The sequence below is a fragment of the Trifolium pratense genome, linkage group LG4 (assembly GCF_020283565.1).
Source record: "Trifolium pratense cultivar HEN17-A07 linkage group LG4, ARS_RC_1.1, whole genome shotgun sequence".
Classification (NCBI taxonomy): Eukaryota; Viridiplantae; Streptophyta; class Magnoliopsida; order Fabales; family Fabaceae; genus Trifolium; species Trifolium pratense.
In genome coordinates this window covers 17,256,078-17,317,098 of record NC_060062.1, presented here as the reverse complement: position 1 = coordinate 17,317,098, position 61,021 = coordinate 17,256,078, and the positions used below count along the sequence as shown (strand labels likewise).

The window sequence follows — 61,021 nt, the reverse complement described above, 5'->3', positions numbered from 1 at the left end:
CAGGTCAGCCTATTTCTTTAAATAGAGCAGGCCAAGGCTTTTTTATAAGCCTATTTAGTTAAATAGGCCAGGCTGCAGGCCATTAAAAAAGTCTTTTAGCCTATTAGGCCAACCTATTTAAGTTAATATGAATAATATTTTTACTACTATTATTATTTATATAAATATGTTCATGTGAAATAGGCTTTTAAACAGGCTAACAGGCCAAATTAGGCTTTCAAAAGGCCAGGACCAGGCCTAAAAGATAAGCCTATGATAGGCCACAAGCCAGGCTCAGGCCTTCAAATTTTTGACAGGCCAGGCTCAGGCTTGGCAAAGCCTAGCTCGGCCTAGCCTATTCCCACCCCAATATACACCCCAAAGTTCAACTATAAACGGGTTATTCTTTCCAATAAGCACGGAGCAGCTCATAGGCTGGAGAGGGCCACGACCCACCCTGAAAACAATGATAACGACTTTTAATTTATTTATTTAGTGCTAGTATTCCTAATATATTTTCTATTTAAATTCAGAAATATTTAATATGAGTATTTGAATGAATTTTTTTATGAAATATGAACAAATATTTCAGTAGATTTAACATATACTGTATTTTACATATGAATAGAAAATTAATGATATTTAATTAACTTTTTTTATAATGATATTTACCTAACTTTCTTAATCACTACTACAAAATTAATTTATTTTTCTTTATAATTAAGAAGTAGAATGGGAATTCGAGGAACGTTTAGTGTGAAATTTGAAAGTGGACTATTCCTGGGTTCATACACACATGTTTTGTTTGATGCTTATTTTTTCAATTTCCAATATTATAAAAATTGAATTGGACATTGACTTGACGGACATTTGAATTGACGAACATTGAATTGACATAACCTTTGAAGAATGGTTCTATACTTCTATCTCTTTCAATTGTTAATCCTTTGGTTTTTTTTAGTATTTTAGTGGATAAAAATTTCACTAAGTAAATAAGTAGAGTGTCCGAGATTGAACCTAATTAAGGTACCATTTGGCCTAGTTTTTTCCCCTATTCTTTTGAGCTTATGCAAGCAGCTTATGCAATATAAATTAGGTTTTATGTTATTTTATAAGTTCATACTAGTCAAAATTGTATTTTTATAAGCTATTTTATCATAAACTACATTGAAAAACTTATAATAATACATAAAAATTGCATAAGTTGTTTGCATAAGCTCAAAAGAAGAGGAAAAAAAAAGTTAGGCCAAACGGTACCTAAGTAGAGCTAAGCTCATGGACAATACTCTAGTTTTTTAATAAGTGATACTCCCTCCATTCCTTTTTACTTGTCGTTTTAGAAGAAAAAAAAAAAACAAATTAAAAAAATGAATTTTTGAACTTTTTTTTTTTACGGAAAAATGATCTTCATTCATTCAAATCGGCAGAGTATATCATTCGAAATCATTACATATTCAAATTCGCTAAAAACTAAAAAGGATGAATCTGCGAACAAGCTCAAAACATCCGAGTTAATAGCATGAAACGACTCAATGTCTACAAATATGACAAAGCCTACAATTGATATATAAAATCCAAGTGTCTGGAATAGTCATGCTTCCAAATCTACAATGTTGACACTTTAAAATCATTGAATCTGCTCTGAATTTGGATTGAAAGAAATCTATAAATTTAAACAAAACAAACACCGTATAAAGACCGGGACAAACACCATACGATGACGGAATAACAAACAATTCCGCACTAAGGCAGGACAAACGAAGAAATCACAAAGGAAAAACTCAAATGAAACATAAAATTATGTGTAAATCACTTATTGAATTGAAAAAAAAAAAAAATCAATCAAGAGGAATATAATATGAATATATTTACTTGAGGGTATAATAGATGGGAAGAGATCAAATTATACCGGTGTAACATTTGAGTAATGTTACACCGCTCAATAACACTTCAATGAATACAAATTTTACAAAATCCATCATTGGATTGAAAATTTATATCATTTAGATCATCCATGTTCAATTTTACAAAAATCTAAAATCGTTTGATATATTATTGAGACCGATCAAGATTAACGCTTTATGTGTTTTTATTGAATATCGTTAAACTTGATCAATCTCAATAACATATCAAATGATTTTAGATTTTTATAGAATTGAACATGAATGGTCCATATGATATAAACTTTCAATCCAACGGTAAATTTTGTAAAATTTGTATTCGTTGAAGCGTTATTGAGCGGTGTAACATTACTCAAATATTTGGAATTTACTTGAGAGTGTAATAGATAAAATATAACCTTAAATCATCAAAAGGACAAGTAATTTGAATTTTTCCCCTAAAATGACAAGTAAAAAGAAATGGAGAGAATAATTTGTATTTTCAGATTTATTGAGTAAGTATTTTGTATATCAATCTATTACGGGTAAACGGTTTGGAATTGCAATGGAACTTTCAAAGCAAAATAACTATTCTGGTAAAAGCCTTTTTCATAGTTCAGGCGATTGAACATGTGGAATAGGTGGTTTAACTGATTTGTCCTAAGAATGAAAGAAGTTAAGGAGAAAGATTCAAAGTTTAAATTCTGATGAAGTGAACAAACTAACACTAATAACTAAATATTAATTTTGGCAGTTTAAAAAATAAATAGTTCAACCGATTGAATAGTTTGATTGGATTTTTTTTAGACAATGTTGGATTGTATTTTTATTTTTTTTTAACTTTTTGGTTCTCAGGGGAAAAGTGTTCTAGTAGTCCAAAGTTTGGCCGCGGGGTAAGTAAAACCTGATCAATAAATTGTTTCACCAAAGAATCAAACCCAGATATTCTCGAAATCCGTCCTTTTTGGTGAAAGTTATTATTAACCACTTGAGCACAATAACTTGGTTAAAATTGGATTGGATTTTTAAAACACTAGTTTTGTCCTTTTCACTAAAATGTCAACTTAACACTGCCTTAACATTAAAAAGCTATTAAACCAATACTCCCTCCGTCCCAAAAAGAATGACCCAGTTGACCGAAACACGCATGCCAATGCATAACTTTGGCGATTAATATCTTTAATTGTATAATAGTAAAAATTATAAAAAATTGATATTTTGAAAATACTCATCGAGACGAATCTAACAACATCTTATATGTTAATATTTATTTTTATTTATTAGTAGAAAAATATGGTCAAAACAATATATATGAATAGTGCATATATTCAAAATGGGTCATTCTTTTTGGGACGGAGGGAGTACATAATAGTATAATCGGTTAATGGATATTTTAAACGTTTGCGTCTTTTTTTATTGGCACACCTTTTTTATTTGTTCAATGATGCTATGGTAGTAATACGTAAGCTCAATATGGATCTGTTTTCCTCCTAATACTTACCCAAACTTTCTATTCTTGAATCACATACATATTACTTAATTATCCAAAACCTTCATTATAAGCTGAATTTGGAATTTCACCTGATTTTCAAAACAAAAATCACAAACTCCATGTTAGAAAACCACAGACAAATTCAATATGTAGTGGAATAGAAAAATCATTTTATAAAGGAGTAAATGTCGTGAAAGGATTCTCTCCATTAATATTATGGTCAAGTTTTTTTGCAACCATTGATTTAGGAGGAGAGAGAGAAGAAGAAGAAGAAGAAGAAGAAGAAGAAGAAGAAAAATGAATTTAAGGGTGAAGATGTACACACTTAAGGAACATGACAATTTTTTTGTTGAGAGAATCCACTCTCGTAAATGTCCGACTTAGTCCCCACTTGGCTGGAATATTTCATTTTCATAAAATGTTAGGTTAGTCCATCACTTTGAACAAACAATTTAGTCCTTTAATTTCTATGCAAGTAATTTCAAGAACTAATAGACATTAATTAAATATGTGACCTAATTTATATTAGGTATGCAATTTTAGAGACCATTATGAAATGACAAGCTTTCTGAGATAGGTGGAGGGATTACCTTGGCTAACTTTTTAGTTTTCATCGAATGAAAGATTTATGTTTATGAGACGGATAAATCTTTAAGGATAATAACTATGTTATGCCTCAAGTTTTATGTCACAGTTAGTTTTGGAATTCATGTTGTTTCCTTTGTAGTTGCTGACATTAAATTAACTCAATATTAAGATAAGTTCATTGATCTCTTTTCTATTTTATTTTCATATTTACTTGATGAATATATTCATATATGTTTGTTTATAACAGTTTATCACTACAAGAAATTTGCCAGTTAGCGACGGTTTTGCAACTGGTTAGCGGCGGTTTCGAACCGTCGCAAAGGTATATGACGACGGTTGATGAAAGGTCGTAAATCCTGGCGTCGCCAGTACTATATTGCGACAGTTTTATAAACGGTCGCACAAACCGTCGCATTTTGTTTAGCGTCCATTGAAAACCGTCACAATATCAATTTAAACCGTCGCAAAAACGATGGTTTTGGCGAATTTATTTAACCTTTTGCGGCAGTTTAGAACCGTTGTCAGTGTGTTTAATATTGATTTAGCGACGGTTTTAAACCGTCGCAACTCCCTTTGTTTATAAAAAAAATTATGGTTTTTCTTTTTTTTAGCTTATAGTGTTCCTTTTTCTTTTTGGTTAGTTTATAGTTTTTCCTGATTTTTTTTTATTCTTCTTTTTTCATACTCAAAACTACTAAATTAATTCAAAAAAATCAAAAACTATAATCAACAAATAAAACATAATTTTGTATGGCAAGTAGAACACTTCAAATGACAGCAACACTAGTGGAAAAAACATAATCTTAGACTACTACTAAAACACGCCTAACCAAACTAAATCTAAACGTTCTTGAATATTCGAAACTTCGTCCTTATGAAATGGTGTTGAATCTCCAAATACCTAAATAAATGTTAAATAATATTAGAATATTGTATCATCATTAAAGAACGCAATTAACAAAATTAACTTGCTCATACATTGTACGTGTCAAAGTACAAGCTATACCAAGTGAAAACACATAATTTAAAGAACAAGTGAAACCAAATGATTTCTATTCTATTGCCAAACTGTAAGTAATACAAATTAAAAACACATAATTCTAATAACAAGTGAAAGCATGCGATTTTTATTCTATTAGCATCCTTAGTAGATTGGTGTGTTAACCAATACAAATTATGTTGATTTTTCTAGTAAAGGTTTTAATTATGAACACATTAAAACTAACCCATTAATTTCACATTGTAGTTCTGTTCACATAGATCTGTTTCAATTTCATAATTTTAATCAAATCGATAAAGCAGAACCACAAGTCAATTTCAGTTTCATAGATCAAGCTAGTAACAGTTCGGTTTCATAGATCAGAATACTTACAACCAATCTTACAGCCTTTGCCCTTTTTCATCTTTCAGAGCGAGTTTCAACGTTTGACGTTCACGCAACACTCCTTTTCCCTTTTTCATCTACCCAATAAACTCCTACATGCATCAATTTTATTCAAGGGATTCAAATCTAAATTAAATACCAAATACCAAAAGTAATCAGTTCAGTTACTCCTGCAGAGGAAAATACTAAATACTGTAATAAAGTAATGGCTTTAACTCCACTTCTCTACTAACCAAATATCCCCTGAAGTACATCAATTGAATCTTCAGAAAGTTTCAACAAACACATACATATCAATTTAAATGAGTTTATGTTGTCAACTGCAACTTACTCATTTAAACAATAAGAAGAAAAGTTGTTGCATAAGCATGCCTATAATACACCACAAACCAAACAAAAGATAAACAATAAGAAAAATTAGGAAGTTTTCATAGGACCACTGTACCTTTACCACATACCTTGTGATCTTGAATCAGATTAGTTCCACACCCTTCATCAAAATCAAACACACACAGTTCAACATTGTAGGAAAAAAAAAGAGGTAAAAAGGACAATTACTAATTTAGAAGGCTTGATCATATACTATAATATTTACAATTGATGCTTAGAGTTAGGGATATGCAATTCCACATAATCAACAAAGTCACCTAAAATGTGCACACAAGAATGCAACATGTACCATTTCTTCCAATTCAACTAAGTCACTCTCAAATTACATCTTTATCTACTATTTGCTTTAATCTTCCCTCTAGACTAGATGTAGCTTCTTAACCTGAAAGTTAATTTAAAGTGATTCAAGTTATCACATATGCTTAACTAAAACCTCTAACATTACAATCAACACAAGAAAAAGAACATAACTTACTTACCCTCTAGCCCATGGAGGTATAGAGGAATTGGAAGTACTAGCAGCCAATTTTATAGCTAGTTAATAGACATTGACAGATGAAAGGTTTTGCAGTTTCCTTAGAAAAAGTGGACTAAAACAATTGTCCTATATACTCATGTACTTTCTAGTTCTCCAGAAATCGTAAATAAACAATAGCATTATAAACGAGTAGTGTCTGATTGTGTGTCAATGACAAAGATGTCATAGATGAGGTTGAAGGTATGAATCAAAAGAAAAGAATTGAAACCAACAATAATGTGCTAAGGTATAACATAACAAGAATTATGCACCGATTACCATTTAACATTAAAACAAAAAAGATTCATTCTTAACCAATAGTCCATATCTCAAATAAAAAATAGTAGTTTTTTTATGCTAGTTCAATCAAAATATGTGAGCAAAAGAATTATAATAGAAGTTAAAAACCAGTACTTTGAGCCAAAATACTAACAGTCCGAAGTAATGAAATGGGAGGAATGAGAGAAACATCCAATACGAAACTAGTAACCCGACTAATCTGCAGCTGCCGTACCCCAAAACCAGAAAACTCTACTACAGAACAGCAGCCCACAAACCAAAACAAAATACAAACCTGCACCAGTTCAACAAAATTGAACTACAACATCAGCTAAACCCAAAATAGGTCTAAGCAAACCTTAAAACACTGTAAATCATAGAAGGTGTTTTCTTAAATCAGTTATTATTTTTTAAAAATAAAAATATGTGTTTCCTCTATCTGCATATATGCAAAAAGCCTACACACAACCATATACCAGAATTTTATATATTTCATACCAATCAATAAATAGTAGCTTTATAGAAATGTTACAAAGAAATCCTATTACAATAAATCTTGCAATCTTACAACTCTTTCTAGCAATCAATTGTGAAATACTCATTTGATTGAGTCCTTCCACACAAAAAAAAAATGGAGCTCATACAACCTGATATTCATTGTCAAGAAAGAAGCACAACTCTTATGTTCCACACACAAAGCAAGTTTGAAATACATAATACGTGCTCTCAAATATAATGTACAAACAGTGCAAATGAAATGAATAGAATGTATGAGGTAATACCTTTCCAATACACGCAGAACATGAAAAGTTGAGCTCATAAGGATTGATTTCCCCAACACACTTGTTAGGGAACGGTAGCAAGAACCTCCCTGAATTAAAATGACTTCCGTATTGACCCTGCATCATCGTTTAACCTAGAAATTATTAACTGAACAGAGAGATAGAGAGAAATAGAAGGAGAGATTAAAAAAATGCAGCTTGTTCCTTAGCAATCTTTTAAAACAGATAAGCAAAAGCCAGTCCTATTAATGTAATAAAATATGCAGACAAATTATAATACAATACATAAATGACTATTCATCAGTCATGACATGTTATCGTTAGTGATTTTAGAAAGATATCCATATATCAATCGCAAAATACTCTATCACAGTTCTACAATGATTATACAACCTATGGAAGTAAGATTAGCTGCAAATAGATAAAGAAGTAAAACGCACCATCAAACCAGAATAGACCAACAATAGAAGCTGAAAACTATAGTCTATGTCTATGCTATCAATTTGAACATCAGTTCGACAAGCTGAAAAGGCCACCAAAACACCATTAAACCAGACCATACCAACAACAGAAGCAAAAAACTATTGTCTATGTTACCAAAATGTTTTATAAAACCAATTAAGTGTAATTGAAGCATTTAAAGTCCTCTACTCCAAAACCCCCCTCAATTAGACCATCACCTATTTGGTGTACATACTACATAATAATAAAGATAAACTATGAGATTGTACCAAAAAAATGACAAATTATGAGAAACACGGCGAATGAAGAATCCACATATTCAACATCAAGGCAATATAACCACAAACAGTCAGAATTAAGAGGCAACAAACACATTCAAAACAACTTTGGAATTTTTATGTCACAATACTGTTTCATCACATAGCAGGTAATACTGCTCTAAAGAATTAAGATTTTGGCAATTAGCTAAAAGTTTCACAGATAAGACTGAGATGTGTTTGATTTTGGAGTTTCGCGAAAATCATGTTGCCGTTGTTCCGCTATTTCTTCAATTAATAGTTGATTGAGGATTGAGTAGGGAAATGAGGTTAGCGATTTATCTTCATATGTCGTTGAATTTATTATATCTTGTTATTTTTTATGAATCTGAATGAAAAAAATCTTTATAAGAGGAAGCACAATAATTGTAGGTTATGCTAGATGAAATAGGGTAAAGAAGAGCAGTGATTTGTTTAAGAAACTTGAGTGTGTAGTAGGTTGTGTGGTAGTTTTGTAGGTAGGATGGCAGATATTTAGGTCTGGTCAATTGTCTGAATGATATACTACTCATGTTTCATGTACTACTAATTTTGAATTTTAGGTCTAGTTTCCTATTGATGTACTACTGGTTTTGAATTTTATGATAATTTTTTTGTTGGTGTGATGATTTTATGGATTTAATTTCTAAATCGTTTTTTCTGCCGTAAGCGAAAGGATCGAATTAGGAAGAATCCTTAATTTCTGTTGATTTGAATATGAAGTTGAATTTGTTAATATCCTAATATTTTACATTTCAATCTTTTTTTTTAAGCAAAAAAGGGTGGTAGCAGAAAACTAACCAACCCAAAATATTAATCATCCATTATTGATTAATATAAAATCAGTGGTGAATAATTTTTTAAAATTTTTATTATAGGTAGTAATAATAGAATTAAAATGATTTTATTTTTTCTTGATTTTTTTACGAAATATTTTTTCTTGATTGTAATTTAAGATTCCGCCGATTGCATTTTTTTTTTGAGAAAAAGAAATTTGGTAAATAAAATAATTTAAGATATTTATAGAAACAAAAATTTATTTAAATATAATAATATAAAATGTAAAACTATTTATATATCAAAGTAACTATAATAATATAGAAGTCAAAACTATGTGGCAAACCACATGATTAAATATGGTGCAAATAAGGATAAAAATGGCATTTTCATAGTGTCTTGATTTAATAAAGTTATATGATGATTGTATTTATTTGTTTTTAAAATTGTAAATAAATAAGATTAAGAATAAAATGAATGAGAAAGTAATTTTATATTTTGTCTTATAATGATGATGGTCCTATGATGTGATAAAGAAAGTAAAGCAAATAAAGTTTTGTGATGCTAATATGTCAGAAGAATAATATCACGAAGTTAGTAAAAGTAGGGCTAAAGACTCTTTAAAATAAGTTCTACAAAAAATAAGCAACTTATTTTTATAGAAAAAATTGAATAAAAAGAATTTTTTTTGTCAAAAAAAGAGATATATATATATATATATTTTTATTTTAAAAGTTAAAAATACCAATTTTTTCAATAGTACGGAGCTTTTGGGCAATGATTCTCTTCGATTCCAGGAGATAGCCAAATTAATTCAATATATTTTTATTAAAATTCAATAAAATGGTGTGGCTAGAGGTGGGAATATGTCAAGCCGGCCTACAGGGGCCTATGACATAGTCTACATAAATATTGAATGACCATAATTTTTTTTATAGTGAACATAAATTTATTTTAATAGTATTGTAAATAGTTAGAGAATATATATTTTTGTTGTTTTTGTAATAGCAATGTACTCCGTAAGTTTGCACGATTGTCTTTTATTTTAACAAATGTAAACAAAAAAGACTGATGAAAGGAAAGAAAAGAGAAAAAACAAAAGAAAATATAAAAAGAAATAAGAGATCAAGATTATAATATATTTGTGAACAAAATGAATTCTAATATATTTATGATGTTTTGCATGTAATAATTAGTTCTGTGTGTTTTTGGTGATTGATATGCATGACTCAAAGAGTCATATTTAATGCATGAGAATGAGGGAATTGTGTATGGTTTATTAATATTAAAATTGTAATTTTTTAAATTAAACTTCATAATTGGTTGGTGGTGTCAAGAAAGTAATTGGTTGGTGGTTTTTTAGTGATCAATATGTATGGCTTAAAGAGTCGTATTTAACACATGAAAATGAAGGAACGAAGATTAACTTAAAATAGGGAAAATTCAAGTCTGTTAGCTTCCAAGATGAACCGATACATGTCAAGAATGAACGAGGGCATGAAGATCCGAGGAAAAGATGAACCGGTGCATTGAGGACCCCGAGATTTTTTTGAACCGGTGCATGTTGTGGTTGAACTGATGCATGAAACAAAGGCTGGAACATGAAGGCAAGAATGAACCGGTTCATGTGTAGAATCAACGGGTTCATGCGCGCAAATTTTGTGAAAATCTATTTTGATTATGTTTCAAATTAAAGGAGATTTGTTCCTACTTTTAAGATTTGAGGCACATAACGAATGTTCTCTCCTCCGACCAAATTTTTTTCATATGCAAGAGTTAGAGATGAAATATGTGACTATTTGCTTAAGACTTTCTTTACAAGTTTGGAGGGAGGGTTTTGAAGAAAAAAAATGAAGAAAGTCGAAGAATTTAAGAATTTGGGAGGGGAGAAGTTTGAAGGGTTAATTTTTCTTAATAACACAAAAATTTTGTAATTCGGTAGAACTCAAAAATTGCTTGAACATTTAAAAAAAAAAAATTGCATTGAAGAAAGATTTTAGAGAGCTTATACGAATTCTCCAGATATAATTATATTATTATAATTTTTTAAAATTAAAAAATATATTAGTCATAAATATTTATTTATTTGCTTCAAAAAAAATATTTATTTATCATTCTATATATAAGTACTCCTAACACCTACCAAAACTTTCTAATCTTGAACCACTTACAGATTACTTATCCAAAACCTTCACTATAAGCTGATTTTTGTTGCATATTAAGTGCAGAAGACAAGCAGTCTGTGGCAATTTGCCTGAGACAAAATATGTAATTTTCTTTCCTTTGATAAATATACTTGTATGCACTCTGTAAATGAAGTAAAACATGTACATTAGAATTGGAGATTGGATTGGGGCCGTAATGTTAGCTCCTCACACTTCGTCTAAGTCCTTTAAGATACATTTTATCAGCATTGGTGAGCCGAGTTTGGAATTCGGCCCACTCACTCCTGCATCTCGTTTTCACCTGATTATCAAAACAAAAATCACAAACTCCATGTTAGGACACCACACACAAATTCAAAGAATATGTAGTAGAACTGAAAAATCATTTTATACAGGAGTAAATGTCCAACTTATTCTCCCCCACTTTGCTGGAATGTTTCATTTTCATAATATGTTAGGTTTGTCCATCACTTTGCACAAACAATTTAGTCCTTTAATTTCTATGCATGTAATTTCAATAGCTAATAGACATTAAATATGTGGTTTCAGCGACCTAAGTTATCCATATGCAATTTTAGAGACCATTCTGAAATGACAAACTTTCTGAGATGGACGGAGGGATTAACTTGACTAACTTTCTAGTTTCTGCCAAATGAGGGACTAAGGGACACTTCATAATAGTGAGGGACGAAGTTGTTATTTACTCTTTTATATAGTAATGCTACTTATACAATTCACTCTGGCTTTACTGCTCTAAATAATTTGATATGTAGCATCGAGATTGGATTTACTGCAGGTTTATACCATGCAATTTGGTGCATTCAATGTACTTGTGATAGAGGCTTTTTTATCTGATTTGAAATATTTTCTAAGTAAAAGATATGATGGGAATACAAATAATTGTACAAAAGTAAGATCGTTTCCGTGTGAAATATACATACCGCATCATATTTATCTCTTCCATCATCAGCTTCTCCCTGAAAATTGTACATAGATATATTGGAAAAATTAATTTTAATAAAAGAAATTGCAGGTTGAAAGCACAATCAATTTAGTATTTAATATTGGAGAAAATATGTGGCAACAAATATCTTGTTAGTTATAATGAGTGATGACTAACCTGGCCTCCGAGAGAAGGAATTGTTTGATGAATAATCCATTGTGAATCAACCACACCAATTTTTTCATGTGCTGGCTGCCAAAAACCAAACAAAAGGTAAGTAAGGTATTGAAGGGACTAGAAACCAACCATTTTTGGCACAGAGCAAAATTGATAGCATTTGTAGGCAAGCATGTCCAATTGAAGCATAAAAAGCTCAAAAAGAGATATATAAAATATAATAGAAAAACTGCTAACCTCTACACATCTTCTGAGAGCAAAATCCAATCCCCATCCATGCACTAAATCATTCTGCAAGCATATGTTTCGTATGTTCGTCAGACAATTGAAAAGTTTGAATATATCATGCAAAAAAGAAAATCAAATTGCCTAGTTAATATATAAGATCAACAACACATGCTTTGAAAATCAAAACAATACCTGAATCATATGCCAGACACAACGCCAAGCTTCTCGAGAAAAGACAGGGGCCATAATTTCCACAAATCTATAAAAGCAGGAGTGATAATCATGTTAACTGAATAAAAATAAATCCTATAAACAAAGCTATAAATTACAATTCAACTAGGATAAAGTAAGAAGAAAGAGCATACGCGGCACAAGGTGGCAAATTTGGATCACTACACCAGCCTGGTCTCTCATCTGTTAATCTTTTTACCAATAGATACACAAAGACGTTTAAGAGCACATTTCAGAGCATGAGAAAGCACAACTCAACAAAGAAAGGGTAGAAATTAGGGAGGAAGGTTAAAGGCATACTTGTGAACTTCTCCATCATCCTTCCTCTTTGTCATCTCCCACGTAAATCCACTACTGGCCCCGAGTCCAGGTTGTGATATCTCCAAACCATGTTTTTCGACCACCTTAATATACCTGGTACATAAAGTACAGTTAAATAAAAAAAATGCATTCCATGAAAAATATGAGCAGCATAAAACAGATAAGAAAAATAATATACTCGTCTCCGTCGAAGTTTTCCAATCCAAGATCTTCATCCCAAATAAAAATGTATTCATATGCCGCCACAATATCAGGATGCAAGAACCTTTTAGCATACCACCTGCATAAATTAAAACAATATAATAAATTAAAACATTAGTAGGGAAATAATGATTTCAACATTCCAAATCATGATAAACCATTTTCTTCTTCTTTTTGTTGATATACGTATAAAACCCATTAAATGTTAAACTGCTTCAAGAATCCTTAAGTTATTAGAATTTGGGAGGCCTATACTCAACCACAAAAACTAGCTTGAGAGTTGAAGTTTGCACTACAATTATAAATGCTATCTATGTCATATCTCTAACCAATGTGGGACTTCTAACACACACCCTCACGTCCAGGACTGAACAAGCTGAAACGTGGAATCAACAACAACGGGTGGCCCAAATATGGAAGGTCTCCACAACAGACAACAAATGGATCTAGAATAGGCTCTGATACCATATTAGAATTTGGGAGGACTATACTCAACCACAAAAGCTAGCTTCAGAGTTGAGGTTTGCACTACTATTATAAAGACTATATATGTCATATCTCTAGCCAACGTGGGACTTCTAACATAAGTAGCCTGTAAATTGCCAACCAAAAGTCGAGGGCGAAAAGGGATGAAAAGAACAGATGAAAAAACATACCATTTGGTTTGTTTTTTAGCACTAATATGGATTACATTATTTGACCATTCGTATTCATCCCATTCACTAGTCCGACCATCATAATGAAAGAGCAAAATTGTGAAATCATCAGAGAACTATAGAACAATATGATGGTAGTTAGTACTTTGAATACAATATGAAAGGGTGAAAATAACTTCATGTATGTAAATGTAGTCCATCTTTATAACCTTTTTAACCGCAGCATCAATATTATCTCTCTGATCATAGCCAACAGTGAATGTTACTAAATACTTTGGCTTTTTCTTCAGATCCTGCAGAATTCAGGGTGGCATAGTGTAACTGATCATTAATTAGACATTTAATAAATTATCTGCAGACTGCAGCACTTAAGAGAAATTGTATGTTTCAAACTCATCTTACACTATTTTCCTAATAGTTTATTAATCTAATTTAGTATTTACCTATCACATATCAAACACAATACTTGTATTGTTACCATTCAATATACAAGCCACATATAATTTCCTTTGAATAACTGTAACAGATCATACCTCACTAGGGTCGCCCCATAATCTACGCAAATAAAAATCAGATTCTGACACAACAATTCCTGGGGGTAGAGATTCTGCTCCAGGAGGATTCCTTGGAACATACATCTGCAAAAGTAACAGTTTTCAATCAGTCTCCATGATTGTTTTTAGTAATTATCTTGATAAATAATATTCATGCAAACCTACAGAAAAACATTGTATTGTAAGCGAGAAAATCAGATACACAATTCTTTCTCCACAGAGAATGACGGCGAAAGCTCACTATTACATTATATTTCAAACATCAGATGCATGAACACCAAGTAATTAAGTAAGCAGCATGAGTGACCTTTGGTAATTTCATGGACCCAAGGAATTCAATACGCTTGGTGGAAGATTTGTCATCAATAGTTAGAGATTTCTCTAGATCAAGTGCAAATCTGTCTATATCAGACATAGGTACACCAAAAGTATGTCCTAAGCCTGAAGAAAAGTTAATCTGCAAAATTCAAGAAAAAGAAAAATGTGAGGAAAATACATTAAAAAAGTATGTTAAATTCCCCATACAACATTTAAGATTTAAAAGTTGCAAATGTTACCTTAGTCATATGCAAAGCTGGAAGGGAAACACCAATAAAAATTCCAAAGGCAACTGCCATAATAATTATAATGATAGGCTTTATATTGTCACGCGTTCTTTTTACCACACTACAGAAGAAATAATAAACTAAAGTAATGAATTTATATGTTTCTATGATTAAATACAAAAAAAAAAGTTCTTAATTATTAGACAAATGATATTTTGACAGAAGAATTTGACATCAAATGGAATGGTTAATGTAAATACGGGATTACGTTCAGTCATGGTTAATGAATAACAAAGTGTTGCAACTCATTAACCATCTATCAAATCAAACACAATTAACCACAACATTGAACATCATTAACCACAATTTTCAAGTGTTCATGGGTTTGGGTTTGCTCCATTTCATATCCCTTATTGTCAATTTAGAAGATTAGTGGAATCCACTCTTAATGGATCCTATTAATCTTCACTTGTATCTATCTCTCTCCTAAATTGATAACAAATGAATGAGTAGTAAATGGAGCAAACAATTTGTGTTCAAACATATACTTGAAAAATTGTAGTTAATGACATTCAAAATCGTAGTTAATGGTATTCAGTTGATGATTAATGAATTGCGATATTTTCATATTTTCATTAACCATCCACAGAATGTAACTAACCACATACTCCGTTCGTCCCAAAATATAATCATAAGTTAGTAAACAAAAGTGAATGTATTTGGTCCAAATCTTTAACCAAATACATCAAGTTTCTTTGACTCATATTTGCTTATATTTTGGGACGGAGTGAGTATTTCAATCGTATTAATCATCTAAATTGATGTTGAAATTTGATGTCAAAATAATACAACTCTTCTTATTATATTAAGCTACAAACAATAACTATTCATACCTCCGTTGCATTATTCCAATCAAACCAATTACGATATTAGGATCTTCCAATCCAAGAAAAAATATTTAAGCACTCCTTATGCAAACCATGAAGAAAACATGTCACCCTTGAAATCAAAACCCAAAAGAGTAACTAAGTAAAGTAACGTATAAACAAAGTTAATCACGAATGCATGCTTATTATGTGAATGCATGAAACCATTCCAAAACATTGAAAACTAATTGAGGTGAATTTTAATCGAAAAAATAAAATAAAATAAAATAAAATTCACTAAAAACAAAAACCAAAACGTAACTGAATTCTTCACGTGATACTATTGCATTCTGGATCTACATTAAAGCTAAAATTTAACGAAGAAAAATGATAGTGATTCGAATGGAACGTTAATGTGGTGATAAATTTTTTGTTAGAATTGAATATATGAAAATTGTGGATTGACATGAAGAAAAAAAAAAAAAGCGATGGAAGATTGAAGGAATTGAGATTTTGTGGAAGATGAAGGAAATGAGAGGAACTTACAGGATCGACGCGAGAGGAAGAAGAAGAAGAAGAAGAAGAAGAAGAAGAAGAAGGTAGGGTTCAGATTTGGGTTCTTTGGGGATTGAAGAAGAAAAAGAAGAAGAGTGATCGAAAAGACGCACGGTATTGCCGATTTGTTGTTTCTTCTACTTCATACACTCTGAAAACTTGTAAGAAAGTAGTAATAACAACGAAAACATCAAATGTCATAAAGACGAAACTACCCTAAATATTTATTTTGTCTTTACAATATTTAAGAATTGTAATTAATTAGAATTATTTTATTTTATTTTGAAAAGTAATTAAATTACAAAGTAGTGCTGAATTTTAGTCAAAAAACAATTTCTGAATTTATCACAAATAATTTTTTAGAAGCAAATTAATATGCTGACAAAAAACTTAAAAAAGTAAAGTAATTTTTTTTTTGAACAAATTAATTATTCTTTGTATTATTTTTTTCTAATTATATTCTCTATCTTTACCTTATTATTATTATTATTATTATTATTATTATTTTCTCTTTTTAACTTGTAACCAATTTTTTTTTTCTTTTTCACTTCTCTTCTCTATTACTTTCAAGTTCAACTATTCTCTATTACTTTTTAAAACTAAAATTTATTTTTTTATTCTCTTTCAACTTTTTCATGCGTCATAACTTTAGTTGTAATAGTCAATTTCAAACGAATTATAAGAAAATGTTTTCTCAAAAACATGTCTCATTTTGCATGCGTAAAAACTTTATCTATAGCATTCATATCATATGCATTCCGAAGACTTATTTCTTCGAAAATGAATGTTGTTTGCGAGGATAGTCATTTTTCTAAAAAATTCACAGATTTCCTATTTTTTTTTCAATTTTCTAACAAAGTCCCTGCAATTATAGCGATTTTTTGTTTTAGTACATGTAATTTTTCATTTGGCTTCATGTATTATTGAGTGTTTATAATTTTTGGTTTGATACAAACTCAAGTAAATCACCTTTAGTTATACTAGCGGCATTGCTAAATCAATGACTACGATTTTGCCACCACAAACTTAATCTAATGGCTATAAACCACTTTCTAGAATTTTCTCTACAATTATACAAAAATCTTAACTTATCCTTATTTTCTAGAGAGCTCCATGGATCTCTCTGAAATATGCTTCAAGAAGTTGGACCTACTACAACATAAATTTGGACTTAAAATTTCCTAAGGCCCAAAAACTAACAAACCCAAAATCAATTTACATATCGCAAGCTTCCAACCAAGCTCTTAAAGAGTGATGGATCCATTTTTTCTCCTTCTTCGTACTTTGACAACTTGATTCCACATTCCGTTGGCGTGTTGACTGGGTTTGCGTCATCCATCTTGAACTTCTTGCGTATCTCCTTAGCATAACCTTCTTGAGTTATTAGTATTCCATGATCTTCTTGTTTCACTTCAATGCTGAGGTAGTAAGACATGAATCCAATGTCGCTCATCTCGAACTCTTCAAAAATGGTAGGATTGTTTCACGTGAAGATGAAGGCATACAAGTCCACAATCAAAATATCTCCACCTTGCACTTTGATATAGGGTGCATGCTCATATGGACACTTGATGAAGTTCTTCTCCTGAAAATACTTTTCAATTCGAGCATTCCAAGCTCTTTGAGCTTGTTTCAACCCGTAGAGTGACTTCTTTAGCTTTAAGACCTTTTTTTCTTCTCCTTTGACTTCGTAGCCTTGTGGTTGCTCAATGTAGACTTCTTCGTTAAGGACCTCATTTGAGAAGGCTGAATTGACATCAATTTGATGTATCTTCCACTTGTTTTGAGTTGCCAATAAAATGATTAGTCTAGTTGTTTCTAATCGAGCAACTAGAGCGAATACCTCGTCATAGTCGATGTCGACTCTTTGGTTGTATCTTCCTTCTTGTTTTTCTTTTCTTCATAAGCTTGCAACGACACAAGAAGTTACTCCATTGTCATGGCCTCCAAATCCTTTGTGTTGTCGATGATAGTGACAATATGGTCAAACTTTGGATCTACCGATCTAAGAATTTTCTCCATGATTCTTTCATCATCATACTTCCGTCAGTTTCTTTTTAAGGTTATTAGTAACCATTAAAACTCTTGAGAAATAACCAGAGATAAGTTCACCTTCTTTCACTTGATCGACTCCCTTGTAAGAGGTTCGAAGTTTCTCCCATTCTTCTTTGGGAGTCTTTGCTCCCAAGACCATCATAAACGTGTCTTCACCTAATCTTTGATAGATTAGACAGAGAGCCTTTTTGTCTCTCTTCCTTGAGTCTCTCAAACCAGCCTTTTGAGATAGAGTGTTTTCATTCTCCGGGTTGACAAGGCATTTCTCGACTACCTCCCACACGTTGTGTGCGCCAAAGAGAGTCACCATTCTTAGACTCTAATTGTCGTAGTTGCTCTTTGTGAGCATCGGGACTTGGAAAGGAACACCGCTACTCATCATCCTTAGGAGGATCTTCAAGCTCCGTACCACTTTGTTGGAAGGAAAGTTTTGGGTTGGTGGAGAAAGTATTTAAGTATTTGTGCGAGGATAAGAAACTTTTGGGAAATGGAAGGCTTCTTGTATTATTGTGTGTTTACAATTTTTTTGGCTTGATAGCTACTCTAGTTCACCACCTCTATTTATACTAGTGACATTCCTAAATTAATGACTAGGATTTTGTCACCACAAACTTAATCCAATGACTATAAACCACTATAGAATTTTCTCTACTATTCTATAAAAATCTTAACTTATCCTTATCTTCTAGAGTGTTCCATAGATCGATCTCTCTAAAATATACTTTTAGAAATTGGACCCACTACAACACAAATTTGGACTTAGAATTTCCTAAGACCAAAAAACTAACAATTCCAAAATCAATTTACATATTTAATAGTGGTGCTATGTGTCATGATTATATTGAGCCATATATGTCATTAGGGACAAAAATTAGCATTTTTGAGTTTGAAGGACTGAAACGAGGATACGTTTAGGGTGGACCAAAACATGAATTGGTCCATCTTGGACTTATTAATTTAAACCATTGATCAAGTAATGTACACAAATATTATCATAGTCCATCCATAGACAATTACTCTCTCACTCTCTCCACCCACACCAATTTTCAATTCCACCATAGCAAGATATATATTTCTTGTTCCACCGTAAAAACAAGCACAACGCCACAACCCATATGATTTTACTGGATTGTCACTACCAAATTCACAGTTCTAAGTTCTATTTTTCTTTTTTCTGGCAAGATTAGCTTCTAAGTTCTATTGCCTCTAATATTGGTTCCATTGAACCCCTTCAAATTTTTTATCTTTCCAACAATTCCCTTAATGGGTCCCTTTTTTAATAAAGAGAGTGATAAATTCAGATTAGCTTCTAATTCATTTTTCTCATTTTTTTATTAAAAAAATACCGATGTGGCAAGCCACATCATATAATTTTATTGTTTAAAACATATAAATTTATTGAAAATAAAAAAATTTAGAAAAATGAAGAACATCATCATCATCTTCATCCTTTTCCTTGAATCTTCATCATCTTCATTGAATAAAAAGTTTTCCTACTCAAATATAGCTCAAAATATGATGAATCTATGTTATGTTCACATCAATTTTCTTCTAAACACAAAAATCAAAACCCTCAAATTCTCAATAAACCCTAAACATGAGACAAAAAAGGTTTATTGAGAGTAATATTTTTCCATGGGATTATGCGATTGTTGGAACTAAAGTGATTCAATGCTTCCCTTATGTTATTGGCTCTCAATCTGGGGAAATTTTGAAGGATGAAGATTTGATGGGATAAAAAATCATGATGATGATGTTTCTCTGTTTCTCACTAAAAACCATGAAAAAATTACTCTCAATAAACACTTTTTGCTTCATGTTAAGGGTTGAGGATTTGTGAGTTTTGATTTTGTTTGTAGAATAAGATTGAGGTGAACATAACATAGGTTCTTCATATTTAGGTAGACATTTTTTTATTCAATGAAGATGATGAAAATTCAAAGAAAATGATGATGTTCTTCATTTTTCTGGATTTTTTTTTTATTTTCAATAAAAATGTTTTAAAAATAAAATTATATGATGTGACTTGCCACATAGTATTTTTTTAATAAAAAATAAGAAAAATGACTAAAGTGTTACAAATATACAAGATAAAGGACTCATATGTTACAAATAAAAAATAAAGAACTAAAATGTTACAAATAAATAAGATAAAGGACCTCTAGTGTAATTTTGTTTAAATTATTCTTAACTAGTAAGCGAAGGGTTAGCAATAGCATTTGAGTTATGCTATATGGTGCGAATCACACATATGCGAAATTCGAAGAACGGTGCAAACAGTTCAGTAATAATATAGCACGTGCGTGGTTTCTTTTCTCCTTTTTATTTGTTTATTTATTTATTCATAAAAACCGACCAAGGGTACTTTTACAGTTTTACTTGCCTCTTTATTTTTAATGAATCTTAAACTTATTGAACCATCCACCATTCCTGAGACTAAGATTTTCTCTTGTGATAATCTCAAATCTCAAACAAAAGTAAATAAACGAAATAAACAAAGAAGGGAAAATTTTGAAACTGCCATAAGAATAAAATAAGAGGTGAATCAAAACATATGACACCCCAACGAAAATAAATAAATGAAGCATAACACAAAGAAGTAGGAGAGACCCACCATAAAAACGAAGAAGGAAAAATGGGTATCCCTCTCCAGTCTCCACTCCACCGACCACCATTGATTTTTCTACTACGTGCGTGCTCTCTCGAGATATGAAGAAGAAGCTGGATTTTTTTAACTTTAACATAAAAAAGCGACTTTTGAAAACCACTAATACGGTCAACAGGATAAAAATACAGTCAAAAAGTATAAAAATACTATGACACATCATTCGTCGGTATTCGCATAATTTGAGTTCGCACTAGTAATCATTTTCCATAGCATTTTCCTAATAAAATCAACACAGTGTGAATTTTTTTAGAGTGATGTGGAAAAACAATGTTTCTTCATTGGATGACCACGCAAGCTAATGGAACCCACATAAGCCACCGTACCTGATATAACCTCCGATTCGGGTCCTTCTTCTCTTCTCGGTGACGCTATAACCTCTCTCCGATTGTGTCCGTATCCTTATTATTTTCACTCCTCTGCGATTCTCATCAGATCCGCACTACCAAATCACAGATCCTGCTCTGGTAACCTCTCTCTCTCTCTCTCTCTCTCTCTCTCTCTCTCTGCTACTCAGCAATTCAATCACTACATTGCATCTTAACAATGCGATTTCATTTTTTGCAGATTCAATTCAATCAATACTAGAACAACAATTATCAAACCTAAAAATATGGTAACTCTTCCTCGTCTTCTGCATTGCTTAACCTTTTTTTGCAGATTCAATTCATGTCTTGTATTCATGTTAATTCAATCATTTTGGTACTCGAGAGCGTGTAGTTGATTTGTTAGTTAGTTATTCCAATTTTGTTATATCAATCAATCAATGTATACAGTTTTAATCCGTGATCTGGAAACAAATTAAGATCGTCTGAATTTAAATCGTTCTCGATAATTTTTATCTTACATTGCAAGTTTGTGCTGCTAATGTTTGATTTTCTTTTACATTGAATTTAGTTATGTAACTTTAGCCTATGTTAGTTTTCACGTTTGGAGACTCCAGATGATTGAAATTGATTTTGACATGTTTGGTTGCTCTCTAGTAGAATTGATTCTATCTCTAGAATTGATTTTAACTTATTGCTAGGATTTGTAGTTTTTGAGTCTAAACATGATTTTTACACTGAAATTATTGTTCAACTCACTGTTACATAAATGTATCCAAACATAAATCACTTTACATTCAACTTTCAAAATCAATTTTTTTCACTGTGGAACCAAACATGCACTTAGTGTTTGATTTCGTCCAAAATTGTGCTGAAGTTGATTGTATGAGCATTTGCTTGCCAGTTTGGTGAGGGTGGGGCAGGGTGTTTATGAAGGCCATAAGCTCATTGATTTTAGTAAACTCGATAAAAGTAAAAGTTTCTTATCCTGATTTTCTCTCTGTACCATTAGTTTTTTCTACTTGAATTGTTTTTGTTTACTTTTACAGGTTGTTCTTGCTGCATCCGTTGTCGGCAAGTCTGGCAAAGGTGAGTTCCTTGAATTGATGTTTTACCTTTAATTTTAGAATAACTACGACAGATAGTTTGTGCCTAGCTTGTAGTCATTGTATTGTACTTCATTAAACAGCAATTTTACTAAAGGGGAGAGAAACATATTAAATATATTGCTCTCGAGATGCAATTTTAATTATAGTTAACTTTAGGCTAGACATGTACTCATCATTATTTATATTGAATTTTGAAGCTATAGCAGTCGCCTTCACGATAACAAAAAAGTGATGTATTTATCTTCCCCTTCTATATAGCTGCAATCTTTGCTGACCCCCCGCCCTCACTGTTATGAAACACAAGCTAATGGGTTTTGGGAAATATATAAGAAATTAGTTCCAGATGGGGCAGTTCCACAGGAAACATAATTTGTATCTTTTGCTATAATACTTTTATTTGTGTATACTATCTGCTCATGACTTTATGTCAGCAACATAGACCATTGGGTTATGAAATCCATTTCCTATTTCAATAATTCCATCTTTTTTGTGTCTGATTCTTAATATTACATTTTATTAAGAAATTATTTCAGAAAAACATTTCAGTTTATAAACAGCTTAGTCTTGAATTGATGTTTTATTTGATGGTGCCTAAATAATTATGGATCAACACCTATACCCTTATGCCAGTAATCATTTTGCTTTTTGTTTACAGTGCTAGTTTCTAGACAGTTTGTGGATATGTCTCGAATAAGAATTGAAGGACTCCTAGCAGCATTTCCCAAGTTGATAGGCACTGGGAAACAGCACACTTATATTGAGACTGAGAACGTGCGCTATGTTTACCAGCCAATAGAAGCTCTGTATCTGCTTCTTGTAACAAACAAACAGAGCAACATACTGGAAGATTTGGATACTTTGAGGCTTCTCTCCAAACTTGTATTCTATCTCCATTCCATATTTTAAATTGATTGGTCTTTTCATCTTGTTAGGAGCACTGTTTGTTTTGTGGTTAACTTGCTGGCCCGAATCTAGAATTTTGTGCCCTGTCTTCTCAATTTTCTTTCATATTGGTGTTTTCATGGGGTTTTGATGGTACAATTATTGGATGCATAAGTTCCACTTCTTCATTTAAATGTGGTGTTTAGTACATTGAATTTTATAGGAAGGTTTAGGATTGATGAAATGGTTTTTAGTTGGAGATGTTTTCCCTTTTTGAATCAGTTTTAAAGCCCTTGAACTAAACTTTTGTCAAAATGCTTTCTTATATTCTGTTCATTGCTTAATATTGTCAGGTCCCTGAACACTCTTATTCCCTTGATGAAGAGGGTATTTGCAAGAATGCCTTTGAGCTGATTTTTGTGTTTGATGAAGTAATCTCTCTTGGGCACAAGGAAAATGTTACCGTTTCACTAGTTAAGCAATACTGTGAGATGGAAAGTCAGGAAGAGAAGCTGCACAAGCTTGTTATGCAGAGCAAGGTCAATGAAACTAAGGATCTTATGAAGCGGAAAGCAAGTGAGATTGATAAGAGCAAGGTATGATCGGAGGGACTACTGTTTATTACTTTTTTTTAATGTTTTAACTTTTAAGTCATTATTGCTCATAATTTAATTTAAATTAATACATTTATTGTTCAGATTGAAAAGAATAGAGGTGATAAAGGAGGCTTTGGTCCGTTGACGTCAATGGGATCTGGAAGAATTGAAAATAGCTTCAGTGATTTGAGCATAAGTAGCACTGGAACTGGTTTTGGAAGCGGCTCTGGTTTTGGATTGAATACTGATGCTGACTCCTTTTCTGTCAAGCCTAAAGGTTGGTTCTCATAGATTCTCACAATTCTTCTTGAGTTCTTTTAAATTAAATAGAACGACTTAGAATGGCAATGAAGCATGCAGTATGCAGGCTGTGGTTTATTCTATGCCCAAATTAACATGTTTCTGAATATAAAGTAATCTTGTCATTTATGTATTCTCTTATTCTTTTCATTAGGTCGTCCAACTGCATCTGCCACTGCTCCGTCAAAGGGTCTTGGTATGAAGCTGGGTAAATCTCAAAAGACAAATCAGTTCTTGGAATCATTGAAAGCAGAAGGTGAGGTCATTCTTGAAGATGTTCAGCCAAAACTTGGCCAGTCTCGGACAGCTGCCCCACCACTTACCGATCCTGTGACTTTATCGGTTGAAGAAAAATTAAACGTCACACTGAAACGAGATGGTGGAGTTAGTAATTTTGATGTTCAAGGACAATTGTCTCTCCAAATTCTTAACCAAGAAGATGCACATATTCAAGTTCAGGTATTGCATATTCACTATCTCTCAAGCTTTGTGGCCTGTGACAGCTGATTTGTATAACCAGGAATTTATTTTCAATAATTAGTTATTGACATTCAGAATTATAGCTGTTTCATATAATTGCATCATCATTTGGGAATAAAGTTCATGCCAAACAAACTATTTTCCCCCGGCTTAGATGTTGTCTATAGAGTATATACACTCTTCTCATGGCTCAAGTGAAGTTTAGTTCGTATTAATATGTTGGATGAACCTAGCAACTTGACAATACTTAATAGACTATGAACTATTACAAGTTAGTCTATGACACTTCTCTTATAGTAGCATAACTGTTGGGTCAAATAGTTGTGTATTTGTTAGGGACCAGTCCTCAGAAATGAAATTACAATAACACAGAAAAATGGAATAGTAAAAATGGCTGTTTATTAATGTAGAAGTAAGAGGGAATTTACAGAGAAGGAAGTATCCTTTCCTGCCAGCCACAGCGTTGGGCTCCTCGTAACTAACTTTAGCCAAAATACAAGATAGGATTCTATTCTCTCACTCTACCCCTTACAGTGAAAATGGTTACAGCCATAAACCAACAAATTCCACATCATTGGCGCCTAAAGGATTGCTAACACCCACTTCTTCCTTCTAGAATATGCTATCCACTTCTTGAGCCCACCATGCTGACTGAATTAAATGACTAGCTGCACCCCTATCAGTATTCTCCTATATTTTGTACAAAAAGAATGGGCCTGAAAAGAGAGAACAGCTGCAACAACCAGGCCTTATTCTGCTTGGACTAGGTGAGGATCCTGAAAGAGAGACGTAAAGGAAAAAAGTCGATATGGTTGTGGTTGTTCAATTAGGCCTAAAAAATGAAATTGAAGAGGAAGATAAGGGGATTTAAAATACAAGTACCAATATATGTGATGTATTTTAAGGTTTTACTAAAACAGTCATTTTGGTTCCCTATTTGGTATTAGTTTTCACCCATGAAGATGAAAAAATGACGAGTTGTATGTACATGGAATACAACTATACAAGTTTCAATAAACAAAATGATATATTTTTCTGTTCGATCAATTTTATTTGTTTTCTTCCGCTACTTTATCAATTGTTTTGTACATTACCTAAATTTGCTCGTTTAATTTTTCATTCTAAAGTTCCCATGTTCTCTCCCGTCTTCAAGACCCTTTTTGTATGCATATATCACTTCGGAAGACAACTTAAGTATTGGTACTTGTATATTGTGCCTTGTTTTTTGCAGGTCCAAACTGGTGATAATCACGCCATCTCTTTCAAGACACACCCCAACATGAATAAAGAGTTATTTGCCAATGAATATATACTAGGTCTAAAGGATCCCAACAGGCCTTTCCCCACTGGTCAAGCCAGTGATGCTGCAGGTGTTGGACTTTTAAAGTGGAGAATGCAAAGCACTGACGAGTCAATAGTGCCACTGACAAGTGAGTTTATAACTATCATTCATGTTGGCTACTACTTTGTGTTCACGTATTTATAACTTACAGTGTGCTACATATGTCTTATGCAGTCAACTGTTGGCCCTCTTCTTCTGGAAATGAAACTTATGTCAGCATTGAATACGAGGCTTCATCAATGTTTGATCTGCGGAATGTTGTGATCTCAGTACCTCTTCCAGCTCTTCGTGAAGCACCATCTGTTAGTCAGATTGACGGGGAATGGAGGTGTGTAATTTGCTGTCTTTCTTCCTCTGAACAATTGTTAGGGACAACCATGATTTTTGGGTTGAAGTCTGTTTGTTGTATATGAGCTGGTGGTTAATATAATCTGTGACAAATGGTAAATCTTTGGGAGCTTTAAACATCTGGTCAGATTTGTCATTTGCATGAATTAGATTGTTCGATGGAACTAATTTTGCTTTCCCACATCACTCGTCTCCTCCCAAAATCATCAGTTGATGTCTTTCATCATTTTTACTTATACTAGTGTGTTAATCCGTGCGACGCACAGGACAATTTATAATGTTCACATTGTATATTGAAATATTGATGTACATATAATTTGTACAGTTATAGATTAATGCATAAATAAGCACAATCCATATACTGAGTTAGTAATAGAACCTAACTTAACATTTACAATGTTTGTGACATTTAGAATGATAAAAGAATAGATATACAGTGATGAAACATATAAGTGTAAAAGCAATTTGTTGTTCTTGCAAAAGCAAAGTGAATTGTCTATCATTTTTACTTATACTAGTGTGTTAATCCGTGCGACGCACAGGACAATTTATAATGTTCACATTGTATATTGAAATATTGATGTACATATAATTTGTACAGTTATAGATTAATGCATAAATAAGCACAATCCATATACTGAGTTAGTAATAGAACCTAACTTAACATTTACAATGTTTGTGACATTTAGAATGATAAAAGAATAGATATACAGTGATGAAACATATAAGTGTAAAAGCAATTTGTTGTTCTTGCAAAAGCAAAGTGAATTGTCTGTCATTTTTACTTATATTTATAGTTCTGAATCATTTTATTTTTCACCTAACATTCTTCCGCACTCTATAATTCTGTTATAAAATTGGCTTTGCAGGTATGACTCTAGGAATTCCATTTTGGAGTGGTCTGTCCTTCTGATTGATAATTCTAATCGCAGGTATGCTATATTTGTAATGATTTTTTTAAGAGTTAACTTATGCTATCACTATCTTTGTATTTTTGGATTTGTTGTCTGATCTTAATATATTTGACAGTGGGTCAATGGAGTTTGTTGTTCCTCAAGCCGATTCATCAGCATTCTTTCCCATATCAGTTCGTTTTATGGCAACTGATACATTTAGTGACCTGAAGGTTTGTACGGGTTATTTTTGGCATTCAAATTTATTAGGGGCAGTGCATGTAGTGTACTTTGCAATGATGTGTCAAAATGCTATGGTTAAAATTTGAAACTGACATTTATTGACCTGAAAATGTTTGCATGGCTGGGAAGTCTTTTGTTTTCTCTAAATGAAAGTTCTTTTCATTCAACTTTTACCGTCTGCCATCTGCAGCTATTGATAATATATGGCATATTGCTCGAATGTTGATGCAATAGTATCTTAACCAATACCTTTTTTTTTTTTTTGCTTCTCTTTGCAGGTTACAAGTATCATACCACTTAAGGGTGGTAATCCTCCCAAATATGCTCAGAGAACACAGTTGATAACAGAAAACTACCAAGTTGTGTAATTGATTTCCTTCAGGGTTTCAGTTTATATGGCAGTTTTGCTTTACATCTGTGGCTCTTTCGTCAATAGGAAATACTTCTAGTTGCAGCATTATTTTACTATTCATGAGTTTATACTTTTGGTTCTACTTCTCAAGACATGGAGCAAACTATGATACTTGTATTTACTATTATGGGAAGTATCTTATTTGAAAGGATACATTTCCCATCTCCCTGTTTTTCTTGTATCGAATTGAATCATATAAATTAGAAGACAGGCAAGTCAAACGCAAATTGAGTATCTACTATCAAATGCATGGTATTAAACTAGTTGTGTATGTAATGGAGAATCTTTGCTACAATAATGTTTTTATGTTTAGTTTATATCTCTTTTTTTTTTATTTATTTATTTTTTTACAGTATTTAGTTTATATCTCTTAAACCTACATTTCTCTACCCAAAAAAAATAAAAATACACGAAGTAAAAATGCATTTCTCTACAAAACACAACTGAAATTTAGGATATGGTTACAAATTGGTATACATCAAAACATGACACATTTCAACTTGATATTGTATATTTGGACCACTCACAAACCAGCTAGTCATTACACTTTTTTAGTTAATATATGGCCATCTTTTGCTAAAGGTAACACCAAACTTTCCTTTCTAAGCCTACTACACACCATAAATTGAACATCTTAATCCATCTTGTTTAGTATTACATGTGGTAGACAAAGTGAAAAGCTAGCTAACATGCAAATGGATTTCAGAGTACTAGCTACTTTATCTCTTCTAGTTTTCATCAATCTTGCTTCTTCAGGTACCATATATCCTATTCCTAGCTTCTTCGTTTCCTTTATTTTATTTTCTTTGGTTTCCCTTTTCTCTTTCAAGCACATGTACAAAGAAAGTGTCATTAAAAGTTTTGAATTGCTAATGCATAATAATAACTTGAGAACTATATATGTGCATAAATTAAAGGTTTCTTAAACTTTAAACTGAATTGTTGTGTCACCACATTCATTGGTTGCATGCTGCATGTCTGTTAGCCATCATCTTCATCTTGATGTAAACCTGTGATTAAGAACAAAGACAGTAGGATATCTAGATTGCAAGAAATTAGTGAAAATAATTTGATATAGGCTGCACATGCATAAACTGATTGTTTTCAAATTCTGATTGATATATCTTTGGAGATTTTTTAAAGTTCCTTTTGAATAAACACATTCCACATGAGACAACTTTAACAGAATTAACTATTTACTACTAATAAAGGGTAATCAGCCAGAGTTTTCTGATTTGTTAAACAAGACAAGCATTTTTAATTCTTTGGAACGTTCACCATGATGGCGGTGCGTGGATTGGGATCTCGAAGATGTATTGATTTTGTTTAAAGTCGAGCATTTTTAATTCTGTTTAAGAGTTTCTGGTGGTTAAGTTGAAGTGACGATTTAAATTGAGGTACCAGTTGCTTCGCAATCATTGACAATTGCAGTTGCGTTGTGGTCACTGGTCGCAGACGCAGAGATGTAAAAAAGTTGATGTTGCGGTTCAAACCACGATAAGAGAACTCTTTTGAAAAAACTTTTGGTTCAAACTGCGATTCTCTGGATAATAGGATAAGGGTAACTGCTTATAGATTCTTTAATATTGACCATTGGTGAAAGAAATTGTATTAAGGTATCAATAGGAACAAAACACTTCCTTTGATTTAAAATGAAGGGTGGGAACTTTAAATTTGTACATTGATTATTATCTTCCCTTTAAGCTCTTTGTCACCCACTCAAAATATTCAGATGCTGTAAGGTAGGAAGATTCCTTTGCATGACAAGACTTGTGAACTTTGTTGTAGTCTTGTGGATCAGTTAGAACAAAGAATGAGCTTTTAAAAGATACTGGTAGTAGGGATCTGATACCTAATTATGTAGTCATTTTCAGCACCAATATGCTTTTGTAGGGTTAGTTCAAATATCATTAAACAACCCTTTAATTACTTTTTGGTATTAACCCTCTGGTTCTTAGGGGAACGGGACCTCGGTAATCCAGAGTTTGACCGCAAGGTAAGTAGTTTCTAGGGGAACTCAAGTTCTATCGAACGATTCGTCCTAAGGGGAGCTCATTAACCACTTGAGCTCAATGTCTTGGTTATAGTATTAGCATTTATAATAAGCATACTAACCACATAAGTTTCTTCTGCACTTTACATTTTTGAACAGAAACCTATTGCTTTATTTACAATCAAAATACCTTAAATAAGCATTTTTTATTTCTTTCTTTAAGCATGTTTAAGAAACATGGTCCATGAGTAAATATCTTAAATAAGAGTTCTGTTGAACAGAATTTGTGCAGAAGAGCAAGTTAGAAGATAAGGCAAGATATGGAAGTAAGATTGAAGGAGGTGGGACTCATGGAGGAGGCAATCAAGGTGGCCAATCACATGGAGGAGGAGCAGTTATACCAGTTTATGCTGCTGGTGCTGCAAATAAAAATCACAAACCTCCGAGTCATCATAGTGCTGCGGATTGCAACCTCGACAAATTAAAAAATTCCTCAATGCTTATGATAATATTTTTCTATCCTCTCATGATGTTTGTTTTGTTAACATAGAAAGTAGAAATGTTACATGTTCTTTTTCACAGTAATGTTTTCTACTTTCTAGTGCCATAATAGTGAGTGATGTATTTTGTTCAGTTAGAATATGTGACTCACCTTGCAGAATGTATCAAGGAATGTTTACATGCTCAAAATATCAAATAAACAACATAGAAAGGCAATAAAATTTACAGATTTCATGTAAGCAGAAGATGCTGACATGTGTATGAGTCAGCAGTTCTAGGGTTTCAAGTGTCGGTGGTTAAGTCCCACGTGTCTGCATCGATTCAACTGTAGTTCTTTCCGCTTTGACGGTTTTACTCATCACGAGTATTCATCGGGTGTACTTTAATCCAATCTATAGATAGCTCTTTTTAACTCATATCCTAACTCTCAATGAAAACATCAATCGTTAATTTGTTATGACTTAAGCCGCGGTGAAGTGAGTCTAACAAAAAAGACTAATCTATTAGGTTAAAAATGTTCATGAGTTAAGGACCACTATGATAAGAATTAAGTATAGTTTAATAGTTTATTTTATCATTTTAACAACATTTTACAAACACTTTCTTCTCTCAAAAACTCTCAATTTCTCATTACACAAATTATTAATTATATAGGATTCTATTCAAATCATTGGAATCCATACTCTTTGAGACTTTGATTTTATCGGTTCGTCCCTGAAATCTATTTTCCCGTTATAATTGGTATCTCGAGCATTCGATTCGGCGCACATGACGGCTGCAAAACACAATCCGGTGAAAATTTTGAAACACCATAATAATGATGCAACTCGGAAACATAATAGGACAGATTGAAGTACAATTAACATCACGTTACAATTAAACCCCAAAAACATAAAATTTTTGCTAGGTTTAACAAGATTTTTTTGAAACTGATTTCAGCCCAAAATATTAGATATGAATTTATTTTCGAAACTGATTTTACATATTATCACATAAAATATTACAAAAAATTACTTTTTTTTTTTATATAAATATCTTAAATTACTTTTTTTCCCCAATTTTGATTCCAAAATTAAATATATCTATATAAATTATCAATATTTTTTAATAAATTAAGAACATCTAGATATCAAGGTAGAAATAGATATTCCAACTATATTGGCACTCCTATCTTTGCCCGTCTTCCACCTATAACCTATGAAGCACGAACACAGACACGGACACCGGACAAGACACGGACACTGACACGGACACGTCGACACCGATAAAAATTTGGAAACGTGACATAATTTAGTGTAATCATAAGTGTCGGTGTCGGTGTCAGACACGGACACCGACACGTGTCCGACACGGACACGCCTAATCTGAGGAGTGTGCTTCCTAGCCTATAACTCATTATTACTATTAAAAAGAAGAAAAATAACATAATTATAAGGGGGTTAGACCTTACCCCAAGGAAATAAACACAGAACATTTTTTTCGATAAGATTAAACACGGAACATTAAAAGTAGAATTTTCGAATGGTTTCCGGTGTTGTTGTTAATTTTAATATTTGAATTAGTATATGAAACAATAACATATACTCCCTCCGTTCCTTTTTACTTGTCATTTTAAAAAGAAAAAAAATTAAGAAACTCACAATAATATTTACTACAAAATCTGCAATAATATAATATTAAATTTGTAATATTTACTACTAAAATTGAATTATATATATGAAGATTTGTTTAATGGATGTATTTTTATATATTTATCAATAGAAATTGAACATGGTATATTTAGAACAGTCACACATATGCCACATTATCCAATATTAACCAATTAGCGACTAAAATAATTTTTATTTAAACTTTCAAGGACATTCTTGTTTTTATTTAAATTATACATTTCTCATCACTGTAACAGTTCAATTACATGCTTAATATTAATGCTGCCTGTGAAAGCTAACACTATGCATAAGCAAGAACAAGAAAAAAGGCTCAATGTGAGCTCAACAAGAGGAAAATTTTATTCATCACAATCTGAGGAATATAAGATTATCACATAGGCTTATATACATGGATGCTTACACTTGTGAACCTCTAACTAAACATTAACCAACCACTAGCTGTTTGATTAGTTACAACCAGCTAATCTAACTAACTTGTATCACACATAACTAACTTTTCAATCTATGGAAGGTTCCTTAACATCCCCCTCAAGCTGGAATGGATATCTTTTTTTTTTGTTGAAGAAGCTAAATTAGCCCATCCAAATTGGCACCAGAGAGAATCGAACCTCAGACCTCAAGAGGAGCACACTCCAAGCTGGCTCTCAAGGCTATAGAAAAGTCCTCAATGACGAGATTTAGTCGATATATAAATTTGTCACTTGATACTGGCAGAAGGTGTAGCTAGGATTCCTGCTTGTACTTTATCACGCACCACGATCTATCTCGATATGTTTGGTATGTTCATGAAACACAGGGTTAGCTGTAATATGTAGTGCTGATTGATTGTCATAATAGATTACTATTGGTGAATCATATGAGGTATCCTTCAGCAGATAAAATAACCATTGACCTTCACAGGTGGCTTCAGCAAGAGCTCTATACTCAGCTTCTGAGGAAGATGAGATCAAGACACAACTGTTTCTTTCTTACTTTTCCAACTCACAAAGGAATTGCCCTGAAAGAAACAATAGCCCGCGGTTGACCTTCTAGTATCAAGACAAGCACCCCAATCATATATGAGTCAAAAAATCCTTTGATGCATAGAGATGAAGATGGGATGAAGAAGAGTCCAATCATATATGAGTTTTTGCCTTCCGTGGAAATCGAACCACATACCCTGATGTTCAAGTACATGTTCAATCCATTCTCACTACCATTGGTTCAGATTCTCTAATTATTGATATATGTGAGGCCTTAGTTATTTTAGTTTGATTGCAAAATTCACATTTTTCTATGTCATTCACATTTAACTTTGAAATTATTGTGTGTCAAATCATAACATTGATTGTTTCAGCAAATCATGAGAAAGAACACAATTTATGCAGAAAAAATATTAGCATGATACATTCAACAATTAATTACAATTGCATTTGGGAAAGGCCACTTTATAATATCCTTTTTGGAAATATATGAGTTACCTCATATATATACTTATTCCATCAACAGCAAAATTGCTTTTTATAAACAAAACAGAAACAATTCTTCAACTCAAAAGAGAATAAATTACAAAGTTAAAAAAAAAAAAAAGAAGAGCACAAAGAATAAATAATTAATAGATTAATGCTAAACAATTCAGAATTTGTAGCAGTGATGTGGTAAACCAGTTTGATGATCAACAGCAACAATCTCAGTAACATTATCACATCTAAGAACATCTTGTCCCAACTTAGCACCAGCAGATTTAAGTCCCTTAAGAGAAACAGCTTGATTAAAAAGATTCAAAGATGGTAATCTTGAAGCTGAAGGCATTTTCATTCCAGGCAAAAAGTTTCTAAAATCATCTTTCAATAATGGCACTTCAAAATCCATTTTATTATGCTTAATCACATTATCTTTAGCACTAATATGTGCACCTGGTTCCATATGATTAGTTGAAAAGCTAGCTTGGTTTGGAAAATTTGGATAAAGACTAACATAGCCTCTTAGATACATCATATCAATCAGAAATTTTTTCCATGAAGCTTGCCAACCATTTGTTCTCGATTTCGGTATTTGAACCGGGTTTTTCTTAGCATCTTCAGTGAACCTCATGTTCATGTAGACATAAAACTCTCTCCAATGTTTAGGGAAAAACACTGCTCCCCAACTACATGGTAACTGATGAAGATAAGGTGTGTTTGGATGAATTTGTTTGAAGAATTCAGTTGCATTCCATTTTGGTCTTTCTTTAACAACTTCAACTATTCTTGGTGTGTATAGAGAGATTGAAGAGAGTTCAGGGAGAGAAACTTGAGGGTCATAATGGTAATTCATGAGTGCATATTTGATCCATAGATAGTAATAAGGTGAAACTTCAATGTCATCTTCTAAGAGTAAACCAAAGTTATCATCTGATGATGGATACCAACTTTCACTAACTGCTCTTATTAGTCCACCTTGGATTATTCTTCTTCTTAGTGTTTTTGGTCCATGTGGCCAATCAAATGATGTTACTAGTTTTATTGTTGATTCATCAACTTTACTATCCATGTTGAATGTGATTGGAATTTCATCTCCTAGATAGTATGCATTGGTCAGTGATTTTAGAAGCCTTGATAGTGAATTCACTCTGTTTTGAGTTATGATGTTGATGGATAGCCTCATTTTGTTCCAATCTAAAAGAGAAAATCATACAAAAATTAACATCTTAGTGGAGATACGGATCCGGATTGCATGCAATCAAGGCAGATCATAATTAAATTTGGATAGTCCAATCTTAATCAGACGACCATATCTATCCTGACTGCATGACTGCGTGCAGTTTTGACTACATGCAATCCAAATCCCTATTGCATTTTTTATATAAATAAGTTTAACTGAGTTGGATTCCAGGGACTCATCAGGGGGTTAGAGAAGACATGTTCAAAGAGTACTAATTCAAAGTTATGGTAATCACATTATTAATAATCTAATATAGACTTAAGAAATGCAATTTAGTAAAAAAATAAAATAAAAAGACTTTCTTACTTGGCAATGCTGTTGATCTCAAATCAGCCATCCAAAGAACTTTAGACACAGAAGCTCTTGGCAAAAGAACCAAAGTAGTACCATTTGAATTAGTTTCAGAAGCCATTTTCAAAGCCTTTCTCACATTAACATCAATATCATCCACAGTAATAACAACACTTGGATTATGAATTTTGATCAAACCCTTCAAACTAGTATACACAGCTTGTATAACTGGTGCTTCAGAGTTTGACACACCAGAAATTGAACCTACACTCAAATCAAATATCTTAAACCTTCTTTCTTTGCAAACAACCAAAGGCCATTTAAGTGCTTCTGCAGCTTTTTCACAAGGACAAAAGTTACCACCAGAAACAACAATGTATGCTTTTTTACCAACTGTTGATCTGAATTTTTCAAGAAGTGGTGAAAGTGCTTTTACTTCATCAACTGTATGAGCATAGAAGAGTGCATCAATTTTTTGAGGGTACATTGCTGCCCATTGAGTTATGTAACCTGATGAAAGTGCTTTCCACCATTGATCATCGCGTACTTGAACTATGTCTTTGAAAATTACTGTTGTTTCTGATACATATGCTAATCTATGTTCACTATCACCCCATGTTTCTTTGTCATTTGGATCTACTGGTAGAACAAATGACCCTGCATTTCTATACTTCTGTAGCTGATAGCTGCAATATAAACAAAATCAAAATTTTGGGTAAGTTTAATTTTGTTGAAATATACCACCGACACTTCTGATAGAAGGTGTGTCGGTTAAAAATGTATCACGTAAATTTTGGTCTAAGTCGGATGTCCAACAACATGTGACAATATTCTACACCAATACAACACTGATAAGTGTATTCAATCATCTATATTTTCTTAAATTGTTATTGAGCTATGGAGCGTGGACACAGTCATGGATACGACACAAACACCGACACATCGACACCAATAATATTGAAAAAATGACATAATTCAATGTAATCGTAAGTGTTGGTGTCATGTCAGGGTTTAACACTGGGACACACCTAATCTGAAGTTTGTCCGTGCTTCATAGTTATTGATGTTGAGGTGTAAGTGTTATTAGTTGTCCGTGTTTGATAAGTTGAAATTGTTCATGGACTAGAGTTTGATTGAAAATAAGGAATAAGATAAGAAGATTCCTTGATATGCAAGTTGAATAAAGTACATTAGTTTTAACAATAGTTGACACTATACAAAAATGTACAATAGTTGACACTATACAAAAAGTCTTTGAAAATCTGATATCAAAAGAATATAAGATGCTCACTCCAAGTGTTTCTGAACCTAATGGCAATAACTAAGTTGAGCACTACCAAACATTAACTAAGTGGGGTGTTCAAATAAATTATTGTTTGACTTGTATGGTCAAGTTCAAATAACTTTCACAGCTAATTTGTTAATTTTTCACCAAGTAAATCATGATTGTTTAATTATTAGAAATGTTTGACTCATTCTTAACTACCTTAATTATTGCTATATTACACGGTTTATGATTTGTTAAGCGTAAAAAATAAAATTGTATGTGTATAACTTATGCAAGAAATTTAAAATAAGGCAAATTGAACTTTTGGCCGCCTAATTTTTACAAACTTGTGATTTTGGTCTTTTAACTTACAAAATAGCATTTTTGGCTCCAAAACTTTTATAATAACTCGCGATTTTGACCCTCTAACTTTAGCCCATTTTGCAAAAGGATGACCCCCATTGATTTCGACCAAATCAACGCACATATGTTGACGTGACACATGAGTCATTATCCACATGGCATGACATGGTGACGTGGCATGCGAGTCACTTGCCACATTTGCGTTGACTTAGTCAAGGTGCCAAAATCACAAGTTTGTGAAAGTTAATGCATTTTTTCACCAATAGAGGTTGAAAAAATCCAAAGCAGATAATATTTTTAATAAGATAAACATTTTTTCACTATACTTTTTAGTAAATTAAAGTGATTAGTTTCCTCTCTAAAGCATAATATTTAATAATATGTCATTTTTTTTTTCTTTCTATTTGACACTTTCTCACTACACGTACAAAATTCATTCATCATCCATTAAAATGGCATATGGTATAAATTAATCAAAGTTAAAAAAACAGTGGTAAAATTGAATAAAAAAGAAGTAAAAATGATGTAAAAGCAAAGAAGTTGAAAAAATGATTATACCTGAGGTGTAGATCTTCACCAGTAGAGAAAGTAAAAGGTGTCTCAATGAAAAGTGTCTTAACAAGTTCAGCAGACAAAAACCAAGAACTTGAAAGAAAATCAACCTGCACAATTTTATCAATAGTGATATCATAAGCAGGATCAGGCAAATATAATCCAGCTTCTTTTGACTTAAATTTCCTATAACTTGGAAAAGTAAAATCTTTCTGTCTAAATGGCAATATCCTTCCAATACTTCCCAAAACAGAATTCTTATACTTTTCAGTTCCAGCTACATGTGCCAAAATCTCCAACATTTTTCTTCCAGGTATCATATCATCATCAACTATATAAACCAAATCAGCTTCTGTTTGTAAAGCCATTTGAAACCTTCCATAGTACTTAAAATCGTAACTCGAGCTAATGAAACTGATTCGTGAATCGTTATAGCTTTCGACGATTCTCTTGAGTGAGGCCTCGTTTGGACTGCCGAACGAGAGCACCCAAACTTGATGAAAAGGAAGTGTTTGTTGAAGTAAAGAATCAAGTTGAGCACAAAGTGTTTTTCTCTTGAAATGGTTTAACAAAACATTGATTTTCGGTTTTGTTGGATTTGGAACATTTAAATCCCATTTGGATTTCATTTTCATTAGCTCTTGAAGATTTTCAGTTCCAATGGTTTTGGTTTGGAAATTCAAAACTTCTTCATAAAGCTCTCTTTTTATCTTGATCATTTGAACATCATTTGACTTCTTTTGCAAGAAATCTATTTTCTCATTCTCACAAACAAGAGATGGATTTGTTTCTTGGATGAGTGAAGATGAAGCTTCTTGGTAATGTCCTACAATGTGTGGTGTGATCATAAGTTGTTTCCATTGTTGTGCAATTCTTGAGAAATCTGGTTTTGTTCTTAAATCAATTGAAGGACCCATGTAGTACAATAAAAATGTTGCATATATTGCAAAGAAAAATTGAAGACATGTTAAAGCTGCAACAAATTTTGTAGAGCCAGATTTTAGAGGTTTCGGTTTCGTCTTTCCGGCAACATAGTCATTCAACATTCCTTCCAAGGAATCTCCACTTCTCGACGTCGAATTTCGACTAAAAATCATGTTACTAATTCGAGTACTAAAAGATTCAATGTGCTTTAACCTGAAAATAAAAAACATAGACAAAGTTAGTTAATTATGCCTCTACAATCATCATGGTTTGAAATTGCAGTCGCGATACCGTTGCAGACCACAAATTTAAAACCATGATTGCAAAATAATATTAGCAAAAGGAAACTAACCAAGTTTTTCAATTATTGATTTTTGTGATTGTAAATGGAATGCACTATAAGATGAATAAAGAAAACTAAAGGAGAGAATGGTATCTTGAAATTTGAAGAGTAACGATTTGTGTGCCCATTTTTTATATATATAGATAGATATATAGAAATACAAGTGGAAAAGTAGGCACGAAAATTGTAATGTATGTCACATGTCCTAAACGCGTGGCCTTCACATATATTTTCCCTATGGACCTAAAGATACCATTAAAAGCCAAATTTGATGCCTTAGAAAAAGGTAATGCTGCGTTTTTGGCACTTAATTCATTTTTTTTTACCTAAACTTTAAGCTAAGCCTTAACCAATAATTTGGTTTTTATATTGTGATTATAAAATATAAAGCATTAAATATGTTTTTAGTCCCTACAAAACCACGTTCTTTTAAGATCAGTCTCTATTAAATTCTCATGGTAACTTTTTTTTTTGGGTAAATAGATGAAATGACAAACCATTGGAAACTCACACACAAAATTGGAGGACCGAGGTTCGAACCCCAATTATGGGATCCGACCTATCAATTTTGGCATTTCTATCGGTTAAGCAAGGATTTGTGTACTAAAATTTTAATGGTAACTTTAGTTCATAATTGTAAGAATAGTTTTTTGTAAAAAAGAAAAGATTGTAAGAATAGTTCTTATTTTAAAATCTTTTTACAAAAAATGGACACTTTTAGTTCCCAAAATAATTCGTATATAAAATACCAATAGAGACTAAAAACGAATAAATCTTTCTTAGGAACTAAACTCATCGAGAGCTTGAAATTTTGAAGGGTCTAAAAATATATTTAACTCTAAAATAATATAAGAAAAGGAAATCATGATTTAAGGGAATTAAGTCAAAAGGCACAAGCAAACACAAGAATAGAACATGGGATGGAATAAGATGGAAGTGATGATACGTACATTAATGAATATAGGTTGGTTAATAAAGATAAATTAAAAGAGAGAAAACAAATCAAAACCTTTGCTTGTTGAGCAAAATAAGGTTACATGAGAGACCTAAAACTATAGGCGCATATATATGATGACTCGTACCACAATTAATGAAGCCTAAATTACAAGTAACAATATATATAGTTATTTTTTTTGTTACAAACATTATGTATAGTGTGAACTCATTGAAATTATTATTGAGTATAAAATAAAATGTGAGTATAGTATATAGTATATGGCGTACGTGGTTGACCTTGATTAATTTTGAAGGAAGATACGTAAATGAAATTAGTAGCAAACAGTTTTTTAATGGTTGATTGCCGAACTATGGCGGATTTGATGCAAGAAATCTCATGGCTTAATTGCATGGTTAATTAGCTTATAGAAGAGAGAACTCAAATTCATCTTGATTGCTTAGACTATCAAAAAGGTATATGATATTGGTGGAATAATGGTAACGCAGCATTTCCTAGATATAGCTCAACATTTTCTTGTCCAAACACATTAAGTCATTAATCACAAAAAAAAATAAAAAAAAATTAGTCGTTTTGAATTTATTTTTTCTTCTTATTTTGGTCACTTTCCATTTTATTTGCAACTTGCAAATTGGGCTAGCTAGAGAGATAGAGAGATTAGGAAGAATGAATCAATGAACATATGCACTTGAGTAAATGCCTAACGTACTTCATAGATAGCGTTTTATATGCAAGCGCTATTAAATAACTGACATATAATGGCGATTTCTAAAAGAAGCGCTATAAAACCTTTGTTCCCACAGTAGCCGCATACTTTATATGATAGCGGTTTTTCAAAAAACGTTATTAAAGGTGGACATTTGATAGCGTTTCACAAGCGCTATTATAGGCATCATACCTATAATGGCGGTAACAATAATAGCGTTTTAAAGTGTTATTAAAAGTTAAAAAAATGCTATAAAAGACCTATTTTTGTTGTAGTGATTATTGATAGAGTCATTGCTTTGTTGCTAAAAAATTAGGGTATATGCTAACTTGATAGAGCTATTACTCAATCCAAGTTAACTTTTATTATTTTCAAGAAAACATAAAAATACAGATGTGAGGGAAAAGAAAAGAAAAGCTTAATGATAGAAGCTTCATATCGAGATATGAACATTATCATTAACTTGTTGCCTAATGAAAACAACTTAAAAGTTGTGGGTAGATGAAATAGCTATACAATCATCAACGATATAAAGTCATATTCTAAACGATTTTACAATGTGAATGCATCAGTTACTTTCTTGGAATATCAAACACATTCTTATTTCAAAACAAAGTTGTTTTCGAAAAATCGTTCCATCAACATTTCACTGGAAGGAACTTCTATAACACCATTTGAAAATTTCATATACTACAACATATCTTGGATTATGGCAAATATATATTAAACATACTTGCATGTACCAACACAATTTTTAACACCAAGAATGTTAGACAATCTTGATTTCATTAGATCTATTCCTGATGAAAATATTTCTAGCACGCACCAAGATACGTAAATATTTCTAAGTATCAAAAATAGTATGTATCACCTCGTGGTTCGGGCAAGTTATATAAACCCTAATATAAATAAGTAATAAGAGAGAGAGGATCCTCTGACTTAAACCTCAACATGGTATGATTGGATCATCATTACGGATCATATACTAAACATATATCATTCACATTCTCACCTAACTCCATTTAGAATTAACCTCCTTGAAGTGCCAAATTTTGTGGCCGAATTTTTTGTGGCCAAATTACGCAATCACTACAAGAATAACACTATTTTGTGGCCAAATTTTTTTAAAAAAATTGCGGCCAACAAAAATTCCTCACAAATTACTGATCAAATAAACACTCACAAATGTTTTTTTGAAGAAGCCAAAATGAGATATATTAACATAAACAGCCTCCCCAGCACAAGACGTACCAAGGAAGACTATATCAGTTTACAAAAAGTCAATAAGATACAATCATAATCAAATCATACAAGGCCCAAACATAACAATGGATCAGACCACCAGCTATGGTAGTTTGAAGTTAACGTGATACTCGTTTTCTTCAACCACCGGAATGAGAAAAGCTTGATCTTATCCAACAAAAGATGAGGTGTGCATGTTGAGCCTTTGAATAAACGATGATTTCTCTCTGTCCATATCACCCAAACACAAGTAAGCCAAATAAGCTGCAAAAAAGACCGACGCGCTCGAGATCCACCTGCTGAGGCTGTAAACTGGACAAAATGATCACGCAAATTAGTGAAATCCACCAAAGAAATACCAATCCACGCGCGAACTAAGTCCCAAAGAGATCCAGCAAAACTACATGAGAGAAATAAATGATGGGCCAATTCGGCCGCTCCACATCCAAAAACACATGTGCCAGCTGTAGAAGACAAAACTCCCCGAGTGACTAGGTTTACTCTCGTAGGCAACCTGTCACGCAATAAACGCCACGCAAATATGGAGACCTTCAAAGGAACCTGAGAGTGCCATACAAGGTTTTCCGCATCATCCAAAGTAACAGAGGCATGAGAAGTCAAAAGCTGATAAGCTCCCCCGACAGTATAGCCTATGTCAGGGTCTGGGCTCCACTGCCACCTATCAATGGTCTGATCCTGCAAAGAAATGTCAAGAAGTAAAGACTGACACTCCCCCAACATCTCCTCCTCCCACGCCCTCAACTGTCTCCGCCACTCCCACGCCTCCCCATTTGCCCCCCAACCTAGATGAAACATCTCAGCCACCGTACGCGATTTAGTCTCCGCCAGCTCAAATAGGCGCCCAAATCGCTCCCGCAACGAAAAACCATCCAGCCAGGGATCGGTCCAGAAAAAAGTATCTGACCCGTCCCCCACCCGCCTCACAACATGCTCCCCAAACCAACTGCCTCCTAACTCACCCTCACCATCCCTAATCCGCGCTATCTCCCTCCACCACACGTTAAACTTCAACTCAGCTGTTATTACTTATTTGTGGCAAAACAAAGCCCTACAAAATAACAAATATCTTGTGGCATATTTTTTGATTACAATAATTTTGCAATATGATTAAAAGTTGACAACATTGCCGCCTATGCACGTGAGTAGGATCTATCAAACTCTTGAAAAAAGTCAAAGTTGGTGGTATATTTAATTTTATATTTAATTTAATCATCTCTAGGCATTTGGTTGGTAATTAGTAAGCATAAGGAAGGGTAGTGGCCTAGTTGGGAACTAAATAATTCATCTTCTGCCCTTGTCAAAATTTGTTAGGGGGAAGGCCACAATCGAGACAACACAGTATGTATGGATAATGCTTACAATGACACACCAAATTTGAATTTTTACAAATACAATCGACATGAATAAGAAGGATTCGAATTCGATGTAATTAGAGAGAGGTGATTGCATCGTAGTCGTAAACCGTTTGACTAAGATCAAACGGTTAAATTTTTACCGTTAAAATTAATCTTAAAATGTTCACAAATCCTAACTCAACTGACATAAATGTCAAAATTGCTAGTGTTGGACGACATGACCGGCGTTCGAATCTCGATCCCTCCACTTTATGTGTCTGAGTTTTTAATAATTTTGTCATTTCTTTTTATCAACCAACAAAAAAAAAAAAACTAATCATAAAATCTAAACCGTCTAATATTGATCAGACGGTTCAAATTTCCTACCTGCATGCATGTGAGTTTGAGAGTATATTTCTAGTATTTTCATATTCAACTATGTACCTAATGTGGGTTTGGTATTTTTAATTATAATTTTTGTCAAGCCCTGCGGAAGAATTTATTTATGGTCAATGAACAGCAATTGCATTTTATTTAACATCTTTAACAAACTATTGCATTTTATTTAACAATAGTCTTTTGTGTCTTACACGACCTATATTTTAATACCGAACATAAATATGTAAAATGTAAAGAGAAATACAACTTGCTATTGGTTTATAATGTTCAAAACCGTTCTTGCTTTGAGTGTGATCAACCACAATATGAAAAATGCTTCACATGTCTTAAATATTCTTTTAGGCTAGATTGGATCTTAATTGTAAACCTAAAAGTCAGTAAAACAAGGGCCAAAGTCAAACAAAGTTCTGGCATGGATAATTTAGTAGAATGATAGATAGGTACCCAACAAAATTTTAGGGTACTAGAGTGTATTGAACCAAAATTGGTCGTAGAACTAAATAATTGTTATGAAGCTCTAAATAATTGTTTGATCTATGCATGTTAAGTCTTTTAGACTCATGAAGATAAAGCATAAAAGATTAAATCTTATATTTGAAGTTTTTCCGCGCGTAGTAAAATATAAAGGTGCCTGACAGAAAGTATTGGAAATCCTACGATGGATCGATGTCAACTTACATAAATATGAGGACTGCTCCTTGTTCATGTAGATCTATTAATTTGTTCATCTATAAATAGACTGCTCCTTGTCAAGACATAGTGAGAGACGACGGTCAAAGGAACAATCACTATGTCGTTCCAATGATCGAAAGATCGTAAACAAGGAGAAATACCAAACCCGCGCAAAATACAAATTTTATTGTTTTATTAAATGTTTTCATGATGCAAGCTTTTGTGCAATATGGTAAGGTAATAATGCTTGATAAAAACATCTAACATATGTTTCAATTTCTATGATATTTGGCAACAAAGAAGGGAGATTCTATGGTGCAGTCCTGTTTTGGATTTTTTTGGTGCAATCCATTTAATTGACCAATAGAATATCAATTAATTCCACATCAGCGCAAGTCCATGGTGAACCTTAGAAATTTTTTATTTATTGCAGATCAGTCCCTCATTTAGTTAATAATAATTTACAAAACGGAAATTAATGTGAGTAAAAACGGAAAAAATTCCTCACAATTAATAATAATCTTATGAAATTAATGTGAGTAATTGTCAAAGAGAAAAAAAGGGAAAAAAACATTGAAGACATGATGACCAAAACGTATGCTTTGGATATTACTAATAATAACCATGAGCAGGATTCTTTCAAGGTGATTGGATAAAAATGGAAACAAAAAGTCTAACTCATCATAAGATTTCAAATAAATCGAGTAACATTAACAGTTGATATGAAGAGAGACATAGGTGCTCGCAAAAGAGACGATCTGAAGGCAAAATAGATTTTACTAATACTGCAAACCTTTTTGAGTAAAAAAAATGTTTAGTTTTTAGTTTTTTACGATAACAATTAAAATTAAAAACAATTTAAAGATTGAGGTAATTTTGTAACTTTTAATATGATAGAGACTTAATTGCAATATTAATAAATATGAGAATACATGATAAGTACCACATAAGTGCTATGTACCATATAATTCAAAGTGTCATTGATTGAGTCAATATTGCTTTCTCATTGGTTAGATTTATATGACTGCACCAATAAAGTCCAAATCAGGAATGCACCGTAGAATTTTCCAACAAAGAATCATACACCACAAATCCTCTCAACATATGTTCAATTTCTTTCAGGGCCGGCCATTGGGCCAAGCTGCCAATGCTAGGGCTTTAGGCCCCATATATATTTTTTATTTTAACAAGGCCTCAAAAAAAAAAAAAAGCCTCCAAAATAGGAGTAATAAGTTGCACGCGTGTGAAAAGGAAGGAGAGAAACCTAACGCACGCGTGACTTCCATCGTTTCAAATTTTGGCCGCTTTTCTTGGCTCTAGAAACTCTTCTTCTTCCACAATTACTCACTAACGTCTCTATTGCATCAATTTCTCCAAAAAAATCTCATATCATTTAATTTTTCCATCAAACTTTCACTTTAAAAGAAGGAGATGTCTTCCAACTTTCACCAAGGTTCTTCAACTCTCTTCCAACAATTCTGCAAATTTATACGAACTCAGTTCTTAAAGGCTTTTCAATTTCTGCAATTCTGCAATTCTAGTTCTGTTGTGATACTTCAATTCTGCAATTCTAATTCTGTTGTGATACTTCAAGGCTTCAATTCTGCAATTCTAGTTCTGGTGTGATACTTCAAGGCTTCAATTCTGCAATTCTGGTTCTGCACTTCTTCAATTTCTGCAAATTTATTGTTGTTTCTGTGTTTTCTGTGATTCTGTCGGCAACAAAAATTTCTACAAACAGGTTCCTTCTTTCTTTTAATCTCTTTTATTTTCTTTAATATATTTGTTTAGTCTATTGTAGTTGTAGGTAAACAAGTTATTTGCTTTAACTATATAATAAGACTGAACTCCTTTCAAAATGCATTTGTCGCTTATAGAATAATGTTAACGATTCCTGTAACTGTTGCTTCAGCAGAAAGAAGTTTTTCAAAATTAAAATTAATAAAATCTTATCTAAGATCAACAATGTCTCAACAAAGATTAAATGGATTGGCGTTATTATCCATTGAAAAAGAAATGTTAACTCAAATTGATTATAATAGTTTAATAAATGATTTTGCATCTCAAAAAGCTCGAAAAATAAAATTTAAATAAATATTATAATAATATTTTTTTATTAATATATAAAAGGCCTCAATTTGAAATTTGCTTTAGGCCTCGTATAGTGTTGGGCCGGCCCTGATTTCTTTGATTTTGGCAAACAAATTCAGTCTTGAAAAACCATAATTATCATACACCACTGAACATATAGATTACAATTAGTTTGGTAGTTTATAATAACAAAAAATAAATGCAAGACTATATATAAAAGAATTCTAACTTGAGGAAATTCTACCAATAATATAATAGTACTTTCTTAAACCAATAAACTAACAATTGTTTCTACTACACACTTTTCATAATTACCATCTAACCCCAACTTGAGATGTCACAATGTCACAACTTGAGATGCAATTTCCCAACTTAGCTTAGATGCAACTCTTTCGTGTTGTGGGGAATATTCCTATAACAATTAAATAAGCTCTCCTTAATTAGTTGAAACAAATTATTGAAAAATATTTAGTTCATGTTTAGTACCACGGTGGATTTGTCAAAACACCGTGTTCCGACAAATCTACTGTAGTATCAAACATACATAGACTTAAAGAGTAAAACATGATTTTCGAGGGGAAAAATCATACAGGTTATGACAAGCTTTATGAGAAAGAAAATATGTGAATTATTATTACCTCCATCTTTTTGAAAAGTTCTTTTGTTGATGGGGCAGATACAATTATATGACGAGCTTTAGGGCTAATGAAACCTTCCTCCACAGCTTTGTCAATGAAAGATAACAAAGAATTGTAGAAGCCATCTACATTCAATAACCCCACCTTTTCCAATAACAAAAACTTAATCAATAAAAAGAGAAGAGTGAACATTTTTTGACTGCCTCAATCACTTTTTATTATAAACATATATATTGTAGTATAATGTGGTACATATTGTGGGATCTTGATTCACTACAGTATATAAATCACGCAATTGTCAGCATTAATTAATCTCAACCCTTGATTTATGATCGAACAATCCATATTTTATTTAAACACAACTTTTTAATATTATGCAAAATAATCTCAGCTACAAATCTGAAATCAGATGGCCGAAATTCATTACAATGAGGTGTTGTAACCTCGGAATTCACTTCCCATATTGTGTATGAATAAAGCTTATATTTGAAAGAAGAAAAACTATGTTTGTTGAATAAAATATGTATTTGAACTTTATTTGGTCCAGATACATGCTTAATTCAATAAATGTAGAAAACTCTTTTTTCTTAGTGACAAATTTATTTTAAAAGGGAGTGTATAATTTAGCATAGAGTTAGTAATTATTAAATATATGGAAAGCTTGAGAGGGAGGGAACTTACTGGTTTATCATGGATGCCAAGTTGAGCCCAAGTAATGACCTCAAGAAGCTCCTCAAGTGTCCCATAGCCACCTTCACACATATATGGACATATTCATGCAGCATATCAGTAGTTAATTAAAGGTTGTTTCTCAAATTGCTACATCCTTACAGCTTTAGAATATATGTTTGTTTAAAGCACGCAAAATCATAAGATATATGTACTGCTTATCAAAAAAAAAAAAAAAGAAAGATATATGTACTCTTGAAGAAATTCAAACTTCAATTTCTTTTTCAGATTTTTTATATACTCTGTAATTTTATTTAATGCATATGTATATACAGTATGTCAGATATTAAATATGAATATTTCTTTCAGATGAGATTTTGGTTCTCAACATAAGAGAGTATCACCTCTTCCGCTGGAACTAACTCGTTGGTAATTGTTATTATTATTATTTTTTAATTGTAAGACACAAATGATATGATTTTTTTTGTTGTTGAAAAATGGAAGAAAAAAAACATATGATTGTTTAAATGGGCCCTTTTTAGTTTCTTTTCTGGCCCACTTCAATTTTGGACCGTTTATGGGGCCTTGCATTGCATTTTTTTAGCCCACGGTTAATCTTCCACTTCATCATAGAAAAAAGGGATATCATCTGAAAGTTTATACTACTCCATCCCAAAATATAAGCAAAAAGTGGTCAACTAAAGTGAATGTATTTGGTTAAAAATTTAGTCCAAATACATTCATTTTGGTTGACCACTTTTTGCTTATATTTTGGGACGGAGGGAGTATTTCTGAATAGCAAAGGTCTTTTGGAATTTATTTTCTTAAACCTATCTATTTGTATGTTTATATTTCTGAATCGCAAAAGTCTTCTGGAAATTAACTTTCAAATGAAAATAAATTTTTTAGGTCTACTGTTTTTTTTTTCTTTCCAGTAGTCTGATGGATAGAAATTTTACCTTATAGGTGAATAAGTTGAGTGTTCAGAGTTCGGATCCCGACTCCTGCATATATAATACAATACAATGTTCCTACCAACTAAGCTAAGTTTACGAAGACAATCTACTAAATACTTAACCATAATGCCAAGTAAGTTGAAACACACAAGTTGTTTTGACATATATTCAACCAATAGACCAATTTCCTTTTAGACCTAGCGGTAAATCGATTGACGTTTCAAATTTAAACTAGAATAAAGATGTTTTGTCAAATAATATTGACATTTATTAGTTGAATTATGATTTGTTAGCTACATGCGAATTTTAATGTTTAAACATTCAAACACATAAATGAATCGCACTATATATATATCATTGACATATAAAATTACTAAGGAAGCAAGCTCAACCGTTTATTTCAAAGATATTTTTTATAAAAAAATGCAAAACAAACTTCTACTTCTCAAAGATCCAACTCACGACATCGGTATCTTAATTGACATTTTTTCTTTTCCATCATATCTCTCATTTTAATTTATATTTTCCATATCTCTCTCCCACTTCATGTATCCATTTAGTTTCTTCTTATAATAATTGTTACCAGTAGCCAGGACAGATCCAGAAACTTACCATACGGGGGTCGAAAATAAGAACAATGATTTTGACTCTTAAACATTTTTTTTTTTTAGTTATTTTGATTCTCAAACCCTCAAATTTATCTTTTATTTGTTAGTTTGATCCTCAAATATGCTTTGTATTAGTCAATTTGTCCAAAACATTACTAATAATAGACATATTTGAATTTTTATTATTATTTCAATACACTGTATTGACAACATCTCATATATTTAAAGAAAAAATCATTGTTTGCTCTCCCCATATATATATATATATATATATATATATATATTATTTTTTTTATGCGTGTATTTTTATCATATTATAATATTATTTTATGTATGTATAATACTAAATTAAAGTGTTGTAAATAGATAGTTGAGTTGAGACTTGATAATATATATTATTATATACATATATTAGGGGGAGGGGAGGCCTTGGCCACTGCCTGCCCCCCTTTGAATCCGTCCCTGCCAGTAGCGGAGCCAGGGGTGGTCTACGGACCACTACCCACCTCCACCCTATTTTTTTTACATATCATTGAAAGTGTTACTCTTTATACATTATTCGAGTTTTGTTTTTCTTTTTTGTGTATTTTGTTTTATTTGTATATTTTGTTTTTCTTCTTATTATTTTGCGTTGTTATTTTTGTTTTTTTTTTTAACCAATTTTGCGTTGTTATTTGGTAAGTGAATTTTATATAAAAATATTGTTATAATTAATGTGAAATTTTGTTTGTAATTAAAAGTTTCAATTTGATATAAAAAAATTGAAACTTTTAAAAGTTTCAATTTATTATTTGGTAAGGTCTCATCACAAAATTAATGTGAAAATTTTATGTTTGTAATTAATGTTTATAATTAATGTGAAATATTGTTATAATTTTTTTTTTGACGATGATGAGAACTTTTCTCTGAATTTTGTGATGAGACCTTTTTAAAGTCCATAAAAATATTTTAGTAAAAATTACTAAATTTTACGTTTTATGATACAAAATTATTTATTAAAATATTAATTAATAATAATATCAATTGATTTAATAATTGATCTGTTTTTAACATACTACTATTAAAAGAAAGAAAGAATATTAATGGAATGGAATGGAACGAACCGGGTAAGGCAATAAAAGCATCAGAATGCTTAGCCATCTCAGCTTTTCTTTGATGCATGTCGGCTACTGCCTTCACTTCTCCTACTGTCTCTCCAGTTATCTGCAAAAACTCACTCTCACCCAAATGAATACCCACAAATTACAAACACCTTTTTGCAACTCAAATGATTCTTTCTTTCAACATTAATGCATGCAACAAGAATAGTAATGATAAAAGTGCTTCAGAAGTGGGCTCAAGTAGAAATCGTATAACTTGGCATTTTTTTCAAAGGAGAAAAATATCAACAAAAAGTATCAATCCACGTTTTAAAAATTGAACATGATATTCAACTGGTCAGACCTCCGATTCATGGTTCAATCGATTAAATGACGAATGAATTAAATGACTAAATAGATATGTTTTTAAAAAGAAAGAAAAAAAGTGTCTAGTTCTAGATTCATCTGATTGAACCGATCCGATTTAAATCATAAACTATTTGTACCACATAAAAAGAAATAAAAAAAATTGAAATGAATTGCGTGCTGTCGATTTTTAATGCATTTGTCATTTCGGTTATATGTTGAAAATCATATGGTTATATATATGTTTTTAAGTGTTATTGTAAATATAAGATTTTTAAAATTCAAAACATAAATTGTCTGATCTTCATCTAACGATCAATATTTACCGATTGCAGTGACAGTAGTTTTTGTAATTGAAGTTCATGCAAATTAAAAAAAAATTAAAAATCTCCTTAATGATAAGAAAATGGGAATCAAGCAACATAAAAAAGAATCTAAAGAAGGATAGATAAAACTTGGATAATGAGGGACAAAAATATTCAGAAGGAAATGACCCTAGGTTGCCAGGTGTAATGATAGGTAAGTTTGTTAGAGAGTCAAAATGTGACATCAAAATATCAAAATTAAAAAAGCTAGCACAACAATACATGTTAGTCCCACTTGTAACCTACATGAGTCACACAAAAAAAAGTTGAAAATTCCTCCATAGGATAACAAAAGTAAGGTGGAAATTAATCAAGATCAAGATGAAACATAAAGAAAATCAAAATGAACATATTGTGGTAGAAAGGGAAAGGTATGTTGATAATTTTGATCCTGTCTCTATGGGAAGTTGTTTGGTCATTTTCTTTTTATTTGGCATGATGATTAATGAAATTCCTCCAAATCAAAGAATCTTAAGATTACACTATAAAAAATCATTTTAGTCATGGAAGTATAAAAAAAATATTCACCGCCAGATTAATGGTTTGAGGGTTAATTCTGTCATCAAGTGGTTTTAGCTCCTTCCCGATCGCGGTTGCAGGGGATCGAACCTTGGTTCTTCCTACCAAATTCAGCGTCAATCACCACTAAACCAACTAACGATTGGTAGTCATGGAAGTAACTTTTAAGTAAGTTTAGTTTTGTAATTAATGTGTCTAAATAATACATCTACTCAATTATATATTTGCAATTTTAACATGGAAAACGCTAACTAGTGCCCTCAGACACGAGGACACTAGTTAAGATAACTAAAAATAGTAATATTATCTTGAAACTTATGAATTTAATATCTTAAAAATTTTAATTTTAATTTTTTCAATGCATACTTTTTCTTTTCTTTTCCTTTTTAATCTCTTTTAATAGTATATCCAAAGATTATTCTCACACGGCATCACATATTTAACTACCAAAATACTATTTACTTTCAAATATTACCTCTCTTGGCATCAGTGTCTTTGGAATAACCCTGCAACAATACAATAACAACAAATAGTAAGAAAATTAGCAACACATTCAACAAAATACCGTCAAATTACTTTTCACGTCAAACTACTTTTCACATAATAATATAAGAGAAAATTTACTTTTTAAATTCATATTTAAAAATATGATTATTGCTCACCCGATCACATGACGACCTCCATCGTAAACAGCTTGAGAAACTAACCCCATCAAACCAATGCTGCCTCCTCCATAAACCAAATCAATATTTCTTGAAACCTTTTTATGATATCAAAGAGTACAAAAAAGAAAATAGGTTTGATTATATTACATTAGTAACCTCCAAAACTCTTTTATTTACCATAAACTTTATCTATGTGAAACTCTAAGATATAGTTTATATATAAAGCATATTCAAAATGTTCATGAAAAAAGCATATTCTAGTTCTAGGTATAAAAGGTTACAATTTAAACAGTGTTCAGATTATTATTCTTTTCAATAAGCTCATAAATTTTATTAAAGAAATAAGAAAGAGAAGAACCCCACCACAAAAAGTGCTAAGTTGAAAATTTGTTTCCCATTTTTTTTTATGAGATTAATTAGTTTAAATGTGAAGAAACTCATTACCAAACAAAGGTTGAATTAAACCAAAACAATTATGAAAAAAAGGATTAAAAAACTATATAAAACAAGAGAAACAAAAACACCTAAATAGACATGAAAACTTAAATTTTCAAGGAGATTTGAGTGTCCATAGTTCTAAATTATAGTTTTCAACTTCAATTATGGTCGCAATATAAATATAATATTAATCTCAATAATAGAATTATATGCACCATTTTGGTCATATAAGCCATATTTGTTTACAATGTCAAGGTTTGCAGCGCAATCGCAACCACAATTCAGAAGTATGAGAAGCATATTTGTGTGTATGAGAGAGAGAGAGAGGGAGAGAGAGAGAGAGATTACCAACTCATTTCCAAGCTCAATAGCAGCATCTCTATAGCTACTCTTGTTACCAGGACTACTACCACAAAAAACACAAATCCTCTTAAATCTTGATTCTTTCACCTCCTCCATCTCTTTTCTTCCCTCACACTCTACCATTCTCTCTGCTTTTGTTCTGTTTTCCAAAGCTTTCACAATCTATATATTTAAAGGCAGCATATATAGCATTCTAATGTAGAAGCATTATTACATCATTAGTACATGAGGGAAAATTCATACACATAACATTACATAGACGTGTGTGTTTGTTTTTTTGTTAACTATATGGTCCCCTAGTTGTACCAGAAAAGATAAGAAAGAAAAAAAATAATAATAGTAACATGTAAGAAAAGAAAACCGTGGTCCTATGTAAAGATGATTGTGTGGTATGGTCTCACCAATTTGAGGTTTGGAATAGGAATCTTATATAGAAGGTGATCATGAATGATGTTCTATAATACAGTTTTAAAGGGTTTGTAGTACTTACTTTCTTGTTGAATGTTCATGTTTGTGTTTTATGACTTTTTATATTACTTTCTTTTTAAATGATTTGGTTTACCATCATATCGGTACACTATTTAACGGCGACTAATCTCTACTAGAAAATATATAAGGCACATAAGATGCATTAGACTCTAACACAATTTAAAAATTAAAGTTGTATGTCATGTATAATTAATGTACAATGGTCGGCGACTCACATACCATATCAGCATGTTTTGCCATATATGCTAACGTGACATGTGAGACAATGTCTGCATATCAAGACATGATGATGTGACATGTGAGTTGCTTGCCACTTGTGCGTTGATTTGATCAAAATCGATAGGAATAACATTTTGCAAAAGACGTTAAAGTAATGGGACCAAACATGCTATTATGAAAGTTAGAGCGTCATATTAAATTATAAGTTTATAAAATTAGGATGCAAAATACATGAATGTAAGTAGAGTGAGTTGACCACAGTGAATTGAAAAAGTCTACAAAATTTTTTGTCAGGGTTATTTAAACAGTGTATATACTATTTCTAATGGGCTCGTGAAAGCTTTTGCACTAAACATGTGGTATTTTTACATCGCACAATATATAGATCAGGGATGAATTTAAAGTGAAAAATTAACCACATTGTTACATATTTTCAGATCTTGATAGAATAATTTATATTTTAACTTGATTTTGTAAATCTCATTTGCAAAATCCAAAAATTAACCGAACAACTAAAATTTTGTGATTATATATACCAAAAAAGTTAAGTATCTTCATCTCGATCGACTTTTAAAAAAAACAAGGTTGACTTTTTTTTTTCTTCTTTTCTTGGTAAAAATACAAGGCTGACTTGTTTTAAAAAAAAGTGACTTTTAAACTTCTATTTTATGACATTATACACTCATTTTGATAACAACATGCATTTTCTCTCTAAAATAAAATCCCCGAAGATATGACATATTGACATTCAACTCTAAGACACAATAATGGACATATACATGAGTAAATCATTTGATAATGTATGCTCTCTCTCTATAGTCACATGGAAGCCATCATCCCCTTTGTGATGTATCATGTATTATGTATCCCCAACCACCTCCCCAACTAGACAAATTTGATGTATGCCTAGGAAACATTTATTCTTTGTTATCACTAAGGTTTAATTTGGACATAAAATAGGTTATAGACCCATTTCTATTATGCACTGACAAAACCTTGCTGTCTTCTTGTTTTGTTGCCTTTTTAATTAATGATTGCTGCTAATAATTGTTACTTCCTCTGGACATAAATATAAGAAAAAATAATTATTTACACGGTGTTTAAGAAATTTAGTAGTTAATTGTAGTTAATTTTCTTGATTTAATGCAAAACATGGGTTAAGTTTACTATATTACCCTTTTAAATTTTATATTAAAAAAAACAATTTCATTGAAACAAGGAATACTTTGTATTTATGCCTTGAAAATCACGTAAACTTTTGAAAAATGAAATACGTGTAAAAGTGATTAAAAAAGGGTGTATTAGGAATAATAGTATTAATTAGTTTAAAAGTAGTTGACTTTTGCTTATATTTGTGTCCAAAATTTGAAGTGTTTTTTTTCCTTATATTTGTGTCAGGAGGGAGTAAATGTTAATATATATAATATACAAGTAAACTTTTGAGAGTACATTTGTTTTACGACTGTAAAGTTCAGTTGATAATTATGAGAGACATTATTAATTTGGTAGGAGTTTGGATTTCAAATTCTCCACTTCTCTATGTCATTAGGTTACTAGACAAAAAAAAAACTTAAAAGATTTATTAAACAAAAGAGATCATGTTGTATTCCCCCCCAAAAAAAAGAGATCATGTTAAAAGTTATTCACGTTTTACATGTTTAATTTCTCAAAAGAGGTCATTCAATATGAGTGAATTATTCAATACGAGTTTTTTTTTTTGACAAAGGAAAACTCAATTCATTTCATTAATTAAAAGATGCTCAATACAAGATGGTAGAGAATCAAAAGTATGGTGACTAGCATAAGAAATGACCGTCCTATAAAGGATATGAGGAACCATATTTCCTTGATGCTGGACAAACTTAACCACAAAGTTGGAATTATTAACAATCATGCTTCTAATATTAGAAACAATAGAACCAAATTCACCTGCAGCTCCCTTATTTGCAAGGATAGCATCAACAAGAGTTTTTGAGTCACTCTCAAATATAACATGATGAACACCCAAACTTTGGACCCAATGCATAGCTTCCAACAAAACTACAGCTTCTCCTTCCGTGAACATGCATCATGGGTTTGGTCCACATTGTAAACCCCATCACAAAGTCACCATGATTATCCCTTAACACACGACCACCACTAGTGAGTCTATATTGTTGATGAAAACTTGCATCTACATTACACTTAAGCCACCCTCGAGGAGGGAGACCCCAAATTGACCTCCCCACTTGATTTATTCAATACGAGTTAAACAACAAAAATAAGTTCATATGATAGGATTTATTAAGTCACAATATATTTATTACTCGTATTGAATAATTAACTCAAAAGAGGTCATTTTAAGCTCAACATGTAGAATGATCAACACAAATAATTAACTCGTATTGAACTGGCATCAAAATATGACACATTTGGAAAAGATCATCTCGATCTTCATATTATAGACCACAACGCTTTTTCTTTTTACTCATCATTATAGCGGTTAAAACTAGGCCGGGCTAATGAGCCCACGAGTTTGGGCGGATCGGGCTTCAAATAACATAGACCAAATGCAATTGAGCTTTTTTGGCCCAAGCCCATGTGAAAAATGGGCTGGGCCAAGCTAGCCCATCGAGCTTCCGGCTGGCCCATTATAAAAAAAAATGGCATTTTTGTAAAAATAATATCAATTAATTGTGGAAGCTTAATAAAATAGGTTATATTTACCTAAAACTTTTAAAAAAAAAAGTAAATTTATGATTTATTAATTTTATTTAATTTTTTTTAGGAATCAAACTAGAGTTTAATTTATATTTAGGGATGATGTAAAAATTATTTACACATGCATACAATTATATCTCAATAAAATTGATAATTATGATAACTAATACATCAATGAAAATAAAAATATTGAATACACGGAAAAAAAATAAAATGAAATGGGCCGGGTCTGGCTCTTGAATATGTAGTCCAAAAATAATTGGGCCGGGCCAGACTGGCCCATATATATAGTCTAGCCCATTGGATTGGGCTGGATCGGGCCAAACCATTTGATAGCTCTACTCATCATAGACCAGTTACAACACTACAATTTTACAAACTGTACGGAAAAATATTTATGCAAATATCTACATTATAAAACAAATTCAAATATTATTCAAAAATAAATTAATAAAATCAAATAATTCACTCCTTAATCAAAATATCAAGATTTCATGTTTGGATGGTTTAAGTTTTGGAAATTTTTATTTGGTTACATGGGAAGAAGAAAAAATAGAAAAAGAAAATTTTCCCAATTAATTTTTCCGTGCAATAATAGGTATTAATAATTTGAGAGATTGAATTGAATAGAGAACATATACTACTACGTACTTCACTGACATCAACTTTGGTTTGCTCTATTAAGAGACTGTTGATAGGACCAAGCATGTGCTATGCCCTCCCAGCCATTCTTGGTGGAGAAAATTATGGGCAGTGGTCACGTAGTCCTATTGGATATAGGACCATCTCCATTGGCCTATTGACTTCACAAAAATTTGCAAACATTAATTCAATTGAGGATTAAATATATTTTTAAATTTTGTTTGTCTATAATAAAAAATCATACCTTTATAGGGTATTATACTTAGTCTTATACATAAAAAATCGTGTAAATTAATTTTTCATGTTCAATAAAAATAATAGGCTTAAATGGTTTTTTTGGTCCTGTAAGTTGGTGTGTTTTTTATTTTAGTCCATGTATTTTATTTTTAGCAATTCATCATTGTATGTTAAAATCTTTTGGTTTTAGTCCCTAAAGCTAAAATCCGTAGGAAAATCCCCAGGAAAACCTGCGAATTTTTCTTTGAATTTTCTTGCGGATTTAAAATATGCATTTTTTCCTGCAGATTTTCCTACGGATTTTAGCTTTAGGGACCAAAAGCAAAAACTCGTCAACTTACATGGATGAATTGATCAAAAAAAAGATACAAGGACTAAAAGCAAAAATACGCCAACTTACGGGGACTAAAATCAACTTAGGTTAATATTGATAAAGTCAGGTGAAGTTGGTATGACCCGACAAAATACAAGGTTATCATAGGTTTACAATGTAAAATTATTTTATACTGTCGGAGGATATTCATTTTTCTCACAAAATTATCCTACAAATATTTTTTTTTTCATTCATCCATTCAAATTGATAAAATACATCAATGAGAAAATGCATACTACAAATAATATAATAAAATTAAAGTGACTGGTATATCCATATCTCCCAATCTACAACAATGATGCTCAAATCTTTGATTGAATATTTAATTAGACTAATATATAGTATATTAGACTAATATATGTAATTTACATTATAAAAAATTCGGCCACAACTTTATAATTTTTTCACATATGATGAATTAAATATGGTTATTTTAAATGCCTAAAAAAAAAAAACCAAAATCAGAACATATAATTACTAGGTTTTTCCCCGAGTAAACTGTTAAATACCCCATTGAAATTTTAAAATTCGTCAAATACCCCCCCTGAAATTTTGAAATAGCCAAATACCCCCTGAAATTATAAAAAGTCAATCAAATTGTCCCCTGACACTATCAATCAGAGTCCACACAAGTGGGTAATTTGATTGACGTTTTATAATTTCATAGGAATATTTGCCTATTTCCAAATTTCATGGGATATTTGATAAATTTTGAAATTTCAAGAAGGTATTTGGCAGTTTACTCATTCCTCCCCACTAGAACTTTGACCCATGCGGTGCATGGGTCTAATTAGGTGTAATATGTAACAATAAAAAATAAAATACAAAAGTTCTAAGAGCATTTTCAATAAGAGTAGTATAGGGAATTTCATGGACGTACTAATTATTCTATATTTATTTATGTGCTTATTTTATATTTTATATATTTTTTAAATAATTTTGGAACCCCATCGTTTTGTTTACTTATTAAAAAAAAATTGTTGATAACTAAAGGTTAAAAAATTGATGATAATTAAAGGTTAAAAAAAATTAAAGACATAATCAAGAACATAAACTTAAGTAGACATCCATAAATAAATAAAAATTATGATTAATTCTGCCGTTCAAATTTATTGAAAACAATGTTAACATATTAGGATTCCTAAATTCTTTCATAATTGAAGCGCATGTTTTAGCGGTTGAAAGGTTTTATTGTAAGTAAGAGATTCATGTTCGATGACAAATCTGTATTTTTTTAATATAAAACTGCAATAAAAAGAAAGAGAAAATGAGAGGGGAAAAAATTTGGTTTAGGGTTAGCTTATGTTAGCAAGCTTATAATATAAGAGATTATCGGTTTTTAATTGTTTAAATTGTGCAATGAAAATTGATGGTGCTTAATTGTCGTATGAAATCTTTCCTATGAAAGTTGATGGAGCTTAACTCTTGTGGACATAATTTAAATCACAATTGGTCTTCTAGTGCATATTGTATCTATTGATCATCGGTTAATATTAAATCTGCAATGTTAAAATCAAAATAATGTATGTGATTAGTGACATGACTATGGTTGTGTTTGGTTGTATTGCAAAAAAAATTGATTTAGCAGAATTGAGTTTGATAATAACTTTTCAAATTACACGTGATAATAACTTTCCAAATCTCACATGATAATTATTCTCTAAATTTATGATCCGGTAGAAAAAAAAATCATTGATCAGGAAAGACATAAAAATATTTCGTGATGAAATAATATAGTCAACAATAATTTTGATATGATATACTTTTAAAATTGATGGTGCTTATCAATTATTGCACATAATTTTAATCACAATTGGTATACTTGCCATAGTGGTTGGAAATATTGTCTTGCACTAAAGGGTTGCGGGTTCGAATCCTAGTTAAGACAAAATTGTATTATTTTTTAATAAAAATTGCAAGATAAAATGGAGGGAAAACAGGGAAACAAATTAGGGTTTAGAGTTTGCTTGTGTATACAAGCTTATAATATAAAAGATGAGACCATTTTTTGTTGAGAAACTTTTAAACAATATTTTAGACATGCCTGGAAATTATCATTTAAAAAATCCATACTTTAACAATAGTGATTAAGACTATTTGCTGGATAATTTTTTTTATTGAAGTGAGGGTCTAAGCCTTAAAAGAGAACAATGTGAATGGATCCTCTCCTTCACTCACCTCTCCATCTCTCTTAATCCTCTTTATCTCTCTCTTAATTTCAATCTCTCTCTTCAATAAAAAATTTTAAAATAATAATGAGAGAGAGTGAGATTAAGCGAGAGATAGAGAGGATGGAGAGAGATGGAGAGGAGAGTGAAGGAGAGGAGAGTGAAGGAGAGAACAATTGCATAACTACTGCACATGAACCTCAATTTAGTTGGACAAAACTCATAATAAATTAAAGAGTAACTTAATGAACACCTCATATTTCACACATCTATTTGCTTCAAGATAGGTATGTTGAATCTAAATCTTTCAATCCAATTGCACAAATTCTTTTAATGTAAGCTCCACCCCCAAATGACACATTCTTCCTTCTAACAGCAACATATGAATAACTATTTGAGAACCTATCCGCATTTCCACACGTCTGAAACCCAAACTCTAGTCATATAATTATAAATGTTTCGGACTAGACTAAAACACAATACACCCGAGTCCAAATAGAACAATGAGACGTAAAGCTGCAATATATGTTACCAAGCATTGGATAACCCCACAAGACAAGGACACGCACGTCCTAAGGAGCACATGGCTTCAGACAATAGAAATCCAACATAGTACTAAAACAGTATTATTCTTAGCTCCACCAACGTAGTGAAATTGTCACTTTCTATGCATACTCATGCAAGGTCTGACCTATAAATACACACATATCTCAAACACAAGGTAGGCAATATTCACCCAATTTCCTTATTATTTTTCTGATTTAAATACTGACTTGAGCATTGGAGTGCTAACATTTTTGCAAATACATTTCCCCTCTGTGTCTGAAGCTCATAGCCACCACATTCAGCCATATAACCTCGCTATTGGAGCAATCTCATTTTGCCCGTTCAAAGCAGTAAATATAGATAATTGTAAAAATAAAAAAAAAGGTAAAATATTAGGAACATCTCACATTAGCATTCAATACAACGTCCTTAAAAATGATTTGATGCTCCTAAAAATCTAGTACCCTAAGCCACCGTTCCTCCCGATCACCCTATGTGGAAAATTTCTTAGAAAACATACGTGAGTGAGAAGTTTAAACAAAAACTTATGTTGATTTGTGAAATGTAGCAGTTTAACGATGCTACACATTGTGTGTCCGTGCCTTAACCTCTCATATTTATGGCTCAAAAGAGAAATACAATCATTAAGGAATGGTACATAAGTTGTTGATAACTAATTAAACTAGTTTTGCAACCATGTATTACCATTTTATTTTTTATTTTTTTCAAGTGATCAACCCTAATTGCTAACCCTAATTCTCTTCTCCTTAGTAACCCTAATTTTCTATCAAATAGTTAATTGACATCTACATGTTTAGCAAATCACATGTTGACACCTATAAGTTCCCATTTATTCAATGATGAGGTGACAAATGACAAACTAGAAACACATGTATTGTGGACCAGAAAGATATATATTTCTTTTTTTCTCAAATTTTTTTTATTTGTGAAGTTTCTTTCTCTCTCTCTCTTCTCTCTTTCTCGTACTCTCTCTCTCTTTCTGTCTATTGGTTAGAAATTTCATTCTTAATTAGATGGATAAGTGGGATGACAGAG

The 61,021-nt window shown here is 31.8% G+C and overlaps 5 protein-coding genes and 1 long non-coding RNA gene across 7 annotated transcripts; 2 read left to right on the top strand and 4 right to left on the bottom strand.

Annotated features, from left to right (window-relative positions):
- Positions 1-4,638: 4,638 nt before the first annotated feature.
- Positions 4,639-6,861, bottom strand: LOC123919939. Of its 2 annotated transcripts, XR_006813368.1 has the most exons (3): positions 6,193-6,842; positions 5,312-6,095; positions 4,639-4,840 (listed from the first exon to the last, which is right to left on the bottom strand). It is a non-coding gene; the product is annotated as an uncharacterized LOC123919939 (long non-coding RNA). The 2 variants fall into 2 exon arrangements; XR_006813367.1 differs by having other exon boundaries at positions 5,312-6,861.
- A 4,159-nt stretch (positions 6,862-11,020) lies between these two features.
- On the bottom strand, positions 11,021-14,951 carry LOC123919938. Its single transcript, XM_045971993.1, has 13 exons — positions 14,860-14,951; positions 14,610-14,759; positions 14,282-14,386; positions 13,958-14,041; positions 13,749-13,864; positions 13,070-13,171; positions 12,871-12,984; positions 12,705-12,761; positions 12,532-12,598; positions 12,349-12,402; positions 12,112-12,186; positions 11,933-11,968; positions 11,021-11,292 (listed from the first exon to the last, which is right to left on the bottom strand). The coding sequence occupies exons 1-13, from the start codon at positions 14,917-14,919 to the stop codon at positions 11,191-11,193; spliced, it is 1,122 nt and encodes a 373-aa protein (XP_045827949.1). The 5' UTR covers positions 14,920-14,951; the 3' UTR covers positions 11,021-11,190.
- A 6,251-nt stretch (positions 14,952-21,202) lies between these two features.
- Positions 21,203-28,236, top strand: LOC123919937 (coatomer subunit delta-2-like). The gene is made up of 12 exons (XM_045971992.1): positions 21,203-21,455; positions 21,556-21,604; positions 22,364-22,403; positions 23,079-23,302; positions 23,659-23,901; positions 24,004-24,178; positions 24,356-24,660; positions 25,913-26,111; positions 26,198-26,351; positions 27,241-27,303; positions 27,401-27,497; positions 27,786-28,236. Exons 2-12 carry the CDS (start codon positions 21,602-21,604, stop codon positions 27,873-27,875), a joined length of 1,593 nt encoding a protein of 530 aa, XP_045827948.1. The 5' UTR covers positions 21,203-21,455; positions 21,556-21,601; the 3' UTR covers positions 27,876-28,236.
- A 247-nt stretch (positions 28,237-28,483) lies between these two features.
- On the top strand, positions 28,484-30,829 carry LOC123919936. Its single transcript, XM_045971991.1, has 2 exons — positions 28,484-28,675; positions 30,194-30,829. The coding sequence occupies exons 1-2, from the start codon at positions 28,609-28,611 to the stop codon at positions 30,460-30,462; spliced, it is 336 nt and encodes a 111-aa protein (XP_045827947.1). The 5' UTR covers positions 28,484-28,608; the 3' UTR covers positions 30,463-30,829.
- A 2,527-nt stretch (positions 30,830-33,356) lies between these two features.
- On the bottom strand, positions 33,357-38,756 carry LOC123919935. The gene is made up of 4 exons (XM_045971990.1): positions 38,515-38,756; positions 37,245-38,375; positions 35,072-35,742; positions 33,357-34,719 (listed from the first exon to the last, which is right to left on the bottom strand). Exons 2-4 carry the CDS (start codon positions 38,333-38,335, stop codon positions 33,698-33,700), a joined length of 2,784 nt encoding a protein of 927 aa, XP_045827946.1. The 5' UTR covers positions 38,336-38,375; positions 38,515-38,756; the 3' UTR covers positions 33,357-33,697.
- A 7,283-nt stretch (positions 38,757-46,039) lies between these two features.
- LOC123919934 (cytokinin riboside 5'-monophosphate phosphoribohydrolase LOG1-like) lies at positions 46,040-53,111 on the bottom strand. Its single transcript, XM_045971988.1, has 7 exons — positions 52,577-53,111; positions 51,788-51,885; positions 51,601-51,631; positions 49,900-49,999; positions 47,245-47,315; positions 46,564-46,707; positions 46,040-46,337 (listed from the first exon to the last, which is right to left on the bottom strand). Exons 1-7 carry the CDS (start codon positions 52,712-52,714, stop codon positions 46,263-46,265), a joined length of 657 nt encoding a protein of 218 aa, XP_045827944.1. The 5' UTR covers positions 52,715-53,111; the 3' UTR covers positions 46,040-46,262.
- Between the last annotated feature and the right edge of the window lie 7,910 nt (positions 53,112-61,021).

Excerpts from the sequence above, each read along its gene's own strand:
- LOC123919938 (XM_045971993.1), bottom strand. The coding sequence starts at position 14,919 with ATGGCAGTTGCCTTTGGAATTTTTATTGGTGTTTCCCTTCCAGCTTTG. Across the intron at positions 12,599-12,704 it reads AATTTGCCACCTTGTGCCGC|ATTTGTGGAAATTATGGCCC; the intron begins GTATGCTCTTTC and ends CTGCTTTTATAG. Across the intron at positions 12,187-12,348 it reads CTCTCAGAAGATGTGTAGAG|CCAGCACATGAAAAAATTGG; the intron begins GTTAGCAGTTTT and ends GGTTTTTGGCAG.
- LOC123919937 (XM_045971992.1), top strand. Across the intron at positions 22,404-23,078 it reads TGTCGGCAAGTCTGGCAAAG|TGCTAGTTTCTAGACAGTTT; the intron begins GTGAGTTCCTTG and ends TTTTGTTTACAG. Across the intron at positions 27,304-27,400 it reads ATTGATAATTCTAATCGCAG|TGGGTCAATGGAGTTTGTTG; the intron begins GTATGCTATATT and ends TATATTTGACAG.
- LOC123919936 (XM_045971991.1), top strand. The coding sequence starts at position 28,609 with ATGCAAATGGATTTCAGAGTACTAGCTACTTTATCTCTTCTAGTTTTC. Across the intron at positions 28,676-30,193 it reads CATCAATCTTGCTTCTTCAG|AATTTGTGCAGAAGAGCAAG; the intron begins GTACCATATATC and ends TCTGTTGAACAG.
- LOC123919935 (XM_045971990.1), bottom strand. The coding sequence starts at position 38,335 with ATGATTTTTAGTCGAAATTCGACGTCGAGAAGTGGAGATTCCTTGGAA. Across the intron at positions 35,743-37,244 it reads GGTGAAGATCTACACCTCAG|CTATCAGCTACAGAAGTATA; the intron begins GTATAATCATTT and ends TTTATATTGCAG. Across the intron at positions 34,720-35,071 it reads GAGATCAACAGCATTGCCAA|ATTGGAACAAAATGAGGCTA; the intron begins GTAAGAAAGTCT and ends TTTCTCTTTTAG.
- LOC123919934 (XM_045971988.1), bottom strand. The coding sequence starts at position 52,714 with ATGGTAGAGTGTGAGGGAAGAAAAGAGATGGAGGAGGTGAAAGAATCA. Across the intron at positions 50,000-51,600 it reads AGACACTGATGCCAAGAGAG|ATAACTGGAGAGACAGTAGG; the intron begins GTAATATTTGAA and ends GAGTTTTTGCAG. Across the intron at positions 46,708-47,244 it reads TTGGCATCCATGATAAACCA|GTGGGGTTATTGAATGTAGA; the intron begins GTAAGTTCCCTC and ends TTATTGGAAAAG.